This window comes from Oncorhynchus kisutch, unplaced genomic scaffold (assembly GCF_002021735.2).
Source record: "Oncorhynchus kisutch isolate 150728-3 unplaced genomic scaffold, Okis_V2 scaffold3655, whole genome shotgun sequence".
NCBI classification, from domain to species: domain Eukaryota; kingdom Metazoa; phylum Chordata; class Actinopteri; order Salmoniformes; family Salmonidae; genus Oncorhynchus; species Oncorhynchus kisutch.
Window position 1 is genome coordinate 160184 of NW_022265600.1, and position 58757 is coordinate 218940.

The window sequence follows — 58757 nt, forward strand, 5'->3', positions numbered from 1 at the left end:
CTGTAATCGCAGAAAAAGGTGGTGCTACAAAGTATTAACTTAAGGGGGCTGAATAATTTTGCACGCCCAATTTTTCAGTTTTTGATTTGTTAAAAAAGTTTGAAATATCCAATAAATGTCGTTCCACTTCATGATTGTGTCCCACTTGTTGTTGATTCTTCACAAAAAAATACAGTTTTATATCTTTATGTTTGAAGCCTGAAATGTGGCAAAAGGTCGCAAAGTTCAAGGGGGCCGAATACTTTCGCAAGGCACTGTAGGTGGGAAGAACATGAGACAATGACACTGTTATAGTCCACTATAGGAACCGCTCCACAAGGGTGACTTCATATACATTATAGCAGGGGATCAAAAACGTTTTTCATGAGTGACACTTTACAATTGATCCTACAATTTCTAAAGATCTGCGTGTATAACACCCCACCCAGCAGACTGTTGACCAATCACGTTCACGTTGTCATGCTGCGTCACGCGGTTGCTAAACCAATCACCACGTCCCTTCTCAAAGTCAGTGTACTTTATGTCGAGAAACTGCCTGTTTTCATCAAAAGTCCGTTCTGTCACGATTCCAAAGCTATACGATACTACAGACAGCAAGTTCATTATCTCACATCTCGGTAAGATTAGTAATGTTGTACTTCTTGTTGACTAAATTCATGTTAATGTTGGTTTTTTGAGCTAGTGCCCAGTAGACTCCATTCACTCCGTGAAGGAGAGCGATCCCTGTCCCAGAGTCGCCCAGAATGCACTGCGTGGGCCAATGACGTAGCATCATCAACGTTTCCCATCTCCTCAAAAGTATATCTGCCGTTGTGATTTAAACTCCACTCTGGGAGACACATCGATCTGCAGGTTGAACATGGTGAGATTGGAGACTCCTAAATTGATAGTGCAGTTTGTTTAGGTGATTTAACAGCTAGTTAGCTACTTCACATGCTGATATTGTCTTTGGTATTATTGTGTGTAGATACATTTAGTCAGCCAGCCAGCCCGCCCACACAGAGAGCATTGCATTGTGGATGTTGTAGTCGATTTGAGCTGCAACAGATTTCCACAACGATTTTCCATCTTGTTAGAAACCTTATTATTAGGGAAGCACCGATAGTACATTTTTGGCCGATACCGATATCCAATATTTTCCTTGCCAAAAAGAAACCATACCGATAACCGATATAAAACATTTTGCAACCTTTTAAGCATTCTAGTACAGTTAAATAATTAATGTCTGGGGACATTTCTGTTAGTTTTTGCTCTTCTCCAAATGCTACTTTCGAGTTTATAGTAAATTAGCTTCAACTGGTGGAGGGATTCTACACACCCCATTTAGCCATACCCTAGGTTTATCTGTATTTCTACACACCCCATTTAGCCATACCCTAGGTTTATCTGTATTTATACACACCCCATTTAGCCATACCCTAGGTTTATCTGTATTTCTACACACCCCATTTAGCCATACCCTAGGTTTATCTGTATTTCTACACACCCCATTTAGCCATACCCTAGGTTTATCTGTATTTCTACACACCCCATTTAGCCATACCCTAGGTTTATCTGTATTTCTACACACCCCATTTAGCCATACCCTAGGTTTATCTGTATTTCTACACACCCCATTTAGCCATACCCTAGGTTTATCTGTATTTCTACAGCCCCAAACTACTTCCTGACGTGTCAAACACACCGACTGCATCACAGCTGCATAACATTTACATTATTTTTTATTTTCCTCTCCACTGATGCAGGTACCTTTTACACAGCTAGGCAACTATACTGATGCAGGTACCTTTTACACAGCTAGGCAACTATACTGATGCAGGTACCTTTTACACAGCTGGGCAACTATACTGATGCAGGTACCTTTTACACAGCTAGGCAACTATACTGATGCAGGTACCTTTTACACAGCTAGGCAACTATACTGATGCAGGTACCTTTTACACAGCTAGGCAACTATACTGATGCAGGTACCTTTTACACAGCTGGGCAACTATACTGATGCAGGTACCTTTTACACAGCTAGGCAACTATACTGATGCAGGTACCTTTTACACAGCTAGGCAACTATACTGATGCAGGTACCTTTTACACAGCTAGGCAACTATACTGATGCAGGTACCTTTTACACAGCTAGGCAACTATACTGATGCAGGTACCTTTTACACATCTAGGCAACTATACTGATGCAGGTACCTTTTACACAGCTAGGCAACTATACTGATGCAGGTACCTTTTACACAGCTAGGCAACTATACTGATGCAGGTACCTTTTACACAGCTAGGCAACTATACAGATGCAGGTACCTTTTACACAGCTAGGCAACTATACTGATTCAGGTACCTTTTACACATCTAGGCAACTATACTGATGCATGTACCTTTTACACAGCTAGGCAACTATACAGATGCAGGTACCTTTTACACAGCTAGGCAACTATACTGATGCAGGTACCTTTTACACAGCTAGGCAACTATACAGATGCAGGTACCTTTTACACAGCTAGGCAACTATACTGATGCAGGTACCTTTTACACAGCTAGGCAACTATACTGATGCAGGTACCTTTTACACAGCTAGGCAACTATACTGATGCAGGTACCTTTTACACAGCTAGGCAACTATACAGATGCAGGTACCTTTTACACAGCTAGGCAACTATACTGATGCAGGTACCTTTTACACAGCTAGGCAACTATACTGATGCAGGTACCTTTTACACAGCTAGGCAATTATACTGATGCAGGTACCTTTTGCAGGTGGTCATATGCGGTTGGACACATGGAGGAGATGCTAGATAAATAAGTAATGCTAGTTACTAGTTAAATGTGGCTAGTTAGCTAGCTAGCTAACCTAGCCAATGAAGTGTGTGTGAAAGATGTTAGTTACTACCCCTGATAACTTTCCCAAATAATAATGTTTAAAAGAGTGTGAGTGTGTATGCAAGATAAATAGTAATGGAAATGGTAGATACTACGTTATACATTTTTCACTGAGACATCATGGCGTGTCCATCAATTTAAATCCCAACTTGTAATGAAAGTATAAATATGAAAAAAATCCACAATGTATTGGACAGAACTATGAGGTCTAAAGGTCTGGCTTTCCAAGACATTCTGTTCATCTGCAAGCAGACCTGATGATTGTAGATGGAGGGAGAGCCTGTTATTTAAAATGGAAGAATATAACTTACTGTAGCCTATATAATGTAACAATGACAATAATCCCTTCATATATACTGTAGTTGAAGGTTCTTTTAGTGTCGTAAAAAGTGTTCATTAAAACAAATCAGGATGTTTGGTGGATGGATTCAGTGTAGATGTTCTGCTGTGTATCGAGGTGTTTATATGAAAGTGGTAGATTTGTAATTCTTTACCAGAGAACGTTGTGGATTACTTTTCTTTGGGTGACCTCAGTCTTTGACAATTCAGCTACTTTGTTAACAGTCCTACTGTAATGGTCTGGGTGTAGCTGGTGCAGAGGAGTCAGGACAGTAGAGATGAGTAACACATGTAACTTTACTCAAATATTCCAATAACGTGTCGTAAATACAGAGTCCACAGTAACAGACCAAACATACATAAAACAATCACCCACAAAAACCATGGGGAAAACAGAGGGTTCAATAATGAACATGTCATTTGGAATTGGAACCAGGCGTGTAAAACAAAGACAAAACAAATGGAAAATGAAAAGTGGATCGGCGATGGCTAGAAGGCCGGTGGCGAAGGCTAGAAGGCCGGTGGCGAAGGCTAGAATGCTGGGGGCGATGGCTAGAAGGCCGGTGACGTCGCTGCTTGAACAAGGAGTGGGACCGGCTTCTGTGGAAGTTCTAACAGTACCCCCCCCCTTGACGCGCAGGGCGATCCGGATGGAGATGGTGGAACTCCCACAGCAACGAAGGGTCCAAAACGTCCTCCACCGACACCCAGCATCTCTCCTCCGGACCGTACCCCTCCCACTCCACGAGGTACTGAAGGCCTTTCGCCCGACGCCTTGAGTCCAGTATGGCTCGAAAAGCATACACCGGGGCCCCTTCGATGTCCAGAGGGGGTGGAGGAACCACCTGCACCTCAGACTCCTGGAGTGGACCAGCCACCACCAGCCTGAGGAGAGACACATGGAACGAGGGGTAAATACGGTAATCGGGGGGAGATGTAACCTGTAGCAAACCTCATTCAGTCTCCTCAGGACTTTGAATGGCCCCACAATCCGCGGGCCCAGCTTCCGGCAGGGCAGGCGGAGGGGCAGGTTTCGGGTCGAGTGCCAGACCGGTGAAAACCCGATGGCGGAGGTGAAAACCTGAGGTAAGGCTGACCGAGACCCCCAGACGTTCCATGAACGCCCTCCAGACCCTTGACGTGAACTGGGGACCTCGATCAGACACTATAACCTCTGGCACCCCATAGTGCCGGAAGATGTGTGTAAACAGGGCCTCCTCAGTCTGTAGGGCCGTAGGGAGACTGGGAAAAGGAAGGAGACGGCAGGACTTAGAGAACTGATCCACAACGACCAGGACCGTGAGGGAGGAAGATCCTCGAGGAAGTCCACCGACAGGTGAGACCACGGTCATTGTGGAATGGCTAAGGACTGTGGGCTCTGTACGTAACGCCCCCTCGATGTCCGCGTCCAGCTCCCACACTACCGGTGCCACCAGGCAAGAGGCCGGAAGTTCGGGAGTGTGATCTATGGACCGCTCCTCTGATCTATGATCAGTGATCTATGGACCGCTCCGTCTCCTCGCTGCCCCGATGTACTCCAGATTGTGGTGGTCAGTCCAGATGAGAAAAGGGTGTTTAGCCCCCTCAAGCCAATGTCTCCACACCTCCAGAGCCTTGACAACAGCCAACAGCTCCCGGTCCTCCACATCATAGTTTCGCTCCGTCGGGCTGAGCTTCTTCGAAAAGAAAGTACAGGGGCGGAGCTTTAGTGGCGTACCCGAGCGCTGAGGGAGCACGGCTCCTATCCCAGATCCGGATGAGCCAGCAGGGGAGCCGAGGTAAACAGAGCCCTCAGGTGACCAAAAGCCCTGTCACTCTCAGCCGTCCACTGTAGTCACACCGGTCCCCCCTTCAGCAGTGATGTAATGGGAGTCGCTACCTGACCAAAGCCCTGGATAAACCTCCGGTAGTAGTTGGCTACCTGACCAAAGCCCTGGATAAACCTCCGGTAGTAGTTGGCAAACCATAGAAACCGCTGCACCTCCTTTACCGCGGTGGGAGTCGGCAAATTACGCACAGCTGAAATGCAGTCACTCTCCATCTCCACCCCTGAAGTGGAAATGCGGTACCCTAGGAAGGAGACGGACTGTTGGAAGAACAGACATTTCTCAGCCTTGACGTACAGGTCATGCTCCAACAGTCGACCAAGGGACACACACCAGGGACACACACTTGGCGCGTGTAGTGGAGTATATCAGAATGTGGTCGATATATACACCACTACACCCTGCCCGTGCAGGTCCCGGAAAATCTCCTATACAAAGGCCTGGAAGACATCAACCCGTACGGCATGACAAGGTACTCATAGTGCCCTGAGGTGGTACTAAATGACGTCTTCCACTCGTCCCCCTCCCGGATACGCACCAGGTTGTAAGCGCTCCTGAGATCCAATTTTGTGAAGAAGCCCTGTGCATTGACTCTATCGCACTGGATATGAGAGGCAGGAGGTAGCAGCAGGCAATATCAGTGTGAACACATCTGATTGGACTAGATCCATGTTGCGGTGAGACACGTCTGATTGGACTAGATCCATTTTGAGGTGAGACACGTCTGATTGGACTAGATCCATGTTGAGGTGAGACACATCTGATTGGACTAGATCCATGTTGAGGTGAGACACATCTGATTGGACTAGATCCATGTTGAGGTGAGACACGTCTGATTGGACTAGATCCATGTTGATGTGAGACACGTCTGATTGGACTAGATCCATGTTGAGGTGAGACACATCTGATTGGACTAGATCCATGTTGAGGTGAGACACGTCTGATTGGACTAGATTCATGTTGAGGTGAGACACGTCTGATTGGACTAGATCCATGTTGAGGTGAGACCATTCCATGTCTTTATTGGTTTGTATGAGAAGGCAGTTTGGGAGAAGGTGGTGGACCGTTTGAGGATTCTACAGTTCCCCTGGTGGAGGTTCTTGGAACACTGATATTTAAGTCTGAGGTTGATGAAAACCAAATGTGGTGCTGCTGTGTTGTGTGTTATCTTGAATACCAGGCAGATGTTGGAGTACAGAATGAAATGCAGAGGAGAAGGGGAGGAGAGGAGAAGAGAGGGGGAGAAGAGGAGAGGAGAAGAGAAGGGGAAAAGAGGAGAAGAGAGGGGGAGAAGAGATTTGAGGGGGGAGAAAAGGATAGTGGTGAGAAGAGGAGAAGGGGAGAAGAGTAGACGAGAGGGGCAGAAGAGGAGAGAGGGGAGAAGAGGAGAGGGTGAGAAGAGAGACTGGGAGAAGATGAAAGGGAGAGGAGATGAAGAGTAGAGGGGGGAGCATTGGGGAGAAGAGGAGAAGAAAGGGTGAGGAGAGGTGAGGGGGGAAGAGAGGAGAAGAGAGGGGGGGAGAAGAGAAGAGGAGGGGGGAGGAGAAGTGAGTGGGGAGAAGTGGAGAGGGGAGGAGAGGGGATAAGAGGGGGAGAACAGAAGAGGAGAGGAGGAGAAGAGTAAAGGGGGAGGGGAGGGGAAGAAGAGGAGACGTGGAGAGGGGGAGAAGAGGAGAGGGGATAAGAGTAAAGGGGGAGGGGAAGAAGAGAAGAGAGGGGATGAGAGGGGATAAGAGAGGAGAGGAGAGGAGAGTGGGGAGAAGAGAGGAGAGGAGAGGAGAGGGGGAGAAGAGGAGAGGAGACGAGACAAGAGGGGGAGAAGAGAAGAGGGGAGGGGGGAGAATTGGGGAGAAGAGGAGAAGAGAGGGGGAGGAGAGGAGAAGAGAGAGGCAGAAGAGGAGAAGAGAGACTGGGAGGAGAGGAGAAGAAAGGGAGAGAAGGGGAGTAGAGAGGTGGAGAAAAGGAGAAGAGAGGGGGGGATGGAAGAGGAGAGGGGGAGAAGGGGGAGACGGGGGAGAAGAGAGACTGGGAAAAAGAGAGGAGAGGGGGAGGAGAAGAGAGGGGAGAAGTGGAGAGGGGAGATGAGAGGGGAGAATAGGAGAGGGGAGACGAGTAAAGGGGGAGAGGAGAAGAGGAGACGAGGAGAGGTGGGGAGAAGAGGAGAGGGGGAAGGGGAGGGGAAGAAGAGGAGAGGGGGAGACTAGTAGAGGGGGAGATGAGGAGAAGGAAGGGGGAAGAGAGGAGAGGGGGAGGAGAGTGGGGATAAGAAAGACTGGGAGGAGAGGAGAGGAGAGGAGAGGAGAGGAGAGGAGAGGAGAGGAGAGGAGAGGAGAGGAGAGGAGAGGATAAGAGAGTGGGGAGAAGAGGAGACGAGAGGGGGAGAAGAGAAGAGGGGAGGGGGGAGAATTGGGGAGAAGAGGAGAATAGAGGGGGAGGAGAGGAGAGGTGGGAAGAGATGAGAATAGAGGAGAGGGGGAGGAGAAGAGGGGAGTGGGGAGAACTGGAGAAGAGAGTGGGGGAAGAGGAGAAGAGAGGGGCAGAAGAGGAGAAGAGAGACTGGGAGGAGGGGAAGTAGAGAGGTGGAGAAAAGGAGAAGAGAGGGGGGATGGAAGAGGAGATGGGGAAAAGGGGGAGAAGAGGAGAATAGAGGGGGAGAAGAGAGACTGGGAAAAAGAGAGGAGAGGGGGGAGGAGAAGAGAGGGGAGAGGAGAGGGGAGAATAGGAGAGGGGAGAAGAGTAAAGGGGAGAGGAGAAGAGGAGGGGAGAAGAGGAGAGGGGAAGGGGAGGGGAAGAAGAGGAGAGGGGGAGACTAGTAGAGGGGGGAGAAGAGGAGAAGGAAGGGGGAAGAGAGGAGAGGGGGAGGAGAGGAGAGGAGGAGAAGAGGAGGGGGGAGGAGAGGAGAGGGGGGGAGAGGGGGAGAAGAGGAGGAGAAGAGGAGGGGGGGGGAGGAGAGGAGAGGGGGGGAGAAGAGGAGAGGGGGAGAAGAGGAGGAGAAGAGGAGAGGAGAGGAGAGGAGAGGAGAGGAGAGGAGAGGAGAGGAGAGGAGGAGAAGAGAAGAGGAGAGTTGAGGGGGGAGAGGAGGAGAAGAGGAGAGTGGGAGAAGAGAAGAGGAGAGGAGAGGAGAGGTGGAGAAGAGAAGAGGAGAGGAGAGGGGGAGAAGAGGAGAGGGGTGAGGAGAGGAGAGGAGAGGGGGGAGGAGAGGAGAGGAGAGCGGGGAGGAGAGGAGAGGAGAGGAGAGGAGAGGAGAGGAGAGGAGAGTGGTAGAAGAGAAGAGGAGAGGAGGAGAGGGGGAGAAGAGGAGAGGGAGAGAAGAGGAGAGGGGGGAGGAGAGGAGAGGAGAGGGGGAGAAGAGGAAAGGGGGAGGAGAGGAGAGGAGAGGGGGAGAAGAGAAGAGAAGTGGAGAGGAGAGGAGAGGAGAGAAGTGGAGAGGAGAGGAGAGGAGGAGAAGAGGAGAGGGGGACAAGAGAAGAGGAGAGGAGAGGGGGGGAGGAGAGGGGGAGCAGAGAAGAGGAGAGGAGGAGAGGAGAGGGGGGAGAAGAGGAGAGGAGAGGGGGAGAAGAGGAGAGGAGGAGAAGAGGAGAGGGAGAAGAGGAGAGGAAAGGAGGGAGGAGAGGAGAGGAGAGGGAGAGAAGAGGAGAGGGCGGAGGAGAGGAGAGTAGAGGGGGAGAAGAGGAGAGAAGAGGAGAGGGGGAGAAGAGAATGGGAAAGGGGGGAGGAGAGGAGAGGAGAGGGGGAGAAGAGAAGAGAAGTGGAGAGGGCGAGAAGAGGAGAGGGGGAGAAGAGGAGAGAAGAGGAGAGGAGAGGAGAGGAGAGGAGAGGAGAGGAGAGAAGTGGAGAGGAGAGGAGAGGAGGAGAAGAGGAGAGGGGGACAAGAGAAGAGGAGAGGAGAGGGGGGGAGGAGAGGGGGAGGAGAGAAGATGGGGGAGGAGAGGAGAGGGAGAGAAGAGGAGAGGGGGGAGGAGAGGAGATGGGGAGAAGAGAAGAGGAGAGGAGAGGAGAGGAGAGGGGGAGGAGAGGAGAGGATAGGGGGAGAAGAGAAGAGGAGAGGAGAGGGGGGAGGAGAGGAGAGGAGGGGAGAAGAGAAGAGGAGAGGAGGGAGGAGAGGAGGGGAGAAGAGAAGAGAAGAGGAGAGGAGAGGGGGGAGGAGATGAGAGGAGAGGAGAGAAGAGAAGAAGAGATGAGAGGGGAAGAAGAGGAGAAGAGGGGGAGAAGGGATGGGAAAGTCACAGAGCTCATAATTAAGGCCATTCTACTGCCAATGTTTGTCTATGGAGATTGCATGGCTGAGTGTTTGATTTTGTACATCTGTCAGGAAGGGGTGTGGCTGAAATAGAGTCCACTAATTTGAAGGGGTGTCCACATACTTTTGTATATATAGTGTATGTACACATGGGTGTTGTTGCACCATACCAACGATAAGCCTGTCTTCCTCATCACATCATGAAAGGTCATGTTGATGTTCATTTAACCTCTGTCTCTCTCTTCCTCTGACTCCTCCCTTTCTCCTTTGTTTCTCTCTGTCTCTCTGTCTCTGTCTCTCTCTTTCTCCTCAGATCTCCAGGCTCAAAGCGTCAGTCCACCAGGTAGGTAGAGTATAAATCTCCAGTGATTATAGCAGTTCAATATTAGTCAACTTTATTATCCCACATGGAGAAATTCATGTGTCCATACAAACCATTCTAAACCCCAATAACAAGTAGTGTTTTATGGAACTACTAATACTTGTCAACCACAAAGCATCACTGCTGTTAGAATAACAGAATCACTGTCATCATCTGTCCTCACCACTGTGTTTTCCTCTCTGCTGTTTACAGCTGAATACTCAGTCAGACTGGTGAATGGGACCACTTCCTGTTCTGGGACAGTGGAAGTCTTCTATGAGGGAGAGTGGACAGGTCTATGTCCTGGGTGGTGGGACATGATGAGCGAGATTAAGGTTGTGTGTAGAGAGCTGGACTGTGGGAATCCTGTATCTGTATCTAGAGGACCTCTGATTGAAGATGGAAGAAGAGGAGTAACGATGTTGAGATGTAGTGGAGATGAGTCTTCTATTAGACAGTGTGACATCATAGAAGAACATGGTGTCTGTAATCGTGGATATTATCATCATGTGACCTGTTCAGGTAAGAGACTGGTCATATTGAGAGATTTATTTATACATTATACAATATTACCATGTATCATGTTTTATGTGTTTTTATTTCATTTAAATAGAGGGAGAGATGTCAGATGTATTTAAACATTATATTTGTGTTTGTCATATTGGTTTATGGGAGATGTTCATGGGCAGATCATTGTAGTTCAGATGGTACTGAAGTGAAGCTGCCTGATGGATGTCCAGCTGTTTATTTTCTATAAAGTGAAGTGAACTTATTCCTGTCTCCTGCCTGCATTATTCCCAACCTGATCCTGAGTGACTAAGAACCCATTTCTACCTCTTACAGTATCAAACATAGCAAACTACAATCTTTTATCCAACATATTTGTGTTTAGTCCTTGACAGTGTCATCAACAAAACTGATTGAATGTTCAACCAACTCTTTTTCTCCAGAGTCTGTGCGGCTTGTGGATGGAGCTGGTCTCTGCTCTGGGAGAGTGGAGGTGAAGTCCAATCAGTCCTGGGCCTCAGTGTGTGAAGCTGACTTTGACCAGCAGGATGCAGAGGTAGTCTGTGGGGAGCTTGGCTGTGGGGCTCCTGCAGCTCTACAGGGGGGGCTCTATGGAGAAGGTGAGGGTCAGACCTGGGATAAAGAGTTCCAGTGTAAAGGCAAAGAGTCCCTTCTCCTGGACTGTGACACCTCAGACAGAGAGAACAACACCTGCCTACCTGGTAATGCTGTTGGACTCACCTGCTCAGGTAAGAAACAGTTTTACACTCAATCAACATTGTTTGTCACCTGGAGTGAAGAATATGAGAGACAATATAGGTGTGTTTTAGTGAGAAAATAGTAAGATTACTGTCTCTCTCTTTTCTTTTCTCAGAGCCTGATGATGTGAGGCTGGTGGGAGGAGGCAGTCGCTGTGCTGGTGGAGTGGAGCGGTACGACCAGCGAGAGTGGAGGACTGTGGGAGCTTCAGACTGGAACCAGAGGGATGTAGCTGCAGTAGTGTGTAGACAGCTGGGTTGTGGCTCCACTGTTTCAGTACTACCTGGAGACACCACTAGAGGGTTTGGAGTTTCCTGTTCTGGGTCTGAGTCGTCACTGAGGGAGTGTTCCAGAAGTTATGATCTCCTTCCTGGACTCACAGTGATCTGCTCAGGTAATAACAAGATACACTATATGGTCAATAGTATGTGGACATTAGTTGGTTCGGCTATTTCAGCCACACCTGACAGGTGTATCAAATTAGGCACATGGCCATGCAATCTCCATCGACAAACATCAGCAGTAAAATGTTCTTACTGAAGATGTCAGTGAATTTCAATGTGGAACATCTCGGAGCAACAACGGCTCAGCCGTGAAGTGGTAGACAACACAAGCTCACAGAATGGACCACTGAGTGCTGAACCACGTAGAGCGTAAAAATATTCCTCTGTTGTAAAACTCACTGCTGAGTTCCACATACTTTTGTCCATGTATTATATCTCCTTCCTGGACTCACAGTGATCTGCTCAGGAAATATCAACATATTATAATTATATTCAACTGATTTCCTTCATTCATACAACTTCCTCTGCACCTCTCATGATGACTGTTTAACTTATCAGTCTGCTTTACTAAATAGATCACTCAGTCAAGTAGGAATCAAATACAACTTAAATATCCCAGAATGCTTTGTATTTGAGTGTTATCTCAGTGAACGTCTCTACTCACTACCACTGTCACAAAGAGAGAATGAGGGAGGAGGAGAGGAAGAGGGAGAGATGGGAAAGATCAAATACATTTTTATCACTGAGTTCTCACCAGTGATGTCATCATAACCAGTAACCTTTTCCACTCTTGGCCCATCCTGACCCTGACATACAGTATCAGACCTTGTAGATCAGATGTTACTGAAGTGAAGCTGCCTGATGGATGTCCAGCTGTTTATTTTCTATAAAGTGAAGTGAACTTATTCCTGTCTCCTGCCTGCATTATTCCCAACCCGATCCTGAGTGACTAAGGACCCATTTCTACCTCTTACAGTATCAAACATAGCAAACTACAATCTTTTATCCAACATATTTGTGTTGAGTCCTTGACAGTGTCATCAACAAAACTGATTGAATGTTCAACCAACTCTTTTTCTCCAGAGTCTGTGCGGCTTGTGGATGGAGCTGGTCTCTGCTCTGGGAGAGTGGAGGTGAAGTCCTATCAGTCCTGGGCCTCAGTGTGTGAAGCTGACTTTGACCGGCAGGATGCAGAGGTAGTCTGTAGGGATGTTGGCTGTGGGGCTCCTGCAGTTCTACAAGGGGGGCTCTATGGAGAAGGTGGGGGTCAGACCTGGGATAAAGAGTTCCAGTGTAAAGGCAAAGAGTCCCTTCTCCTGGACTGTGACACCTCAGACAGAGAGAACAACACCTGCCTACCTGGTAATGCTGTTGGACTCACCTGCTCAGGTAAGAAACAGTTTGTCACTCAATCAACATTGTTTCTCACCTGGAGTGAAGAAGATGAGAGACAATATAGGTGTGTTTTAGTGAGAAAATAGTAAGATTACTGTCTCTCTCTTTTCTTTTCTCAGAGCCTGATGATGTGAGGCTGGTGGGAGGAGGCAGTCGCTGTGCTGGTGGAGTGGAGTGGTACGACCAGGGAGAGTGGAGGATTGTGGGAACTTACGACTGGGACGATGTAGCTGCAGTAGTGTGTAGACAGCTGGGTTGTGGCTCCACTGTTTCAGTACTACCTGGAAACACCACTAGAGGGTTTGCAGTTTACTGTGATGGGGATGAATCTGCACTGAGGGAGTGTAGAAGAACGTATGATCTCCTTCCTGGACTCACAGTGATCTGCTCAGGTAACAACAACATGTCCTACTTCAGCCTGATATCAACATATGTTGTCTCAGTGACTGTAGGCCCACTACTCATGTTGCCCTGTGAGGGAGGGTGGCTGGCACTGTTACATGCTGATGTTATTGTCATATCTATAGGAAACTAGTTGAAGAGGTTTATCTTGTTCTCTTTTATTGTTACAGATCTCCTGGTCCAGCCTGATATCTTCCTGACTGACCCAATGGGAGGGGTCTCCAGGAGCCACCAGGGGCCTGAGATGTTCAGGGGCTACAACTTCACCATCACCTGCTCCACTCAGCCACAGTACCCAGGAGGCTCCTTCCTCCTCACGTTCACCGGCTCCAACAGAACCCAGACCCAGCCAGCTGTCAATCACTCTGCTGCCTTCCTCTTCCCTGCTGCAGATGACTCCCACCAAGGGAACTACAGCTGTGTTTATGACAATTATGTTTTCTCTCATAACTTCTCCTCTGAGAGTGAGCTCCTCTCCCTCACCATCACAGGTAACTGAACATGAACCAGACTTATGACTTTGTCATTGACAGATTTCCCACAGATCTATCTGGTGATGATCAGTCCCCTCATCAAATGTATTTCTGATTGCAGCCTCTCCTCTGCCAGCCTTCATCATCAGACACGTTGTAGTGCTGCTGATCCTACTGACATCCATCACCACCTCCTACCTGTACTACAAGGTAAAGACATTTACTCAGACGTTACAAGTCATTTAAACTAGAGGGTGAGGGTGAGGGGGAGAGGGAGGGAGAGAGAATGGAGATACTAGAGAGTAAATGTCTGACTGTTGGTGCTGTGTCTCCCTAGCCCACCAGGAGGCAGAAGAGAGTGAACAGGGTGAGCAGCATGGATCTTTATGTCAATGCCATGGAGATGGTCTCTCTGAGCTCCAGAGCTGAAGCTGGACCGGGAGAGGAGAGAGCAGCCCAGGGGACGGAGTAGGAGTAGAATGAAGCTGACCCTACATGCTGATCTTAGATCAGTTGTGTGTTTTAAATCGATGGTCAGCAGTGGACTGGTGTTTAAAATGTGGTGACAAACCTGAAGTGGTTCTAATTTTAATAACAAGTTCAGAATTAGTTTATTTTTCTAGAACCTTGGAAGAAATCTAAAAGGAGTGACTGCAACCACCATTATTCATTTAGTTTGGTTTTTACCACCAGAGAAACATGGGGTTTTGGGTAACATGGGGTTTTGGGTAACATGGGGTTTTGGGTAACATGGGGTTTTAGGTAACACGTCTGTTTTTTGTTCCAGAATGTATTGATTTTGTCTTTATCTTATTTAGTGTCTTAGATTCTTTATCTTGAAGTGTTTCCATTATTAGTTGGTATACAGTACTCTAATTTAGCAAAACATTTTCCAAATGGCCCAGAGAAGGAAAGGCACCCTGTGTGAAAAGCACAAGAAACAGTGATACACACTGAATGACCTAAATGATGAATCCCATATTGGTCTTTCATAGTCAGACCAACCCAAGTGGTACTGTTCAGTAGGATAATAGTAGACCAACCCAAGCTGTACTGTTCAGTAGGATAATAGTAGACCAACCCAACCTGAACTGTTCAGTAGGATAATAGTAGACCAACCCAACCTGTACTGTTCAGTAGGATAATAGTAGACCAACCCAACCTGTACTGTTCAGTAGGATAATAGTAGACCAACCCAAGCTGTACTGGTCAGTAGGATAATAGTAGACCAACCCAAGTGGTACTGTTCAGTAGGATAATAGTAGACCAACCCAAGCTGTACTGTTCAGTAGGATAATAGTAGACCAACCCAAGCTGTACTGTTCAGTAGGATAATAGTAGACCAACCCAAGCTGTACTGTTCAGTAGGATAATAGTAGACCAACCCAAGCTGTACTGTTCAGTAGGATAATAGTAGACCAACCCAAGCTGTACTGTTCAGTAGGATAATAGTAGACCAACCCAAGCTGTACTGTTCAGTAGGATAATAGTAGACCAACCCAAGCTGTACTGTTCAGTAGGATAATAGTAGACCAACCCAAGCTGTACTGTTCAGTAGGATAATAGTAGACCAACCCAAGCTGTACTGTTCAGTAGGATAATAGTAGACCAACCCAAGCTGTACTGTTCAGTAGGATAATAGTAGACCAACCCAAGCTGTACTGTTCAGTAGGATAATAGTAGACCAACCCAAGCTATACTGTTCAGTAGTATAATAGTAGACCAACCCAAGCTGTACTGTTCAGTAGGATAATAGTAGACCAACCCAAGCTGTACTGTTCAGTAGGATAATAGTAGACCAACCCAAGCTGTACTGTTCAGTAGGATAATAGTAGACCAACCCAAGCTATACTGTTCAGTAGGATAATAGTAGACCAACCCAAGCTGTACTGCTCAGTAGGATAATAGTAGACCAACCCAAGCTGTACTGTTCCGTAGGATAATAGTAGACCAACCCAAGCTGTACTGTTCAGTAGGATAATAGTAGACCAACCCAAGCTGTACTGTTTATTAGGACATTAGTAGGTATTGTATTGAATATATATATATATACAGACACCTAACACTGTTGGGTGATTAGCAGGTGGACTGTAGTTTATATAGTACAGACACCTAGCACTATTGTTGGATTAGCAGTGTTTATATAGTACAGACACCTAGCACTATTGTTGGATTAGCAGTGTTTATATAGTACAGACACCTAGTACTATTGTTGGATTAGCAGTGTTTATATAGTACAGACACCTAGCACTATTGTTGGATTAGCAGTGTTTATATAGTACAGACACCTAGCACTATTGTTGTATTAGCAGTGTTTATATAGTACAGACACCGAGCACTATTGTTGGATTAGCAGTGTTTATATAGTACAGACACCTAGCACTATTGTTGTATTAGCAGTGTTTATATAGTACAGACACCTAGCACTATTGTTGTATTAGCAGTGTTTATATAGTACAGACACCTAGCACTATTGTTGTATTAGCAGTGTTTATATAGTACAGACACCTAGCACTATTGTTGGATTAGCAGTGTTTATATAGTACAGACACCTAGCACTATTGTTGGATTAGCAGTGTTTATATAGTACAGACACCTAGCACTATTGTTGGATTAGCAGTGTTCATATAGTACAGACACCTAGCACTATTGTTGTATTAGCAGTGTTTATATAGTACAGACACCTAGCACTATTGTTGGATTAGCAGTGTTTATATAGTACAGACACCTAGCACTATTGTTGGATTAGCAGTGTTTATATAGTACAGGCACCTAGCACTATTGTTGGATTAGCAGTGTTTATATAGTACAGACATCTAGCACTATTGTTGTATTAGCAGTGTTTATATAGTACAGACACCTACACTATTGTTGGATTAGCAGTGTTTATATAGTACAGACACCTAGCACTATTGTTGGATTAGCAGTGTTTATATAGTACAGACACCTACACTATTGTTGGATTAGCAGTGTTTATATAGTACAGACACCTAGCACTATTGTTGGATTAGCAGTGTTTATATAGTACAGACACCCAGCACTATTGTTGGATTAACAGTGTTTATATAGTACAGACACCTAGCACTATTGTTGGATTAGCAGTGTTTATATAGTACAGACACCTAGCACTATTGTTGTATTAGCAGTGTTTATATAGTACAGACACCTAGCACTATTGTTGGATTAACAGTGTTTATATAGTACAGACACCTACACTATTGTTGGATTAACAGTGTTTATATATTTTTTGTCTTTTACAATCAAACGCACTTCAAAATACACCATTTGTTGCTCGGTCACACACAGCGTTAATCAAAAACATGCAAATGCCTTTTAATGCTCTATAAAATGCCTGGTACAATGATAACACTTATCTCTATATTAAATGCTTATAATAGTTATTTAATTACCTTTGAGAGATGACGAGGAGACCCACGAGATCAGGAGCAGAGTTTCAATCGGTCAGAGTCCTTTTAAGAATTTAGATAGGTAGCGACTCCCCTCTACTGGCTGAGAGGTTGAATTGGTGGTTTACTAAATTGAGAGATTCAAGTTTGGAACGGATGAGAGAACCCGCTGGTGATTCCCTGCCCCACTGGAATATCGAAGAGTCTGTGCCACACAACTAGGGCGAGGTACTGAGCTCAATCGAGAGTTGCAGTTTCAAAGACTGGCTCTGGATATAATTTGCATCAGTATACAAGCACCAAGGCCACAGGCGAGAGAACAGCTGTTCAATAGTTAAAGGGTATATCGGAGAGACCCTTCTCAGATCCAACAAGTTAGAATCTTTAAGTAATTTGAGTCAGGTGGCTCTACTCTATCAGCAATGAGTCTATCAGCTGTTCCCATTCAGAGGTGTCACTTGAGGCAGAGGGTGATTCTTCCTGACACCAGTAGTTGGTTGGCTTGAGTCGTCATCTGGTGGCTTTGCCCAATCCGGTATTTCAGTAGGCGAGGTCATCTCTGTCTCTACCCTTGGTGGGTAAGACAGGGGAAGAGGACCAGGAGGTAGATCCCTTTGGCGTTTTACTACAACATCATTAAAATACTCCTACTACAATGTGAAAACATTCTACATTGTGACATCATTAAAATACTCCTACTACAATGTGAAAACATTCTACATTGTGACATCATTAAAATACTCCTACTACAATGTGAAAACATTCTACATTGTGACATTTCATTGATATCATGAAACAACTCCTTCATTAATGTATTCTCTGATGTTTGGTCAGATATATTTTATCAGATTATCTCTTGTGACATTGATCACAGCTATGAGATTTCTCTCCTGTGTGTGTTCTCTGGTGTGATATCAGGCTACTTGACTGAATAAAACTCTTCCCACATTGACTACAGCTGTAAGATTTCTCTCCTGTGTGTGTTCTCTGGTGTACTATCAGCCAGCTTGAGTGATTTAAACCTCTTTCCACATTGAGTACAGTTAGAAGGTTTCTCTACTGTGTGTATTTTCTGGTGTGATTTTAAATATGTTGAACAAACAAAACTCTTTCTGCAGGCAGAGCAGTGGTAAGGTTTCTCTCCCTTGTGTGTTCTCTGGTGTGATACCAGGCTACTTGACTGAATAAAACTCTTCCCACATTGACTACAGCTGTAAGATTTCTCTCCTGTGTGTGTTCTCTGGTGTATAGTCAGATGGCTAGATGTAACAAAACTCTTCCCACATTGATCACAGTTATAAGGTTTCTCTCCCTTGTGTGCTCTCAGATGTACTGTCAGGCAGCTTGAGTGAGTAAAACTCTTCCCACATTGATCACAGTTATAAGGTTTCTCTCCAGTGTGTATTCTCTGGTGTATTGTAAGTTCTGATGAAGATTTGCAACCTTTTCCACAGTCTGAGAAGCAATGAGATGTATTCCCTGTTGGTCTCTGCTGGTGATTCTTGAGGTGATATAAACTGGAGGGACTCTTCTCTGCCTCGTTAGCTTCATGATGTTGAGGCTCCCCAGAGGATCCGCGATAGTCACGTCTCTCTCCTGTGTAAACAACAAGTCAGACAGATGGTTAAAGGCCCACAACAGCAGAAATCCACTGTAAAAGGTGATGCCAACAGCGTAGCCATGATGTACAACAATTGACGTCTGTAATGAATGTTGAAATTACTTGACAATTGTCTTAAGACAGTCAAGTGAGCAACAATAGTCATATTTAGTCTTGTTTTCACATTAGTAGTAACATCAATGATTTTAGGCAAAAACAAGTAAAAGTTTTTGACATCCTAAGCAGTGTGCCAGATGACTTTTGGTCTTCTATATAGGCCCCTTTCTGTGTTTGCTAAAATTTCAACAAGGGCGATGCACATGCAATTTGGATGCAGAAACGCCTCCCTTCTAATGCAGAAACCCCTCCCTTCTAATGCAGAAACCCCTCCATTCTAATGCAGAAACCCCTCCCTTCTAATGCAGAAACCCCTCCCTTCTAATGCAGAAACCCCTCCCTTCTAATGCAGAAACCCCTCCCTTCTAATGCAGAAACGCCTCCCTTCTAATGCAGAAACCCCTCCCTTCTAATGCAGTAACACCTCCCTTCTAATGCAGAAACCCCTCCCTTCTAATGCAGAAACGCCTCCCTTCTAATGCAGAAACCCCTCCCTTCTAATGCAGTAACACCTCCCTTCTAATGCAGAAACCCCTCCCTTCTAATGCAGAAACACCTCCCTTCTAATGCAGAAACACCTCCCTTCTAATGCAGAAACACCTCCCTTCTGATGCAGAAACACCTCCCTTCTAATGCAGAAACCACTAGTTATGGATGTTGTATATCTGCCTGGAGCAAAAAGGTGAGCAGACATTGTAGTTTTTCCACAATGTATTCTGAATATGACAACACACTATCAGTGTAAGATCAGGATGCTACTCAAGGAACCTCACATTAATCTCTGTGTCTATTCACTAGTTCACCACCATGGGGGAAAACTCAGGGGACTTCTCATAGGCTGACAGCAGATATAGCCTCCATTTCCAGGTTGCTTATGAGTGCATTTCACACTACTTTGGATTATAATTGTAAGGCTCATTTGAATGTCCTGATTAATATAACGTTTATGTTTTTGTCGAAAATGTACCACTTTATATTTAAAAACGACTTCAACCAGTAAAATGTTCTTTGGCTACTATTCTAAAATGGATGACATTTTTTAAATTTTCTATCTTCAGACAATACCCCATAATGACATCACAATACCCCATAATGACATCACAATACCCCATAATGACATCACAGTACCCCATAATGACATCACAATACCCCATAATGACATCACAATACCCCATAATGACATCACAATACCCCATAAAAGTGAATAAAGGTTTAGAAATGCTTGCATACCAGGGAACTTTTGGCTAAACCAACTATATCATACTACGACCAATAAGCAAACTACAAACTCAATGTACGTCACAAATAGTACAGTTAGTATGAGTATTCCAACACAGCTCAGGTCTCTGGGCTGCCATTTTGTTTCTGTTTGAAACCCAGGTTGCCCCTTTAACACCACACACATCAGTCCTACAACTGCCCCTGTTTTTAACACAGTAACGGTACCTACAGTTGAAGTCCAAAGTTTACATACACCTTAGCCAAATACATTTAATCTCATCACAATTCCTGGCATTTAATCCTAGTAAAAATTCCCTGTCTTGGGTCAGTTAGGATCACCACTTTATTTTAAGAATGTGAAATGACAAAATAATGGTAGAGAGAATTATTTATTTCAGCTTTAATTTCATCAAATTCCCAGTGGGTCAGAAGTTTACATACACTCAATTAGTATTTGGTAGCATTGCCTTTAAATTGTTTAACTTGGGTCAAATGTTTCGGGTAGCCTTCCACAAGCTTCCCACAATAAGTTGGGTGCATTTTGGCCCATTCCTCCTGACAGAGCTGGTGTAACTGAGTCAGGTTTGTAGGCCTCCTTGCTCGCACATGCTTTTTCAGTTCTGCCCACAAATGTTCTATAGGATTGAGGTCAGGGCTTTGTGATGGCCGCTCCAATACCTTATACTTTGTTGCCATTTTGCCACAACTTTGGAAGCATGCTTGGGGTCATTGTCCATTTGGAAGACCCATTTGCGACCAAGCTTTAACTCATGTCTTTACATGCTCCTCCTTCACATATGACTCCTGATGATCAACCTCCTCCTTCACATCTGACTCCTGATGATCAACCTCCTCCTTCACATATGACTCCTGATGATCAACCTCCTCCTTCACATATGACTCCTGATGATCAACCTCCTCATTCACATCTGACTCCTGATGATCAACCTCCTCCTTCACATCTGACTCTTGATGATCAACCTCCTCCTTCACATCTGACTCCTGATGATCAACCTCCTCCGTCACATCGGACTCTTGATGATCAACCTCCTCCTTCACATCGGACTCCTGATGATCAACCTCCTCCGTCACATCTGACTCCTGATGATCAACCTCCTTCACATCTGACTCCTGATGATCAACCTCCTCCTTCACATATGACTCCTGATGATCAACCTCCTTCACATCTGACTCCTGATGATCAACCTCCTCCTTCACATCTGACTCCTGATGATCAACCTCCTCCTTCACATCTGACTCCTGATGACCAACCTCCTCCTTCACATCTGACTCCTGATGATCAACCTCCTCCTTCACATCTGACTCTTGATGATCAACCTCCTCCTTCACATCGGACTCCTGATGATCAACCTCCTCCGTCACATCGGACTCTTGATGATCAACCTCCTCCTTCACATCTGACTCCTGATGATCAACCTCCTCCTTCACATCTGACTCCTGATGATCAACCTCCTTCACACCTGACTCCTGATGATCAACCTCCTCCTTCACATCTGACTCCTGATGATCAACCTCCTTCACATCTGACTCCTGATGATCAACCTCCTCCTTCTCACATATGACTCCTGATGATCAACTTCCTTCACATCTGACTCCTGATGATCAACCTCCTCCTTCACACCTGACTCCTGATGATCAACCTCCTCCTTCACATCTGACTCCTGATGATCAACCTCCGCCTTCACATCTGACTCCTGATGATCAACCTCCTCCTTCACATCTGACTCCTGATAATCAACCTCCTCCTTCACATCTGACTCCTGATGATCAACCTCCTCCTTCACATCTGACTCTTGATGATCAACCTCCTCCTTCACATCTGACTCCTGATGATCAACCTCCTCCGTCACATCGGACTCTTGATGATCAACCTCCTCCTTCACATCTGACTCCTGATGATCAACCTCCTCCTTCACACCTGACTCCTGATGATCAACCTCCTCCTTCACATCTGACTCCTGATGATCAACCTCCGCCTTCACATCTGACTCCTGATGATCAACCTCCTCCTTCACATCTGACTCCTGATGATCAACCTCCTCCTTCACATCTGACTCTTGATGATCAACCTCCTCCTTCACATCTGACTCCTGATGATCAACCTCCTCCGTCACATCGGACTCTTGATGATCAACCTCCTCCTTCACATCTGACTCCTGATGATCAACCTCCTCCTTCACATCTGACTCCTGATGATCAACCTCCTTCACATCTGACTCCTGATGATCAACCTCCTCCTTCACATCTGACTCCTGATGATCAACCTCCTCCGTCACATCGGACTCTTGATGATCAACCTCCTTCACATCTGACTCCTGATGATCAACCTCCTCCTTCACATATGACTCCTGATGATCAACCTCCTTCACATCTGATTCCTGATGATCAACCTCCTCCTTCACATCTGACTCCTGATGATCAACCTCCTCCTTCACATATGACTCCTGATGATCAACCTCCTCCTTCACATATGACTCCTGATTATCAACCTCCTCCTTCACATCTGACTCCTGATGATCAACCTCCTTCACATCTGACTCCTGATGATCAACCTCCTCCTTCACATATGACTCCTGATGATCAACCTCCTCCTTCACATATGACTCCTGATGATCAACCTCCTCCTTCACATCTGACTCCAGTGATCAATCCAGAGCGTCTTCTTTTTCTGAAATTCACCCTCACCTTTGATGCGCATGAATCAAGTTATCTGGACATTTTGATTACGAAGGAGAGGGGTGGCTTTATCACAGAACTATACAGGAAGCTGACGGACAGGAAATCCCTGATAGCTTCCAACCTACAACCCTAGAAAATAGCCTCCATCAGCCAATACTGTCGCATACGCAGGTTTTGTGGTACACAGAGTGACTATCACAAACAAGCTGACTGTCTGGCTGAGTTTTATAGACAGTGGGGTTACCCAGAGGACTGTCTGGATGAGTGTTTCAGACAGTGGGGTTACTCAGAGGACTGTCTGGATGAGTGTTTCAGACAGTGGGGTTACCCAGAGGACTGTCTGGATGAGTGTTTCAGACAGTGGGGTTACCCAGAGGACTGTCTGGATGAGTGTTTCAGACAGTGGGGTTACTCAGAGGACTGTCTGGATGAGTGTTTCAGACAGCGGGCTTACTCAGAGGACTGTCTGGATGAGTGTTTCAGACAGTGGGGTTACTCAGAGGACTGTCTGTCCATATAAAAATATGACCCAGGATGACAACCTTACACCCAAACCTCCCCTTCCTCCAGACCAACATGTTCAATGCTACCTTCAGTCCTCCCCAAACCTCCCCTTCCTCCAGACCAACATGTTCAATGCTTCCTTCAGTCCTCCCCAAACCTCCCCTTCCTCCAGACCAACATGTTCAATGCTTCCTTCAGTCCTCCCCAAACCTCCCCCTCCTCCAGACCAACATGTTCAATGCGTCCTTCAGTCCTCCCCAAACCTCCCCTTCCTCCAGACCAACATGTTCAATGCTTCCTTCAGTACTCCCCACTTGGTAAACAGTTTGACCACATCATTAAAACACTGGCACGTCTTGATCACTGATCCACAACCGGAGAAGACGTTTAAAGAACCCCACGGGGAGTCTTCAGACACGCCCCCAACATCAGTCAAATGGTGGTGAGGTCTGATCTTCCACCAGAGCCACGTAGTACTTTCCTACAAGGTTCGTTACACTGCTAGCTGGCAGGACTCCTTTGCTGGATTAGACTATAGCTGAGATCCCAATACCCATGTAAACATAGCTAAACATAGCTTACTGATAGATCAATGAGGTTAGATCCAATACCCATGTAAACATAGCTTACTGATAGATCAATGAGGTTAGATCCCAATACCCATGTAAACATAGCTAAACATAGCTTACTGATAGATCAATGAGGTCAGATCCAATACCCATGTAAACATAGCTTACTGATAGATCAATGAGGTTAGATCCCAATACCCATGTAAACATAGCTAAACATAGCTTACTGATAGATCAATGAGGTCAGATCCCAATACCCATGTAAACATAGCTTACTGATAGATCAATGAGGTCAGATCCCAATACCCATGTAAACATAGCTTACTGACAGATCAATGAGGTTAGATCCCAATACCCATGTAAACATAGCTTACTGATAGATCAATGAGGTTAGATCCCAATACCCATGTAAACATAGCTTACTGACAGATCAATGAGGTCAGATCCCAATACCCATGTAAACATAGCTTACTGATAGATCAATGAGGTTAGATCCAATACCCATGTAAACATAGCTTACTGGCAGATCAATGAGGTCAGATCCCAATACCCATGTAAACATAGCTTACTGACAGATCAATGAGGTTAGATCCAATACTCATGTATTGCGAACAGGTCGATTGTAGCAGTAGTTGTTTCGATGGCGACTTACTTGAGTTATTTTGACCGCGGTGGTTATTGAAGTCGTGGTTTCGTGGAAGAAACCGTTGTTGTGCATCGTCTTTCAACGCTCCAATACCTGATAATGACCAAACCTGTTTAGTTTTAACTTCAATTAACCTGAAAGTGTTCATAGTATAAACATCTGTTGTGTTGGTAGAATGTGTAAAGACCCACCTCATTGGTTAATATTCCCTGTAGTAGATACATCTGTTGGGTTGGTAGAATGTGGAAAGACCCACCTCATTGGTTAATATTCCCTGTAGTAGATACATCTGTTGTGTTGGTAGAATGTGTAAGTAGGTTTTAAATTCATACTTATTACAAATCTGCAGTTGTCTGACTATTATATTATTATTTAATGAAAGAAATGTAAAAATGCACTTTTTGTCTGGAAATAAAATAAACATTTATCTGCGTTAACCACTCCAGTCAACAGATGGCGATATGCGTTTTTCAGGCGATGCTATCAGAGTGACGTATAATGTAGTGGACGGGACGCTTCTTCAACAACATCTCGTCAGCCACCTCGGTAGCTTCCTAGCGGAAACGTTCAAGCTGTTCAGACTGCTTCGGTCTATATTTACTTCTGTATTTGGAACATAATTCTGTCTTTTAACTAGTTTCCCCCATTTCATGTCATATTTCCGTTTAGTCAGGTAACGGTAGCTGGCTTGATAAATGAGCCTATCACTAGGCTAGTCGCTAACTAGCTAGGTTAGCTGGCTAACATCCCCGACCATGAGCTCAGCAAGCTGCTGCCCTCCTGCTAAAAAAGAGGTCTGCTGGAAGGAGAAAGAAGGTATTTGGCTGAACGTTGTCGTGAAAGAGGAGAATGAAGAGGAGGATGTCACAGTAAACGAAGAAGTAGAGGGTGAGGCTGTTACACAGAAAGAAGAGGAAGAAACGATTATACTTTTTTTGGAGTGAATGAAGGAGAGATAACTGTCATATTGAAGGAGGAGGAGAGGGAAGAAGAGGAGGAGACAGAAGATCTGAGTAAGTCCTGTCTTGAAAATAGTTGTTGAACTGATACGTGGTTTTAAAACGGCATTCTACTCTAGTTCTGAGCTTAAATGCCGTGTTTTAATGTAGGAATTGATAAAGCTACACTGTAAGATGTGAATACCATCAAGAAGCTGCCCAACAACAAACCTTTAACAATGGATTTGCACCCAAAATCACAACTTAAATGTCTCACGGAATGGACTTGCCATGTCTCTGTCTCTGACAGGTCTCTGTTTAATTAAATCATCTGTTTGTCTTGGACAGGAGAGAGACCAGACTCTCCTTCTGACAGCAGGAAGAGTCCTTCAGGGAAACCAGACCCCGAGACGTCCAAACCAGCAGGACGACATCACTGCTCCCAGTGTGGAAAGAGTTTTACTCAGTTAGGGAGCCTGAGAACACATAAGAGAATACACACTGGAGAGAAGCCTTACCACTGTTCCCAATGTGGAATTACGTTTACCCAGTTAGGGAGCCTGCAAACGCATGAGAGGGGACACACAGGGGTAAAGCTTTTCCAATGTTCCCATTGTGGAAAGAGTTTTGGCCAGGTAGGAAACCTGAACAAGCATGAGAGGACACACACAGGTAAGAAGATGTACCGCTGCTCCCAGTGTGGAGAGAGATTTACCCGGTTAAGGTACCTGAAAGAGCATGAAGGAATACATACAAATACACAGGAGGAGAAGACATACCACTGCTCTCATTGTGGAAAGACATTTTCCCAGTCAGAGAACCTGAAAACACATGAGAGAATCGAGAGGCTGTGTTCTGACTTGTGTTTTTGACTGAGAATGTGTGTGTTTGTTTGGGCTGTCAGACTTGAGTTCACTTTGTGTAATGTTAGTGCACTATTTTTAATTGTGATTAATCCATTGTCTGAAAGGGTTAAAAACACACTGAAAACATCCAGAATACATCCTATATACAGCTACAATCTACAATGCCATGTAAACACAAGATGACATTGAGGTTAAATAAAGTGTGATTTATCAATGGAACATATTTTGACACGTCCACTGTGTGTCTCTGTAGAGTCATAATATCCATAACAACTAGAGGTCAAACAGGGAGATGGTTCCATTCATTTTCCCCACAGGGCTGTGTTTTGTTTAGACTCACCCTGGTGTGATGTTTTGATAACCATGTAAATGTCTCTGGGACAAGGTGACTGAGGACACAGTGTGTTGTCAATTTATTGTCATGTTTTTAAAATGGTATAACTGCCTTTATTTTAGCTGGACCCCAGGAAGAGTAGCTGCTGCCTTGGCAGGAACTAATGGGGATCCGTAATAAACCCCAGGAAGAGTAGCTGCTGCCTTGGCAGGAACTAATGGGGATCCATAATAAACCCCAGGAAGAGTAGCTGCTGCCTTGGCAGGAACTAATGGGGATCCATAATTAACCCCAGGAAGAGTAGCTGCTGCCTTGGCAGGAACTAATTGGGATCCATATTAAACCCCAGGAAGAGTAGCTGCTGCCTTGGCAGGAACTAATGGGGATCCATATTAAACCCCAGGAAGAGTAGCTGCTGCCTTGGCAGGAACTAATGGGGATCCATAATAAACCCCAGGAAGAGTAGCTGCTGCCTTGGCAGGAACTAATGGGGATCCATATTAAACCCCAGGAAGAGTAGCTGCTGCCTTGGCAGGAACTAATGGGGATCCATAATAAACCCCAGGAAGAGTAGCTGCTGCCTTGGCAGGAACTAATGGGGATCCACAATAAACCCCAGGAAGAGTAGCTGCTGCCTTGGCAGGAACTAATGGGGATCCATAATAAACCCCAGGAAGAGTAGCTGCTGCCTTGGCAGGAACTAATGGGGATCCATAATAAACCCCAGGAAGAGTAGGTGCTGCCTTGACAGGAACTAATGGGGATCCGTAATAAACCCCAGGAAGAGTAGCTGCTGCCTTTGCAGGAACTAATGGGGATCCATAATAAACCCCAGGAAGAGTAGCTGCTGTCTTGGCAGGAACTAATGGGGATCCATAATAAACCCCAGGAAGAGTAGCTGCTGTCTTGGCAGGAACTAATGGGGATCCATAATAAACCCCAGGAAGAGTAGCTGCTGCCTTGGCAGGAACTAATGGGGATCCATAATAAACCCCGGGAAGAGTAGCTGCTGCCTTGGCAGGAACTAATGGGGATCCACAATAAACCCCAGGAAGAGTAGCTGCTGCCTTGGCAGGAACTAATGGGGATCCATAATAAACCCCAGGAAGAGTAGCTGCTGCCTTGGCAGGAACTAATGGGGATCCATAATAAACCCCAGGAAGAGTAGCTGCTGCCTTGGCAGGAACTAATGGGGATCCATAATAAACCCCAGGAAGAGTAGCTGCTGCCTTGGCAGGAACTAATGGGGATCCATAATAAACCCCAGGAAGAGTAGCTGCTGCCTTGGCAGGAACTAATGGGGATCCATAATAAACCCCAGGAAGAGTAGCTGCTGCCTTGGCAGGAACTAATGGGGATCCATAATAAACCCCAGGAAGAGTAGCTGCTGCCTTGGCAGGAACTAATGGGGATCCATAATAAACCCCAGGAAGAGTAGCTGCTGCCTTGGCAGGAACTAATGGGGATCCATAATAAACCCCCAGGAAGAGTAGCTGCTGCCTTGGCAGGAACTAATGGGGATCCATAATAAACCCCAGGAAGAGTAGCTGCTGCCTTGACAGGAACTAATGGGGAGCCATAATAAACCCCAGGAAGAGTAGCTGCTGCCTTGGCAGGAACTAATGGGGATCCATAATAAACCCCCAGGAAGAGTAGCTGCTGCCTTGGCAGGAACTAATGGGGATCCATAATAAACCCCAGGAAGAGTAGCTGCTGCCTTGGCAGGAACTAATGGGGATCCATAATAAACCCCCAGGAAGAGTAGCTGCTGCCTTGGCAGGAACTAATGGGGATCCATAATAAACCCCAGGAAGAGTAGATGCTGCCTTGGCAGGAACTAATGGGGATGTCTCTCTCTACTCTCTGCTTCAAATATGCTAATTAGCATCAAAGTAGACAACATGCAAGACTACAAATCTCTGCAAGCTCCAGCAATTAATCTCTAGCCGACACCTTTCACAGAGCAGTTCACAGAATTGTCCATTGAATAAATGTTGACAATTTAATCATTGCTACATTAAGGCCTGATTGGCGGAGTGCTGCAGAGATGGTGTCCTTCTGGAAGGTTCTCCCGTCTCCACAGTGGAAATCTGGAGCTCTGTCAGAGTGAACATCGGGTTCTTGTTCTCCCCCCTGGCCAAGGCCCTTCTCCCCCGATGTCTCAGTTTGGCCGGGCGGCCAGCTCTAGGAACAGTATTGGTGGTTCCAAACTTCTTCCATTTAAGAATGATGGCGGCCATTGTGTTCATGGGGACCGTCAATGCTGCAGAAATTTTTTGGTACGTTTCCACAGATCTGTGCCTCGACACAATCCTGTCTCAAATCTCTACGGACATTTCCTTTGACCTCATGGCTTGGTTTTTGCTCTGACATGCACTGTAAACTGTGGGACCTTATATAGACAGGTGTGTGCCTTTCCAAACCATGTCTAATGTATTGAATTTACCACAGGTGGACTCCAATCAAGTTGTAGAAACATCTCAAGGATGATCAATGGAATCAAGATGTCTGAGCTCATTTTCGAGTCTCATAGCAAAGGGTCTGAATACTTAAGTAAATACATTTGCAAAAATGTCTAAAAATCTGTTTTTGGTTTGTCATTATGGGGTTTTGTGTTTAGATTGATGAGGGGAAAACATATTCAATTTTATAATGAGGCTGTAACGTAACTAAATGTGGAATAAGTGAAGGGGTCTGAATACTTAATGAATATACTGTATACCACTGGAAGAGGTTTCTATCATTGGCAGTTTTGTACACAGTCAGGTGATACGTGGTATAGAAAGTCCAATCTTAGGAGAGAACATGGGAGGCACTATACTGTGTGTCTGCAGGTGTCTATCTGGTCAAAACCACTGATACAGGTGCCCCTCCACCCTCTGGTGGGATGGATCATGTCTACAGAGAAACCTACATTCAAATACTTAGATGTGTGTGTATTGGGTATATGTTGTGAAATGATTAGATATTACTTGTTAGATATTACTGCTGTCGGAGCTAGAAACACAAGCATTTTGCTACACCTGCAATAACATTTGCTAAACACGTGTATGTGACCAATAAAATGTGATTCTGATTTGAAATAAACGTCCTATTTATCAAAGGTGCTTTTGGCTGGAGTCAAAATGACTCCAAAGGATTTGAGTTTGTTAAAAGTCCATAATGATACAGAAACACTAAACCAGGATTTAGATTTATTAAGAACAAGTTGATTGACAAAGTCATGAAAAATGGAATAAACCACATTTTGGCTGTGTTAAAAGATATGCCTCTGGGTTCAAAATGATCCATGTCAGAACTATGGTTCAATGTAAATATGTAGTGGATCTAAAGTTTGTTTTAAATTATCACTCATTAAAAACGAATCAATCAACACATGCTTTTCTTTGAACGACTTAATTAATATGATAATCAACTTTAATGAAATAAATGAAAAATAAACTGTTGGTTCCTCAACTGCGTTGCCCCTCCAGTCAGCAGATGGCGATGTGCGTCTTTTAGGTTCAGGCGACGCTGCCAGTGTGACGTATAATCTAGTGGACGGGACGCTCCTTCAACAACAACAGTTAGACACCTCTGTAGCTTTATAGCAAACATAGCTACAACATTCACTCTCTTTACACTGTTTTGGTGTATATTAGTCGCTGTGTATTAAACACACTTCTGTCGTATGTACGTGTTGGCCCATTTAATTATATAATTACGTTGTTTGTCAGCTAGCTGGTTTGCTAAATTAGCTTAGAGCTAGGCTAGTCGCTAATGCTAGCTAGCGAACATCTCCGACCATGAGTTCACTAAGTTACTCTCCTCCTGCTAAAGAAGAGGAGGTCTTCTGAAAGAGGAGGAGGAAGAGAAGGATGTTACAATACAAAAACAAGTAGAGGGTGAGGCTGTTACCGTGAAAGAAGAAGAGAAAGACGTTTCAGTGAAAGTACTGTCTTAAAAACAGGCACAAACTCTGCAGTTGTTGAACTGATGTGTGGTGTTAAAGGGGAATATGTAATTGCCACATTTGTATTATTTATAGCCATTGATTCTTGAAGAATATAACACAAACCTCATGAGCTTAGTTCAACTGTTGTACCCCATCAGAACCCCAAATAAGATTTTTTACACCAATGTTTAGATTCAATGTAAATCAACACTGTTTAGCCTCAACATGGTTAAAACTATCATGTTGATTTCATGGATGGTCAGTCCTTGCATCCGTAGGTCTGTCTATGAATTTGAGAGTAGTTACATTTCTTCAGACCAATCCATCATCTTATTACCAAAACAGGTGGAATGACATCTTTGTTATTGTTTGAACTGCAGATTGGTTGATCGATTGATTTGGCTTTTTTAAAGGGACAACCTAGGATTTAAACAGCAACAAAATGGCTGCCCTGAGACTTGGTTTGGTTAACAGCTGAGGGATGGGGGCTGGAGAAATGTAACCACTCTCACATTCAATTCATTGCCCTCGTGCGCCTATTTTAGCAAACACAGAAAGGGGCCTATATTGGTGACCAAAGGTTGCCTGGCACACTGCTTAGGGGTTCAGCAACTGTAATAACTTATTTCTAGTCTACAATCATCGATGTTACTACTAATGTGAAAACAAGACAAAATATGACTATTGTTGCTCACTTGACTGTCTCAAGACAATTGTCAAATCATTTTAACATTCATTACAGACGTCAATTGTTGTACAACATCATGGCTACGCTGTTGGCAGCACCTTTTACAGTGGATTTCTGCTGTTGTGGGCCTTTAACCATCTGTCAGACTTTGTTGTTCACACAGGAGAGAGACGTGACTATCATGGATCCTCTGGGGAGCCTCAACATCATGATGCTAACGAGGCAGAGAAGAGTCTCTCCAGATCAGATCACCTCAAGAAACACCAGTGGAGACCAACAGGGAAGAAATCTTACTGCTGCTCTGACTGTGGGAAGAGTTACTTAAGATCAAATTCACTAAAAGTACACATGATAATTCACACAGGAGAGAAACCTTCTAGCTGTGATCAATGTGGGAAGAGTTTTACTCAGTCAAGCAGCCTGTTATCTCACCAGAGAACACACACAGGAGAGAAACCTTACAGCTGTTATCAATGTGGGAAGAGTTTTACTATATTTTACTATACCTAGCAATCTGATTGTTCACCAGAGAACACACCCCATCTAGCTATCTGACTTCATCTAGTCATCTGATTATACACCAGAGAACACACACAGGAGAGAAATCTTATAGCTGTGATCAATGTGACAAGAGATAATCTGATAAAAGATGTTGATGTCACAATGTAGAATGTTTAAACATTGTAGTAGGAGTATTTTAATGATGTCACAATGTAGAATGTATTTTAATGTCGAACCCTAAAAGTTTGCCCCCTGTTCAATTGACTTCAGCAGGATATGGATAGTTGTGTTACACTTACAGCATTGGTGACCCACTTGAATCAAAATGTAGCTAGATGTTTTCTACAAGTTGTCCTCTAACCAGTGATGTGCACATTATTCCCAGATTCCATGTGGTTTTTCAGCTGTTAGTTTTAACAGGACAAACTCATCTCCAGACTCTCACACAAATGATTTCAACATGATATCAATGAGGGATGAAAAATAAGTGTTGCGTTCCTTTGTTTAATGACCTCTAAATGTAAATGCATCTCTCCAAAATGTAGCTGCCTGTCTTCTGCAGGTTGTCCTCTAACCAGGGAGGTAAAATATATCTCCCATTTCCATGTGTTTTTTTAGTTGTGTTAGTTTCAACAGCACCAACAACCTGATTTCCCCCCTAATTGATATCAGTGATTTATTGCTACTTGTCAGAACAACAGTGTTTCTGGTGCTCCTGCATTTTAAAAGGTGCTTGTTTAAGTAATGTGATTATTGTTGCAGATGTTTGTGCAGATGGTACATTTTATGTTTAGGTTTTCAGTATCACAAATGGTTTCTGCATATTGGTTATTGATCTGGACACATTAAACTGTGTTTTGACATTGGGCTGAACCACCAGATAAATGTCATTGAAAAGAAGACGATACCCAACGTCCAATATACGTTTGGTTTCAGTTGAAGGTTTTAAATGTTTATTTTCAGGTTGTTGTTAATAACGACTTGAAAACAACTTAATTTCAAAGTTCTTGCAGTTTAGACACATTGACTGTTGTGGGAAATATTGAATCAACTATTTCACCAAACCAGAACCTGTGAATTCAACTAGACTTTATTACAAACAGTAACAAAGCTGAACAATTCCATGGAAGAACTGACTCTTCATTCTTAGTACTTGGCTTTTATACAGTCTGACCCTGATATAACATTCTAACCACTAGGCTGCTGCCCCAATAATACACTATATACATGTAATATAGCCTATACAGTCTGATCCTTACATAACATTATAACCACTAGGCTACCCTGCTGCCCCAATACTACACTATATACATGTAATATAGCCTATACAGTCTGACCCTTACATAACATTCTAACCACTAGGCTGCTGTCCCAATAATACACTATATACATGTAATATAGCCTATACAGTCTGACCCTTACATAACATTCTAACCACTAGGCTGCTGTCCCAATAATACACTATATACATGTAATATAGCCTATAAGTTCAGACCGATGTTGTCTGTGTGATTAACCCATGTGTGTGTCCAGTAGTCTTCACAAGATCAGATATGGTTCAGACCAGACACATCTTGTTAGTCTACCTTTCCTCATCTATACAGATTCTGCTTACGTTCTGTTTACACATGTCTAATAGTTGACTCGATGCTGATCCAGCTTTGTACAGACACATGGTCTCAGCCTTCATTCTGTTTACACATGTCTAATATTTAAACTTATATTGATTATATAGTGCCTTGCGAAAGTATTCGGCCCCCTTGAACTTTGTGACCTTTTGCCACATTTCAGGCTTCAAACATAAAGATATAAAACTGTATTTTTTTGTGAAGAATCAACAACAAGTGGGACTAATTTTGCACGCCCAATTTTTCAGTTTTTGATTTGTTAAAAAAGTTTGAAATATCCAATAAATGTCGTTCCACTTCATGATTGTGTCCCACTTGTTGTTGATTCTTCACAAAAAAATACAGTTTTATATCTTTATGTTTGAAGCCTGAAATGTGGCAAAAGGTCGCAAATTTCAAGGGGGCCGAATACTTTCGCAAGGCACTGTAGGATATATTACCCACTATACTACAGTATATTGATGTAGGCTATATTACCCACTATACTACAGTATATTGATGTAGGCTATATTACCCACTATATTACAGTATATTGATGTAGGCTATATTACCCACTATATTACAGTATATTGATGTAGGCTATATTACCCACTATATTACAGTATATTGATGTAGGATGCATCCCAGCCTGTCAAGACTCTGGTTGGGACACCATCATGTTCGTTGGTGTCATTTTATCAATAGAGGGGTCATAGTAGTTTGTAACCATTCGGACACAACAGATGATGTTGTGAGAAGACTGATTTTCAGGATGTCTTTATTTATTTATTTATTATTGATCCGTTATTTTACCAGGTTAGTTGACTGAGAACAACATTCTCATTTGCAGCAACGACCTGGGGAATAGTTACAGGGGAGAGGAGGGGGATGAATGAGCCAATTGGAAACTGGGGATTATTAGGTGACCGTGATGGTTTGAGGGCCAGATTGGGAATTTAGCCAGGACACCGGGGTTAACACCCCTACTCTTACGATAAGTGCCATGGGATCTTTAATGACCTCAGAGAGTCATGTCTCATGGTCTGACAAACATCGCTCCAGAACAGTCACTTTTTTTATCTCCTAAAAAAGGTTTTGGATCAGATTTGAATGGTTTTGGATCAGATTTGAATGATTTTAGATCAGATTTGGATCAGATTCTGACAAGTCACCAACTGGTTACAGTGTGTTAGTACAAGACGTGGAGATGGGTTGCATGAATGTTCCTTTGTATAATGTGTAACTCAAATCTGATCTTGTTTCGGGTTCCTTTATCATTGGGGTGAAGTCTAGCCTACCAGTGAAGGGGGTCTCAGGAACCCAGAGTGGAGGGTCTTAATGGATTATCAGAAATGTACACTAGAGTTTTCCCAGTATGTGTCGTTACGGGTGCTATGATTGAGAAAGTTGTCTGGTGCAAGTCTACTGTTGAACAGGATGTTGGATCTGTCTGAGACGTTTATGTGTGGATTTCTGTAAACCTGTTGAGATGATCCTTTAAAACCCAAAGCTGAGTGAGTTTGTAGCTGATGGAAGAGAGGAACTCTACAGTTGATGTCTAAAGATGTTTGTAGGACCACTGATGGAAGAGAGGAACTCTACAGTTGATGTCTAAAGATGTTTATAGGACCACTGATGGAAGAGAGGAACTCTACAGTTGATGTCTAAAGATGTTTGTAGGACCACTGATGGAAGAGAGGAACTCTACAGTTGATGTCTAAAGATGTTTGTAGGACCACTGATGGAAGAGAGGGCCTCTACAGTTGATGTCTAAAGATGTTTGTAGGACCACTGATGGAAGAGAGGGCCTCTACAGTTGATGTCTAAAGATGTTTGTAGGACCACTGATGGAAGAGAGGGCCTCTACAGTTGATGTCTAAAGATGTTTGTAGGACCACTGATGGAAGAGAGGAACTCTACAGTTGATGTCTAAAGATGTTTGTAGGACCACTGATGGAAGAGAGGAACTCTACAGTTGATGTCTAAAGATGTTTGTAGGACCACTGATGGAAGAGAGGAACTCTACAGTTGATGTCTAAAGATGTTTGTAGGACCACTGATGGAAGAGGACCTCTACAGTTGATGTCTAAAGATGTTTGTAGGACCACTGATGGAAGAGAGGACCTCTACAGTTGATGTCTAAAGATGTTTGTAGGACCACTGATGGAAGAGAGGAACCTTCCTGTTTGGCCCTGTCCGGGGGTGTCCTCGGATGGGGCCACAGTGTCTCCTGACCCCTCCTGTCTCAGCCTCCAGTATTTATGCTGCAGTAGTTTATGTGTCGGGGGGCTGGGGTCAGTTTGTTATATCTGGAGTACTTCTCCTGTCCTATTCGGTGTCCTGTGTGAATCTAAGTGTGTGTTCTCTAATTCTCTCCTTCTCTCTTTCTTTCTCTCTCTCGGAGGACCTGAGCCCTAGGACCATGCCCCAGGACTACCTGACATGATGACTCCTTGCTGTCCCCAGTCCACCTGGCCATGCTGCTGTTCCAGTTTCAACTGACCTGAGCCCTAGGACCATGCCCCAGGACTACCTGACATGATGACTCCTTGCTGTCCCCAGTCTACCTGGCCATGCTGCTGCTCCAGTTTCAACTTCCACCTGACTGTGCTGCTGCTCTAGTTTCAACTGTTCTGCCTTATTATTATTCGACCATGCTGGTCATTTATGAACATTGAACATCTTGACCATGTTCTGTTATAATCTCCACCCGGCACAGCCAGAAGAGGACTGGCCACCCCACATAGCCTGGTTCCTCTCTAGGTTTCTTCCTAGGTATTGGCCTTTCTGGGGAGTTTTTCCTAGCCACCGTGCTTCTCCACCTGCATTGCTTGCTGTTTGGGGTTTTAGGCTGGGTTTCTGTACAGCACTTTGAGATATCAGCTGATGTACGAAGGGCTATATAAATAAATTTGATTTGATTTGATTTGAACTCTACAGTTGATGTCTAAAGATGTTTGTAGGACCACTGATGGAAGAGAGGGCCTCTACAGTTGATGTCTAAAGATGTTTGTAGGACCACTGATGGAAGAGAGGGCCTCTACAGTTGATGTCTAAAGATGTTTGTAGGACCACTGATGGAAGAGAGGGCCTCTGCAGTTGATGTCTAAAGATGTTTGTAGGACCACTGATGGAAGAGAGGGCCTCTACAGTTGATGTCTAAAGATGTTTGTAGGACCACTGATGGAAGAGAGGACCTCTACAGATGATGTCTAAAGATGTTTTCCTCTCCCCTTTCCTCTCCCTTTTTGGTCTCGTCCAGAGAAGAAGATTGTGTGGGATACTTTGACAGAGATGGTGTTCTGATTTTCACGGCAGTAAATCTGTTCTGTTTCTTCTGGGCAAGACGATTGGCCCAGTGTATCTTCAAATGTGGTTCCACTTACAGTTCAACAAGATTCTGAGGTTGGCTCACGATGGTAGTATGACAGGCCATCTTAGGGTCAACAAGACAAATGACTGTATCTTGTGTAACTTCTTCTGGCCTCCTCTGAGCAGGATGTTGTGGCTTATTGTCAATCCTTTCACGTTTGCCAGCGGATGGTTAAACTGAACCAAACAGTGCCCAAAGCAAAGAATGGTAACTAGTTTCTCTTAAACATCATGTGCGCTGCCACTCGTTTCCCTGAGGCCATTACACTCTGGAAAATCACCAGAGTAAAGTCCAATCAAATCAAATTTAAAGTAACACAAGAAATGTACATAACAATAACGAGGATATATACAGGGGGTACCGGTAGCAGCAGTGGGGGGGGGGGGGGGGGGGGGGGTCAATATAAATGGTACGGGTGGACATATGATTAGTTTAGTTGTTAAGCAGTCTTATTGCTTGGGGGTAGAGGCTGTTAATGAGCCTTTTGGTCATAGACTTGGCATTCTGGTACCGCTTGCCGTGCGGGAGCAGAGAGAACAGTCTATGACATGGGTGACTAGAGACTTTGACAATTTTTTGGGCCTTCCTCTGACACCACCTAATATATAGGTCCTGGATTTGAGGAAGCTTTGCCCCAGTACTGGTCCGTACGCACTACCCTCTGTAGCGCCTTACAGTCAGATGCCGAGCAGTTGCCATACCAGGCAGTAATGCAACCGGTCAGGATGCTCTCGATGGTGCAGCTGTATAACTTTTTGAGGATCTGGGGACCCATGCCAAATCCTGTCTCCTGAGGTGGGAAATGGGTTGTCATGCCCTCTTCAAAACTTTCTTGGTGTGTTTGGACCATGATAGTTTGTTGGTGATGGTGTTGGACTTGTACTTGGCTACGCAGTTGTGTGTGAACAGGGAATACAGGAGGGGACTAAACACGCACCCTTGAGGGGCCCCAGTGTTGAGGATAAGCTTGCGGATGTGTTGTTACCTACCCTTACCACCTGAGGGCGGCCCGTCAGGAAGTCCAGGATCCAGTTGCAGAGGGGGGTGTTTAGTCCCAGGGTTCTTAGCTTAGTGACGAGCTTTGAGGGCACTATGGTGTTGAATGCTGAGCTGTTGTCAATGAAAAGCATTCTCACATAGGTGTTCATTTTGTCCATGTGGGAAAGGGCTGTGTGGCGTGCGATTGAGATTGTGTCATCTTTGGATCTGTTGGTGTGGTATGCGATTTGGAGTGGGTCTCGGATTTCTGGCATGATGGTGTTGATGTGAGACATGATCAGCCTTTCAAAGCACTTCATAGCTACCGACGTGAGTGCTACAGGGTGGTAATCACTTAGGCAGGTTACCTTTCCTTTTCTTGGGCACAGGGACTATGGTGGTGTGTTTGAAACATGTAGGTATTACATACTCGGCCAGGGAGAGGTTAAAAATGTCAGTGAAGACACTTGCCAGTTGGTTAGAGCGTGCTTTGAGTTCATGTCCTGTTAATCCCCGATGCTTTGTGAATGTTGACTTGTTTAAAGGTCTTGCTCACATCGACTACGGAGAGCGGGATCCCACAGTCGTCTGGAACAGCTGGTGAGCTCATGCATGCTTCAGTGTTGCCTGCCTCAAAGCGAGCATGAAAGGCCGTCATGTGGGTGGGCCGTCATGTTGTTGGCCAGTGTGTGGCCCTGGCACACATTTTGTTTTAACTGCGTGTTTTTCCGTATTGAAGATGAGGTTTCTTTTTGTTGGGCTCGTCCCAAGAGGATGACAGTTACAGAAATGTACAAAGATTTTTCAATTTACCTTGTTTTTTTCCAAAACTTCAGAGTTTTAGGCAACTATAAGAAAGAAAGGATAAGAAAACTTTTAAGAGAATCCTTTTATATAAACACAAACAGTTGTTGTTTCTCCTGAGAGACCGCAAGTCTCCCAACATTACTGGACAACAAAAAGTGGAAGGGTTCAAATGAGTTCAACTCCATAACTGCCGGTAAACCTGTCATGGCTCTGATCCAACCAGTTCCCATCACTATGATTGTCTGTGTGCGTCCCCAATGGAGCCCTATTCCTTATATAAGTCACTGTTTCTAGAAGTAGTGCACTATGTAGGGAATAGAGTGCAATTTTGGACACTGCCTCGGTTGACTTAACTTGACCCTGTTCCTGCTCCCCACTCACTCCTCCCTCTCAGTTAAACAAATAGAGACGTTCACTATCAGTTCGTTGGTCAACACCACCATGAGTGGTTTTGATCATGTGTGTCGTCCCAGTGATTGAGAAGTGAACAGGAGTTTTTTTTACCCAAGGATCCTGATGAAATGTGGGATGATTCATTAAGTGGGAAGCAACCAAGTGGTGAGGAGGAGGAGTCAGGCTTGACTAGGTTAGTGTTGTACCATGACTAGGGGGATGGGTGAGGAGTCAGGCTTGACTAGGTTAGTGTTGTACCATGACTAGGGGGATGGGTGAGGAGGAGGAGTCAGGAGGAGGAGTCAGGCTTGACTAGGTTAGTGTTGTACCATGACTAGGGGGAGGAGTCAGGCTTGACTAGGTTAGTGTTGTAACATGACTAGGGGATGGGTGAGGAGGAGGAGTCAGGCTTGACTAGGTTAGTGTTGTACCATGACTAGGGGGATGGGTGAGGAGGAGGAGTCAGGCTTGACTAGGTTAGTGTTGTAACATGACTAGGGGGAGGAGTCAGGCTTGACTAGGTTAGTGTTGTAACATGACTTGGGGGATGGGTGAGGAGGAGGAGTCAGGCTTGACTAGGTTAGTGTTGTAACATGACTAGGGGGATGGGTGAGGAGGAGGAGTCAGGCTTCACTAGATTAGTGTTGTAACATGACTAGGGGGATGGGTGAGGAGGAGGAGTCAGGAGGAGGAGTCAGGCTTGACTAGGTTAGTGTTGTACTAGGGGGATGGGTGAATTCTGAATCAGTGTGGATATAAGGGTAAGCAATATTCCAGTGGTGGGCCATCAGGGCCAGCAAGGCCTTCTCTGCTGGCCTAAACATCATCAGAATATCATTTGTTTTTTATATATATTTTTCCACAAATATGTATTAAATGATTCCCCAGAGTAAGAGTTATACTCTTCATTTCATAGCTTTCCTCTTGGTTGCACTGCTTCCAGCCCCAGGTTGAGATTTGGAGGGCTGGTCTTTATGTTACATCTTTTATCCAATCATATTCAGCCATCATGTGTTGCCAGGGGTCTAAAATCTGCCCTCAGGCCTTCAGAATCAACAGTGCGGCGCTTGTAGCTTAAAGTGAATGGAGATGAACATTTAGTGTCAACCAATCAGCTTTAGAGTTGGCTATTGTACGCCTGCTGGCTGGCTCCAGTGTTCCACAGGAGTGTTCCACAGGAGTGTTCCACAGGAGTGTTCCACAGGAGTGTTCCACAGGAGTGTTCCACAGGAGTGTTCCACAGGAGTGCGTGCACGTCTTTTGATTGGATTACCAATATTGAGAGGCAGGTCCTATATGGGCAGGTCCTATATGGGCAGGTCCTATATGGGCAGGTCCTATATGGGCAGGTCCTATATGGGCAGGTCCTATATGGGCAGGTCCTATATGGGCAGGTCCTATATGGGCAGGTCCTATATGGGCAGGTCCTATATGGGCAGGTCTATGCAAACCTCAGAACTAGGAAACTGAATTTGAGAAACTAATTAATTTGCGTACTACTAAGCTGTTTTTTTAACCCACAATGGCGGAAGCAGAAGATATCGATTTGGTCGAGGATATAATTATAACGCCATTCTCAAGACAAACTTTTCAAGAAAAGTTAGACATTGTCAGGAGAGATCGCCAGACGCTACAAAGCCTGTCACAGGCGGGAAAGGGGTTCGTTCGCCACTTTCAAAGTTCCAACTACGAGCGCTATCAATGGCTCACAGGCTCCGAGAAGCACTGCAAACTGTACTGCTGGGAATGCCTATTATTTGCAAGTGATATATTTGGTGTTTGGAGCCACACTGGCTTTGCAAACTTGAGTTGTCTAACCAAGGCAGCAATGAGACACGGCTGGGCACTTACAAGCAGTGGTGCTTTTGAAAACTTTTGGGGACACCCGAGTGGATCTACAACTCAACGAACAAGCGCGCAGGGCAACGAAGCTGCACAATGAAAAGGTATTGTACTCTTCCCCTGCAATTCTATGAATAAAAATGTCAATTTCAAGGTGACACAACGCCTGGTTTTATACTGCGTTTCTGTCTAAATGTATAGTGTCTAGAGCCATGGCATCATAATGATGGTAATAAGAGGTGGATTAATTCGGGTGGGACTGTGTAAGACCTCACTGAAGGCCCAGCCCCCAGGCCCACGGCACGCCACTGCAATATTCAGACCTCCAGTTCCATTAGCAAGCTGTGATTGTCATATGAAGATGCAGAAGTCTGTCTCTGTCGTTCCTCTACTGTTGCTCCTCTGTCTGTCTGGGGTAGAGGTCACCAAAGGTCAAGGGCTAGATAGAGATCACTAAAGCTGTAGATTTCAAGACAGAATTCGAGGTCAAAACACCAGCAGACGGAAAGGCAGATGGACAGACTGACCTCTGGGCTGAGCTGAGAGACAGAGAGAACAGAGAGTGGAACAGAGAGTGGAACTGACTGTCACTCAAAGTCAACTGGAGGACGTGAAGACACAGAATTCAGGTAAGAAGAGTTGCCACAATGCAACAAAAATGTAAAATCTTACTTGGAGTTATAATAAAGTTAAAAGGACTTGTTTTGAGTCAGTCTCACTTTCCCAGAAAACGTATTGACTTGTTTTGAGTCAGTCCCACTTTCCCAGAAAACGTATTGACTTGTTTTGAGTCAGTCCCACTTTCCCAGAAAACGTATTGACTTGTTTTGAGTCAGTCCCACTTTCCCAGAAAACGTATTGACTTGTTTTGAGTCAGTCCCACTTTCCCAGAAAACGTATTGACTTGTTTTGAGTCAGTCCCACTTTCCCAGAAAACGTATTGACTTGTTTTGAGTCAGTCCCACTTTCCCAGAAAACGTATTGACTTGTTTTGAGTCAGTCCCACTTTCCCAGAAAACGTATTGACTTGTTTTGAGTCAGTCCCACTTTCCCAGAAAACGTATTGACTTGTTTTTAGTTCATTTTTCTTACCCAGATATTTTAAGATATTCTGACCTGTTTCAAGCCTGTTTTATGTTAAAGTCAGCAACATGACATGACCATAAAATGTTTTGGGGAATCGAAAGCTGTATTCTTGCATTTACACACAATCTAATATGACCGATGACCCTTCTAGCCGTGTCTATTTAGAAAAACAATCACACATGACCCTTCTAGCCGTCTCTAGAACAACAATCTAAGATGACCCTTCTAGCCGACCATCTTTACAACCACAATCTTATATGACCTATGACCCTTCTAGCCATCTCTATATAGAAAAACAATGTAATATGACCTATGACCCTTCTAGCTGTTTCTATATAGAAAAACAATGTAATATGACCCATGACCATTCTAGATGTCTCTATATAGAACACTCTAATATGACCTATATCTGTTATAGCCCCACTACTGTTATAGCCTCACTACTGTATATAGCCCCACTACTGTTATAGCCCCACTACTGTTATAGCCCCACTACTGTTATAGCCTCACTACTGTTATAGCCCTACTACTGTTATAGCCCCACTACTGTTATAGCCTCACTACTGTTATAGCCCCACTACTGTTATAGCCTCACTACTGTTATAGCCCCACTACTGTTATAGCCTCACTACTGTTATAGCCCTACTACTGTTATAGCCCCACTACTGTTATAGCCTCACTACTGTTATAGCCCTACTACTGTTATAGCCCCACTACTGTTATAGCCCCACTACTGTTATAGCCTCACTACTGTTTATAGCCTCACTACTGTATATAGCCTCACTACTGTTATAGCCTCACTACTGTTATAGCCCCACTACTGTATATAGCCTCACTACTGTTATAGCCCCACTACTGTTACAGCCTCACTACTGTTATAGAATCACTGCTGTTTTTAGCCTCACTACTGTTATAGCCTCACTACTATTATAGCCTCACTACGATTATAGCCTCACTACTGTTATAGCCTCACTACTGTATATAGCCTCACTACTGTATATAGCTTCGCTACTGTTATAGCCTCACTACTGTTATAGCCTCACTACTGTTATAGCCTCACTACTGTATATAGCCTCACATACCTTAAGGGAACATTTTGACACTCGCCATATGGTTAGTGAGAAAGTCCATATTGCAAATGTATGTTCCCTTACTAGACGTCCGACAACATTTCTAAAATTTGCGGACGGCGTCGGGCCGTGTGGCAGGGCCAGATCTTCCAGGAAGTCATCAAACGAACTCTCTCGGACATTCGGTTTCCGTTTTATTAAATTTCCAATTTTGGTCATTTTTCCGCTGTCCCGGTAAATCCCACAAGAGGGCGAATGGAGTCATATTGCAAATGTACAAAACATCACCAATCACGAAGTGGCCTTATCTCCTAAATGGAAAATATTTTGAAGACGAAACTTGGTGAGCATAGGTTTGGCATAATGGGCAGTTGGCCCTGAACAAGATGGCGTCGAGGCCTCAACGGTTTTTGAGTTATGGCCATTTTTCTGGGATTAAAGGTCAAAAATAAGTAAGTGAACCTACGGTGTCAATAAAAAAAGAACCAGCCATTTATCTATCTAAGAGAAATCGTACATTGTCAAATTGGTGATGTTTTTTTTGTTGAAAAGTTACAGATCCAGTTCCTTTTTGATAGCCCGTTTAGCGCAGTATTCCAAATTCATGATGCGCAATCACTAGGAGCAGACGAAAAGTCAAAAAGTTCCATTACAGTCTTGCGAAACATGTCAAACAAAGTATAGAATCAATCTTTAGGGTTATCTTCAATAACGTTCCAACCGGAGAATTCCTTCGTCTTCAGAAATGCAATGGAACTCAAGCTAACTCTCACATGGTCAGCTCGTGGCACTCTGGGAGAGACTTTACTCAATCCCCTCTCATTCACCCCCACTTCACATGTATATAGCCCCACTACTGTTATAGCCTCACTACTGTATCTAGACTCACTACTGTCTATAGCCTCACAAATGTTATAGCCTCACTACTGTTATAGCCTCAATACTGTTATAGCCCCACTACTGTATATAGCCCCACTACTGTTATAGCCACACTACTGTATATAGCCACACTACTGTTATAGCCCCGTTACTGTTATAGCCTCACTACCATTATAGCCTCACTACTGTTATTGCCCCTCTACTGTTATAGCCTCGCTAATGTTATAGCCCCGCTACCGTTGTAGCCCAGCTAATGTTATAGCCTCACTACTGTATATAGCCTCACTACTGTATATAGCTCCACTACTGTTATAGCCCCGCTACCGTTATAGCCACACTAATCTTATAGCCTCAATACTGTTATAGACTCTTTACTGTTATAGCCTCATTATTGCTACAGCCTCACCACTGTATATAGCCTCGCTAATGTTATATCCTCGCTACTGTATATAACCTCACTACTGTATATTGCCTCACTACTGTTATATGTAGGTATGATTTTTAAGTAATTAATTAGCATCGTATTGCATGACATGATTATTTGATACATCAGAAAAGCAGAACTTAATATTTGGTACAGAAACCTTTGTTTGCAATTACAGCGATCATACATTTCCTGTAGTTCTTGACCAGGTTTGCAGCAGGGATTTTGGACCACTCCTCCATACAGACCTTCAGATCGTTCAGATTTCGGGGCTGTCGCCAGCCACGACCCATCTTCAATACTCTTACTGAGGGAAGGAGGTTGTTACATGGCCCCATCCATCCTCACCTCAATACGGTGCAGTCGTCCTGTCCCCTTTGCAGAAAAGCATCCCCAAAGAATGATGTTTCCACCTCCATGCTTCACGGTTGGGATGGTGTTCTTGGGGTTGTACTCATCCTTCTTCTTCCTCCAAACACGGCGAGTGGAGTTTAAACCAAAAAGCTCTATTTTTGTCTCATCAGACCACATGACCTTCTCCCATTCCTCCTCTGGATCATCCAGATGGTCACTGGCAAACTTCAGACGGGCCTGGACATGCGCTGGCTTGAGCAGGGGGACATTGCGTGCACTGCAGGATTTTAATCCATGACGGCGTAGTGTGTTACTAATGGTTTTCTTTGAGACTGTGATCCCAGCTCTCTTCAGGTCATTAACCAGGTCCTGCCGTGTAGTTCTGGGCTGATTCCTCACCTTCCTCATGATCATTGATACCCCACGAGGTGAGATCTTGCATGGAACCCCAGACCGAGGATGATTGACCGTCATCTTGAACTTCTTCCATTTGTTGTTGCCTTCTCACCAAGCTGCTTGCCTATTGTCCTGTAGCCCATTCCAGCTTTGTACAGGTCTACAATGTTATCCCTGATGTCCTTACACAGCCTCCTGGTCTTGGCCATTGTGGAGAGGTTGGAGTCTGTTTGATTGAGTGTGTGGACAGGTGTCTTTTATACAGGTAACGAGTTCAGCAGTTAATACAGGTAATGAGTAGAGAACAGGAGGGCTTCTTAAAGAAAAACTAACAGGTCTGTGAGAGCTGGAATTCTTACTGGTTGGTAGGTGATCAAATACTTATGTCATGCAATAAAATGCAAATTAATTACTTAAAAATCATACAATGTGATTTTCTGGATTTTTGTTTTAGATTCCGTCTCTCACAGTTGAAGTGTACCTATGATAAAAAATACAGACCTCTACATGCTTTGTAAGTAGGGAAACCGGCAAAATCGGCAGTGTATCAAATACTTGTTCTCCCCACTGTATGTCAAGTCACCCTTGTGGAGCGGTTCGTATTGTGTACTATGACAGTGTCATTGTCTCATGTGCAAACAAAATGGTTGCTCTGCATTCAGAGATGTTCAGAGATGTTCCTTATGATGTCTGCACCCAGCTCATTTTGTATTTGCCTGTCTGTTTCAAGCAGACCACCATAGTCCCTGTGCCCTAGGAAGCCGAAGGTGACAACCCGACCAGGTATCTGACCTCCTCCCTATAGGCTGTCTCGTCATTGTCAGTGGTCAGGTCTACCACTGTTGTGTCATCTGCAAACATAATGATGGTGTTGGAGTCGTGCCTGGCCATGCAGTCGTGGGTGAACAGGAAGTACAGGAGGGGACTGAGCACGCCCCCCTGAGGGGCTCCAGTGTTGAGGATCGGCATGACGGATGTGTTGTTACCTACCTTTACCACCTGGGGGCGGCCCGTCAGGAAGTTCAGGATCCCGTTGCAGAGGGAGGTGTTTAGTCCTAGGGTCCTTAGTGAGTGATGAGCTTTGAGGGCACTATGGTGTTGAACGCTGAGCTGTAATCAATTAATTGAATTCTCACATGTTCCTTCTGTCCATTATTATAATATATTTTATAGAGGTGGATCAGCTTAAGATTGCGGAAATATTGTTGCTTCCATCAATGTAATTGTCTGCATAATTTCCAATCCCACATATCTTTTTGGGGTAAATATATATATTCATATACATACACGTACATACACATATGCATACATACACACACCTATATAGATACACACACCTATATAGATACACACCTATATAGATACACACACCTATATAGATATATAGATACACACACCTATATAGATATACACACCTATATAGATACACACACCTATATAGATACACACACCTATATAGATACACACACCTATATAGATACACACACCTATATAGATACACACACCTATATAGATACACACACCTATATAGATATACACACCTATATAGATACACACACCTATATAGATACACACACCTATATAGATACACACACCTATATAGATATACACACCTATATAGATACACACACCTATATAGATACACACACCTATATAGATACACACACCTATATAGATATACACACCTATATAGATATACACACCTATATAGATACACACACCTATATATATACACACACCTATATAGATATACACACCTATATAGATACACACACCTATATATATACACACACCTATATAGATATACACACCTATATAGATACACACACCTGTATAGATATACATATATATACACATACACACACCTATATAGATATACACACCTATATAGATATACACACCTATATAGATATATAGATATAGATATACATATTGTTTTAGATTATACCTTTATTATTCCCCCCAAACCCTACCACCCTTCCCCCAATTGGAGTAAACTAATAAACACTCATACTTAGGCTTCTACCTTCAGTTTATACATCTTATACACATGTCACAGACCCAATCTATTTTACAATTGTTTTAATTTGCTTGTTTTTAGTCCTTCCTCTATTTCTGATGTCCATCCAGTTTGATTTGTATTTGTAACTGTGCTATTTAAAAAAATGTCTGAACCTATATACATTTTACAGACCCCATATGTTTTACATTGGTGATCTTGTTATTAGTTCTTCAGCTCCATTCAACCCATCCCATATATCTCTTAACTTTTTGGGGATAGGGGGCAGCATTTTCACTTTTGGTTGAATAGCGTGTCCAAACTGAACTGCCTCCTACTCTGTCCCAGATGCTAATATATGTATATTATTAATAAAAGTATTGGATAGAAAACACTCTGGAGTTTCTAAAACTGTTTGAATGATGTCTGTGAGTATAACAGAACTCATATGGCAGACAAAAACCTGAGAAGAAATCCAAACAGGAAGTGAGAAATCGATTTTCACAGCGCCGATTCAAATCCCTGATAGTTATGGATGTGCTTGCACTTCCCAGGGCTTCCACTAGATATCGACGTCTTTAGATCCTAGTTTTAGTATTCTACTATAAAAGAGGGGCTCATAGGAGCTATTTTAGTGAGTGGTCTGGCAGAGAGCCTCGGTCTCATGACGCGCGGTCACAAGAGCATACTCTCTCGTTCCAATGCTTTTCTTCAGACAATGAAATTCTCCGGTTGGAACCTTATTGATGATTAATGTTAAAAACATCCTAAAGAAGGATTGCATTCATCATTTGATTTGTTTTTACGACCTGTAACGGAACTTTTTGAGTTTTTGTCTGGAGGAAGTGCTTCCGCCTCATGAAGATGGATTACCGGGCTGAACACGCTAACAACAAGTGGCTAAATGATGGGCTTTGTGGAACTTTATGGAACGAATCAGTCATTTATTGTCAAACTGGGATTCCTGGGAGTTCCTTCTGATGAAGATCATCAAAGGTAGGTGAATATTTAGTGTTTTTTCTAGCTTATGTTGACTCCAAAATGGCGGAGTTTTCTTTGGCTGAATTGGGCTCTGAGCGCCGTTCTCAGATTATGCTTTTTCCGTAAAGTTTTTTTGAAATCTGACACAGCGGTTGCATAGAGGATAAAGTCCACCTTTAATTCTGTGAATAACACTTGCATCTTTTATCAATGTTTATTATGAGTATTTCTGCAAAATCACTGGATGTTTTGGAATCAAAACATTACTGCACGTAACACGCCAATGTAAACTGAGATTTTGGGATATAAATATGCACATTATCGAACAAAATATACATGTATTGTGTAACATGATGACCTATGAGTGTCATCTGATGAAGATCATCAAAGGTTAGTGATTCATTTTATCTATATTACTGCTTTTTGTTGCTCCTCTCTTTGGCTGAAAAAATGGCTGTGTGTTTTTTTGACTTGACTCTGACCTAACATAATCATATGTTGTGCTTTCGCTGTAAATCATTGTTGAAATCGGACACCATGGGCAGATTAACAAGATGTTTATCTTTAATTTGTTGTATTGGACTTGTTAATGTGTGAAAGTTACATTTCTAAAAAAGACTTTTGAATTTTGTGCACTGCCTTTTCAGCAGAATGTTGTCGTGGGATTCCACTAGCGGAACGTCTTTCCTAGACAGGTTTTAATACCATACATTTTGGTTTTCTATTTGCCATATATGTTCAACTGTGCTGTGATGCTTCACAAAAGTACTGAACCTTTCTATTCTCATAGCTTCTACAGATTGTAAATTAAAAATAAAAATTTTTGCTAAAATAATTATTATATTATTGATTGATTGACTGTGGCTTTTCAAATTACCCAGTATTGCTATCTGCAGCGTTGTTACAATTCTTCAGCTGTTCCTGGACCTGTGACCAAAAACGAGCTACATATGGACAATAACAAAATAAATGATCTAATGACTCTGCCTCACAGCAGAGTCTGCAGAGCTGGGAATATTGTATCTGTCAATGGTGTATTGGAGACGAAGTCAGGTGCAGGAGAGCAGAGTATAATGAACAGGCCCCCTTTTATTATAGTTCCAAAAACGAGAGCACTACATAAATCAAACACGCTCAAAACACGGAACATAAAAGTAAAGCGTGTAAACTAACACCACATGAAACAATTACACACAAAACATGATGGGAAACAGAGGGTTAAATACAAGTAGATTGATTGGGGAAATGAAAACCAGGTGTGTATGGAAACAAGACCAGACAAATTGATATATGAAAACCAGGTGTGTATGGAAACAAGACCAGACAAATTTGATATATGAAAACCAGGTGTGTATGGAAACAAGACCAGACAAATTGATATATGAAAAATGGAGCGGTGATGGCTAGAAAGCCGGTGGCGCGACGACGACCCGCAGGACGAGGCGCAGGGCGATCCGGGCAGGGACGGTGAAACTCCCGCAGCAGTTCAGGATCCAAAACATCTGCAACCGGAACCCAGCACCTCTCCTCCGGGCCGTACCCCTCCCACTCCACGAGGTACTGAAGGCCCCCCACCTGACGCCTCGAATCCAGGATAGAACGAACGATGTACGCCGGGGCCCCCTCAATGTCCAAAGGGGGCCGAGGAACCTCCCGCACCTCAGATTCCTGGAGCAGACCAGCCACCACCGGCCTGAGGAGAGACACATGGAACGAGGGGTTAATACGATAATCAGAGGGAAGCTGTAATCTATAACATACCTCGTTCACCCTCCTCAGGACTTTAAATGTCCCCACAAATCGCGGACCCAGCTTCCGGCAGGGCAGGTGGAGGGGCAGGTTTCGGGTCGAGAGCCAGACCCGGTCCACCGGTGCGAACACCGGGACTTCACTGCGGTGACGGTCTGCGCTGGTTTTCTGGATCAACACGGCCTTCTGGAGGTTAACATGGGCACCGTTCCATGTCTCCTCTGCGCATCTGAACCAGTCATCCACCGCAGGAGCCTCGGTCTGACACTGATGCCAAGGCGCCAGAACCGGCTGGTACCCCAGTACGCACTGGAAGGGGGAGAGGTTAGTGGAGGAGTGGAGGAGTGTTGGAGCGAGTTCTGAGCCATCTCGGCCCAGGGCACGAACGCCACCCACTCCCCCGGCCGGTCCTGGCAATAAGACCGCAGAAACCTACCCACATCCTGGTTCTCTCTCTCCATCTGCCCATTACTCTCGAGGTGAAACTGATCGAGACCCCCAGGGCCCTGTCGTTCCATCCCGAAGACCGGAGATGTCGGCCGCCGAACGCCGCCCGAACAAGGAGAGGGACGACCTCGGCGGAAGTCGTGACAGTTAGTTAGTTAGTTTATTGGTATACTACACGGTAATGTAAAATTTGCATTTTTTTGTGATCACTGCCCCACCCGGGAGGCCAACTTTAACCCATTTTATAAGAGATTCCCCAAAATTGAAATATTCTAGGCATTTATATATAAACCCCAGTCATACTTTATCAATAGCCTTTTCTAAATCAGCTATGAAAACCAGGTCTGGTGTCCCCGATATGTTTCAGTGTTCTATCGTTTCCAGGACTTGTCTTATATTATCTCCAATGTATCGTCCATGTAAAAAACCTGTTTGATTAGGATGAAGAATATATGACAATACTTTTAAAATTTTATGCGTCAAGCATTTAGCTAGGATTTTTGCATCACAACACTGAAGTGTAAGATGCCTCCAATGTTTTAAATGGACTGGATCTTTATATTTACCACTTGGATCCTGTTTCAGTAATAATGAAATCAGACCTTCTTGTTGAGTATCTGATAATCTACCATTTATATAGGAGTGGTTATATCGTGCTGATAACGGTCCTCTGAGTATATCTAAAAGGTTTGGTATAACCTCCACTGGTAGGCCCTCCAGGCCTGGAGTTTTCCTGGACTTAAAGGCTTTAAATATATCAAGAAGTTCCTCCTCTGTAATTTGGCTGAAACCCCTCACTCAGCTAGCAGCTAGCCTTACATAAAACCCCTCACTCAGCTAGCCGCTAGCCTTACATAAAACCTCTCACTCAGCTAACCACTAGCCTTACATAAAACCCCTCACTCAGCTAGCTACTAGCCTTACATAAAACCCCTCACTCAGCTAGCCACTAGCCTTACATAAAACCCCTCACTCAGCTAGCCACTAGCCTTAAATAAAACCCCTCACTCAGCTAGCCGCTAGCCTTACATAAAATCCCTCACTCAGCTAGCCACTAGCCTTACATAAAACCCCTCACTCAGCTATCCGCTAGCCTTACATAAAACCCTCACTCAGCTAGCCTTACATAAACCCCTCACTCAGCTAGCCACTAGTCTTACATAAACCCCTCACTCAGCTAGCCACTAGTCTTACATAAACCCCTCACTCAGCTAGCCACTAGTCTTACATAAACCCCTCACTCAGCTAGCCTTACATAAAACCCCTCACTCAGCTATCCGCTAGCCTTACATAAAACCCCTCACTCAGCTATCCGCTAGCCTTACATAAAACCCCTCACTCAGCTATCCGCTAGCCTTACATAAAACCCTCACTCAGCTAGCCTTACATAAACCCCTCACTCAGCTAGCCACTAGTCTTACATAAACCCCTCACTCAGCTAGCCACTAGCCTTACATAAACCCCTCACTCAGCTAGCCACTAGTCTTACATAAAACCCCTCACTCAGCTAGCCACTAGTCTTACATAAAACCCCTCACTCAGCTAACCACTAGCCTTACATAAAACCCCTCACTCAGCTAGCCACTAGTCTTACATAAACCACTCACTCAGCTAGCCTTACATAAAACCCCTCACTCAGCTAGCCACTAGTCTTACATAAACCACTCACTCAGCTAGCCACTAGTCTTACATAAACCACTCACTCAGCTAGCCACTAGTCTTACATAAACCACTCACTCAGCTAGCCACTAGTCTTACATAAACCACTCACTCAGCTAGCCACTAGTCTTACATAAACCACTCACTCAGCTAGCCACTAGTCTTACATAAACCACTCACTCAGCTAGCCTTACATAAACCACTCACTCAGCTAGCCACTAGTCTTACATAAAACCCCTCACTCAGCTAGCCACTAGCCTTACATAAACCACTCACTCAGCTAGCCACTAGCCTTACATAAACCACTCACTCAGCTAGCCACTAGCCTTACATAAACCACTCACTCAGCTAGCCACTAGCCTTACATAAACCACTCACTCAGCTAGCCACTAGCCTTACATAAACCACTCACTCAGCTAGCCACTAGCCTTACATAAACCACTCACTCAGCTAGCCACTAGCCTTACATAAACCACTCACTCAGCTAGCCACTAGTCTTACATAAAACCCCTCACTCAGCTAGCCACTAGCCTTACATAAACCACTCACTCAGCTAGCCACTAGCCTTACATAAACCACTCACTCAGCTAGCCACTAGCCTTACATAAACCACTCACTCAGCTAGCCACTAGCCTTACATAAACCACTCACTCAGCTAGCCACTAGCCTTACATAAACCACTCACTCAGCTAGCCACTAGCCTTACATAAACCACTCACTCAGCTAGCCACTAGCCTTACATAAACCACTCACTCAGCTAGCCACTAGCCTTACATAAACCACTCACTCAGCTAGCCACTAGCCTTACATAAACCACTCACTCAGCTAGCCACTAGCCTTACATAAACCACTCACTCAGCTAGCCACTAGCCTTACATAAACCCCTCACTCAGCTAGCCACTAGCCTTACATAAACCACTCACTCAGCTAGCCACTAGCCTTACATAAACCCCTCACTCAGCTAGCCACTAGCCTTACATAAACCACTCACTCAGCTAGCCACTAGCCTTACATAAACCACTCACTCAGCTAGCCACTAGCCTTACATAAACCCACTCACTCAGCTAGCCACTAGCCTTACATAAACCACTCACTCAGCTAGCCACTAGCCTTACATAAACCACTCACTCAGCTAGCCACTAGCCTTACATAAACCACTCACTCAGCTAGCCACTAGCCTTACATAAACCACTCACTCAGCTAGCCACTAGCCTTACATAAACCACTCACTCAGCTAGCCACTAGCCTTACATAAACCACTCACTCAGCTAGCCACTAGCCTTACATAAACCACTCACTCAGCTAGCCACTAGCCTTACATAACCACTCACTCAGCTAGCCACTAGCCTTACATAAACCACTCACTCAGCTAGCCACTAGCCTTACATAAACCACTCACTCAGCTAGCCACTAGCCTTACATAAACCACTCACTCAGCTAGCCACTAGCCTTACATAAACCCCTCACTCAGCTAGCCACTAGCCTTACATAAACCACTCACTCAGCTAGCCACTAGCCTTACATAAACCCCTCACTCAGCTAGCCACTAGCCTTACATAAACCACTCACTCAGCTAGCCACTAGCCTTACATAAACCACTCACTCAGCTAGCCACTAGCCTTACATAAACCCCTCACTCAGCTAGCCACTAGCCTTACATAAACCACTAACTCAGCTAGCCACTAGCCTTACATAAACCACTCACTCAGCTAGCCACTAGCCTTACATAAACCACTCACTCAGCTAGCCACTAGCCTTACATAAACCACTCACTCAGCTAGCCACTAGCCTTACATAAACCACTCACTCAGCTAGCCACTAGCCTTACATAAACCACTCACTCAGCTAGCCACTAGCCTTACATAAACCACTCACTCAGCTAGCCACTAGCCTTACATAAACCACTCACTCAGCTAGCCACTAGCCTTACATAAACCACTCACTCAGCTAGCCACTAGCCTTACATAAACCACTCACTCAGCTAGCCACTAGCCTTACATAAACCCCTCACTCAGCTAGCCACTAGCCTTACATAAAACCACTCACTCAGCTAGCCACTAGCCTTACATAAAACCCTCACTCAGCTAGCCACTAGCCTTACATAAACCCCTCACTCAGCTAGCCACTAGCCTTACATAAAACCCCTCACTCAGCTAGCCACTAGCCTTACATAAACCCCTCACTCAGCTAGCCACTAGCCTTACATAAACCACTCACTCAGCTAGCCACTAGCCTTACATAAACCACTCACTCAGCTAGCCACTAGCCTTACATAAACCACTCACTCAGCTAGCCACTAGCCTTACATAAACCACTCACTCAGCTAGCCACTAGCCTTACATAAACCACTCACTCAGCTAGCCACTAGCCTTACATAAACCACTCACTCAGCTAGCCACTAGCCTTACATAAACCACTCACTCAGCTAGCCACTAGCCTTACATAAACCACTCACTCAGCTAGCCACTAGCCTTACATAAACCACTCACTCAGCTAGCCACTAGCCTTACATAAACCACTCACTCAGCTAGCCACTAGCCTTACATAAACCCCTCACTCAGCTAGCCACTAGCCTTACATAAACCACTCACTCAGCTAGCCACTAGCCTTACATAAACCACTCACTCAGCTAGCCACTAGCCTTACATAAACCACTCACTCAGCTAGCCACTAGCCTTACATAAACCACTCACTCAGCTAGCCACTAGCCTTACATAAACCACTCACTCAGCTAGCCACTAGCCTTACATAAACCACTCACTCAGCTAGCCACTAGCCTTACATAAACCACTCACTCAGCTAGCCACTAGCCTTACATAAACCACTCACTCAGCTAGCCACTAGCCTTACATAAACCACTCACTCAGCTAGCCACTAGCCTTACATAAACCACTCACTCAGCTAGCCACTAGCCTTACATAAACCACTCACTCAGCTAGCCACTAGCCTTACATAAACCACTCACTCAGCTAGCCACTAGCCTTACATAAACCACTCACTCAGCTAGCCACTAGCCTTACATAAACCACTCACTCAGCTAGCCACTAGCCTTACATAAACCCCTCACTCAGCTAGCCACTAGCCTTACATAAACCACTCACTCAGCTAGCCACTAGCCTTACATAAACCACTCACTCAGCTAGCCACTAGCCTTACATAAACCACTCACTCAGCTAGCCACTAGCCTTACATAAACCCCTCACTCAGCTAGCCACTAGCCTTACATAAACCACTCACTCAGCTAGCCACTAGCCTTACATAAACCACTCACTCAGCTAGCCACTAGCCTTACATAAACCACTCACTCAGCTAGCCACTAGCCTTACATAAACCACTCACTCAGCTAGCCACTAGCCTTACATAAACCACTCACTCAGCTAGCCACTAGCCTTACATAAACCCCTCACTCAGCTAGCCACTAGCCTTACATAAACCACTCACTCGGCTAGCCACTAGCCTTACATAAACCACTCACTCAGCTAGCCACTAGCCTTACATAAACCACTCACTCAGCTAGCCACTAGCCTTACATAAACCCACTCACTCAGCTAGCCACTAGCCTTACATAAACCACTCACTCAGCTAGCCACTAGCCTTACATAAACCACTCACTCAGCTAGCCACTAGCCTTACATAAACCACTCACTCAGCTAGCCACTAGCCTTACATAAACCACTCACTCAGCTAGCCACTAGCCTTACATAAACCACTCACTCAGCTAGCCACTAGCCTTACATAACACTCACTCAGCTAGCCACTAGCCTTACATAAACCACTCACTCAGCTAGCCACTAGCCTTACATAAACCACTCACTCAGCTAGCCACTAGCCTTACATAAACCACTCACTCAGCTAGCCACTAGCCTTACATAAACCCCTCACTCAGCTAGCCACTAGCCTTACATAAACCACTCACTCAGCTAGCCACTAGCCTTACATAAACCCCTCACTCAGCTAGCCACTAGCCTTACATAAACCACTCACTCAGCTAGCCACTAGCCTTACATAAACCACTCACTCAGCTAGCCACTAGCCTTACATAAACCACTCACTCAGCTACCCTAGCCTTACATAACCTCACTAGCTAGCCACTAGCCTTACATAAACCACTCACTCAGCTAGCCACTAGCCTTACATAAACCACTCACTCAGCTAGCCACTAGCCTTACATAAACCCCTCACTCAGCTAGCCACTAGCCTTACATAAACCACTCACTCAGCTAGCCACTAGCCTTACATAAACCACTCACTCAGCTAGCCACTAGCCTTACATAAACCACTCACTCAGCTAGCCACTAGCCTTACATAAACCACTCACTCAGCTAGCCACTAGCCTTACATAAACCACTCACTCAGCTAGCCACTAGCCTTACATAAACCACTCACTCAGCTAGCCACTAGCCTTACATAAACCACTCACTCAGCTAGCCACTAGCCTTACATAAACCACTCACTCAGCTAGCCACTAGCCTTACATAAACCACTCACTCAGCTAGCCACTAGCCTTACATAAACCACTCACTCAGCTAGCCACTAGCCTTACATAAACCCCTCACTCAGCTAGCCACTAGCCTTACATAAACCACTCACTCAGCTAGCCACTAGCCTTACATAAACCCCTCACTCAGCTAGCCACTAGCCTTACATAAACCACTCACTCAGCTAGCCACTAGCCTTACATAAACCACTCACTCGCTAGCCACTAGCCTTACATAAACCACTCACTCAGCTAGCCACTAGCCTTACATAAACCACTCACTCAGCTAGCCACTAGCCTTACATAAACCACTCACTCAGCTAGCCACTAGCCTTACATAAACCCCTCACTCAGCTAGCCACTAGCCTTACATAAACCACTCACTCAGCTAGCCACTAGCCTTACATAAACCACTCACTCAGCTAGCCACTAGCCTTACATAAACCACTCACTCAGCTAGCCACTAGCCTTACATAAACCCCTCACTCAGCTAGCCACTAGCCTTACATAAACCCCTCACTCAGCTAGCCACTAGCCTTACATAAACCCCTCACTCAGCTAGCCACTAGCCTTACATAAACCACTCACTCAGCTAGCCACTAGCCTTACATAAAACCCCTCACTCAGCTAGCCACTAGCCTTACATAAACCCTCACTCAGCTAGCCACTAGCCTTACATAAACCAGTCACTCAGCTAGCCACTAGCCTTACATAAAACCCCTCACTCAGCTAGCCACTAGCCTTACATAAACCACTCACTCAGCTAGCCACTAGCCTTACATAAACCACTCACTCAGCTAGCCACTAGCCTTACATAAACCCCTCACTCAGCTAGCCACTAGCCTTACATAAACCCCTCACTCAGCTAGCCACTAGCCTTACATAAACCACTCACTCAGCTAGCCACTAGCCTTACATAAACCACTCACTCAGACTTTCTGTTCAGCTGTTCATTTTATATTATTATTATTAGGAAAAATACTTCACTTCCTCTTTCTAAATATCATTCGGTGAATCATGTGTGACTCCATCATTCATTCGGTGAATCATGTGTGACTCCATCATTCATTCGGTGAATCATGTGTGACTCCATCATTCATTCGGTGAATCATGTGTGACTCCATCATTCATTCGGTGAATCATGTGTGGCTCCATCATTCATTCGGTGAATCATGTGTGACTCCATCATTCATTCGGTGAATCATGTGTGACTCCATCATTCATTCGGTGAATCATGTGTGGCTCCATCATTCATTCGGTGAATCATGTGTGACTCCATCATTCATTCGGTGAATCATGTGTGGCTCCATCATTCATTCGGTGAATCATGTGTGGCTCCATCATTCATTCGGTGAATCATGTGTGACTCCATCATTCATTCGGTGAATCATGTGTGGCTCCATCATTCATTCGGTGAATCATGTGTGGCTCCATCATTCATTCGGTGAATCATGTGTGACTCCATCATTTGTAACAAGGTTCAATACATTTTTGGGGGGGAGCTGTACCAGTACCCCCTGTATATAGCCTCTACGTTGACTCTGTACCAGTACCCCTGTATATAACCTCCACATTGACTCTGTACCAGTACTCCTGTATATAGACTCCACATTGACTCTGTACCGGTACCCCCTGTATATAGCCTCCACATTGACTCTGTACTGGTACCCCCTGTATATAGCCTCCACATTGACTCTGTACCGATACCCCCTGTATATAGCCTCCACATTGACTCTGTACCAGTACCTGTGTATAAAGCCTCCACATTGACACTGTCCCAGTAACCCCTGTATATAGCCTCCACATTGACTCTGTACCAGTACCCCCTGTATATAGCCTCCACATTGACTCTGTACCAGTACCCCCGGTATATAGCCTCCACATTGACTCTGTACCAGTACCCCCTGTATATAGCCTCCACATTGACTCTGTACCAGTACCCCTGTATATAGCCTCCACATTTACTCTGTACCAGTACCCCCTGTATATAGCCTCCACATTGACTCTGTACCAGTACCCCCTGTATATAGCCTCCACATTGACTCTGTACCAGTACCCCCTGTATATAGCCTCCACATTGACTCTGTACCGGCACCCCCTGTATATAGCCTCCACATTGACTCTGTACTGGTACCCCTGTATATAGCCTCCACATTGACTCTGTACCGGTACCCCCTGTATATAGCCTCCACATGGACTCTGTACCTGTACTCCTGTATATAGACTCCACATTGACTCTGTACCGGTACCCCCTGTATATAGCCTCCACATTGACTCTGTACCGATACCCCCTGTATATAGCCTCCACATTGACTCTGTACCAGTACCTGTATATAGCCTCCACATTGACTCTGTACCAGTACCCCCTGTATATAGCCTCCACATTGACTCTGTACCAGTACCCCCTGTATATAGCCTCCACATTGACTCTGTACCGGTACCCCCTTTATATAGCCCCCACATTGACTCTGTACTGGTACCCCAGGTATATAGTCTCCACAGTGACTCTGTACTGGTACCCCATGTATATAGTCTCCACAGTGACTCTATACAAGGGGTACCAGTACAGAGTCAGTGGAGCCTCTCATTGACTCTGTACTGGTACCCCATGTATATAGTCTCCACAGTGACTCTATACAAGGGGTACCAGTACAGAGTCAGTGGAGCCTCTCATTGACTCTGTACTGGTACCCCTGTATATAGCCTCCACATTGACTCTGTACTGGTACCCCTTGTATATAACCT

At 44.6% G+C, this 58757-nt stretch overlaps 2 long non-coding RNA genes and 2 pseudogenes across 3 annotated transcripts; 3 read left to right on the top strand and 1 right to left on the bottom strand.

The window, feature by feature from the left end:
- Positions 1 to 368: 368 nt before the first annotated feature.
- LOC116371769 (uncharacterized) lies at positions 369 to 10283 on the top strand. 2 transcript variants are annotated; one of them, XR_004209008.1, is made up of 3 exons: positions 369 to 862; positions 9599 to 9628; positions 9860 to 10283. It is a non-coding gene; the product is annotated as an uncharacterized LOC116371769 (long non-coding RNA). The 2 variants fall into 2 exon arrangements; XR_004209009.1 differs by having other exon boundaries at positions 369 to 617.
- A 321-nt stretch (positions 10284 to 10604) lies between these two features.
- LOC116371799 (scavenger receptor cysteine-rich type 1 protein M130-like) lies at positions 10605 to 14573 on the top strand (annotated as a pseudogene).
- A 2281-nt stretch (positions 14574 to 16854) lies between these two features.
- On the bottom strand, positions 16855 to 22530 carry LOC116371795 (zinc finger protein 239-like; annotated as a pseudogene).
- A 2152-nt stretch (positions 22531 to 24682) lies between these two features.
- On the top strand, positions 24683 to 26257 carry LOC116371784 (uncharacterized). The gene is made up of 2 exons (XR_004209021.1): positions 24683 to 25243; positions 25517 to 26257. It is a non-coding gene; the product is annotated as an uncharacterized LOC116371784 (long non-coding RNA).
- The last annotated feature ends 32500 nt before the right edge of the window (positions 26258 to 58757 follow it).